The sequence below is a fragment of the Setaria italica genome, chromosome III, assembly GCF_000263155.2.
Source record: "Setaria italica strain Yugu1 chromosome III, Setaria_italica_v2.0, whole genome shotgun sequence".
Classification (NCBI taxonomy): Eukaryota; Viridiplantae; Streptophyta; class Magnoliopsida; order Poales; family Poaceae; genus Setaria; species Setaria italica.
Genome location: NC_028452.1, coordinates 20,821,444 through 20,892,279, shown reverse-complemented (window position 1 = coordinate 20,892,279; position 70,836 = coordinate 20,821,444). Strand labels below are relative to the sequence as shown.

The following is a 70,836-nucleotide window of genomic DNA, read 5'->3' as shown; positions in this document are numbered from 1 at the left end:
GCCCACGCGGATGGGAAGGGCCTGCTGGAAAGGGGAGCAGACATCGTGGCCTGCTGGCCGCTGCTTGAGTGATATGATATCATATACTCCTAGGCGGTGGATAAGGATCGATCCATGATATACAGATTATCCAAATTGTAGTTGAAATGGACGAAGTATTTGCTTTTATTATTTTGAAACCATTTTGATCTGACAAAAATATATACATATGTATAGCTAAGGAGTATATATACTCTCTTTAATCTCAAATATATGATATTTTGATAGACTATTTAATTTAAAAATGAATTAGCTAGTTTGTCTAAAAGATCATGTGTTTAAGAACAAAGATACAGTATATAGCAGATGCATACTCACATGTAAAGGAGCTAGCAACAATTTCGAATCAGGTCCCAGGAGCATGGAGATGGTTGCGTACTAGCAGTACTAGTATATATTAGGTCTTATCCACTTACACGTCATCATATATATCCATCTGTGAGACTGCGATACAAGCCACAGCCACATGGATGTGTACCTTCTTGCCTAGTCTATTTTGTTCCACTGTAGAAGTTCATCTTCTTATCTTATCCCATTCACAGGCATGCACAGCTCTAGTACCCCATTTCTATTTTTTTTGACAACACATAATCTTTATTAATAGGCGAGTGCAACATGCAAGATTTAAACTTTAGTAGGAAAAGTAGTATTTAACCGCGCCAATTCAGTAATTTGTGGTCCCCTATGCATGCTTGATGCTTGTTGGTTGGGTGCGCCACTCAACTAGCTAGAAGACATATCACTACTCATGTAATATCCTCTGTTGGATTTATACTCGTTCTCGTCCACACGATTTTCATCTCTTCCTCACACTACCAGCAAAATTACTTGAGCAATCCGCAATATATTATTATTCACTACTCACTCCGTCCCAAATTACTATCCGCTGATTTTTCTAGATACATAAATTTTGCTATGGAGTACATAATATTATCTCATCTAAGAGTACGTCCATCCAGGAACGTAGCAGACTGGCTTTCCGAGATAGCGAGTTTTTGAGAGCAGATGCTTAGTGCTTGTTTCACTTTCTGAGTTTTTACTTCGAGATGGACCCCAAACTGTAGCGTCAATTTAAGTTTCTATGAAGGCAAGCAAGATGCTAAAATGCTAAATGTGTAATACACGAATGAGTGATGAATGTAGTGCGTCAGTAACGGTGTTAGCTCAACGTTAAAATTTCCAGGAGCAACAATTATATGTGCCTTGTACGAATCAGTTCCGGGAGCGAGGACAGAATTATTGTTGTGACAGATAATAGGTCTCATCCATTTACACTTGTCATATCACTGTCAGCACAAGGTGCATGCATGTGTACCTTTCGTGCCGATTTCTGTTCATTGTACGCTCGTATGAGCTCTTCTCTTATCCCACGCACACAAGTGTACGTGGAAGCTAATACTGAAAGCAAAGATATATATATATATATATTGTTACTATTGTGAATTTGTGATTGATTGGAAAGTAGCAAGATATGTAGCCCAGCTCTAGGAGCTATATAGCTTAATTTACATGCATGTGCATACTGTGAATCACCAGAATGTTGTACATCAATGTAAGTGATTAAAAATAGTTCTAACCCACAGTGTTTATAGTATACCACGTAAACAAGAGATTCCACGTAGAAACTACCTTACCCGATGCACAATCCCTTTAAGTGGACTCCACTATATAAGTTCTATCATTATCTCTCTCCCTTCAACATTCTCCCTCAGGCTTTCTATATAGATGATGCCGGTTTAATTAGCACAGAGAGCAAGGAGGGTGTGGCAGCGGCAGGCCAACAAGCGCAGGTGGGACGAGGTTGCGGCTGGGGCATGGGGCAGGAGGCACAACGGGGCGGCGGCGAGCCAACGGAGGCTCGTCACCTCTTTCTCTTTTCCCTCCCCGGTTCTTGTCCACTCGCAGCAGGCTCCAAAGCTTAGCTCCCCAAATCCAGCTGCCGAAGGGAGGCACTGGACCTAGCCATCAGAGGGAATCAACGAGAAGGAGCATACAGGCGCGGACGACGAGCAGGGCCGATGGAGGGCGTGTTTGGTTTACCGGATGATGAAGTGGTCCGGAATCGTCCGAACCTAATACCGAACCTTGTTTGGTTTGTGTCACCGGTTCCTCTCTCGAATAAGCTCGGACCACCCTTCGTGGCTCATGTACGCGGGGCGAGGTAATGCCGGATGGAGGAGTAAATCGGCAAACCAAACACGCTGTTAATGGGCTAAAAGTTGGTATCCGGCCTTAGATGATGACCGGGCCTGAGAAGTTGGTATCCGGCCCAAAATTCCAAGGCCCGATAGGTAGAAGGCGGCCTGGGCTAGCATCTGGCAACAATACACCCCGCCCCGCTGGCCCCTTGTCGGCCAGACGGTGACAGCCTCACCTCGGCGCGCCACATGCCTCCGGCGATCGGTGGTCCGGCCCCCGCCACCACTCGTCTCCTGCAACGCCCTCCTTGCGTCGCTCGCGCGCTCCGGCCGCCCCGCGCAGGCGCTCCGCACGTTCTGCGATATGCTCGCGCGGGGCGTCCGGCCGGACCACTTCACCCTGCCCCCGATCCTCCGCTCCTGCACGCTTACGGGCGCCGCAGGATTCCCGGCCTCATCTCACGCGCTCGCCGTCAAGCTGACGCGCAGGACAACCTCTTCGTGGCGTTCGCGCTGGTGCTTTGCTACGCGGGCCTGTCGAACCTCCCGGATGCGCGAGGCTGTTCGACGGAATGCGTGAGCGGGATACCGTCCTGTGGACATCCATGCTGTCCGCGTACGCTCAGAGAGGGGATCCCGATGCAGCGCTGCGGTTTTTTGGTGGCATGGTGGCCGCAGGGGTGGAGCTGGACGCGGTTGTCATGGACTCATGGTCAGCCTGCTACTGGCGTGCGGGTGGCTTGGGTGGCGCCGTCATGGGAGGAGTGTGCACTCCTGCTGCGTCCGGAGGTTCCTAGGGATGCCTCTGTCGCTTGGGAACGCGCTTGTGGACATGTATGTCAAGTGTGGGGACTTCGCATTTGCTGAGAGGGTGTTTGCTGGGAAGTGTAGGCGGGATGTTATCTCGTGGAGCGCACTGATCCCTGATCATGGTTTGAATGGGCGTTCTGATGTTGCATTGGGACTTTTCGGTGGAGTGGCAACAGAAGGGATCCAACAAAACTCGGTCACCTTTCTCGGGGCGTTGTCAGCTTGTGCACATTCAGGCATGGTGGACAAAGCGTACGCTATCTTCAAGGGGATGAAAGGCGAGGCATCAAGCCTGAACCGAAGCATTATTCTTGTATGGCTGACACGCTTGGTAGAGCAGGGCGTGTTGTTGAGGCTGTGAAACTGGTATGGTGGAGGAAATGCGTTTTGAGCCTGACTAGGCAATCAATACTTGGTGTGCCTGTCGAAGAGATTGATGGAGGCTGCTGAACAGGTTTCAAAGAGATTGATGGACATGTCTCCTGGAAAGAGTGGCTACTATATGAGGTTAGCAAACAAATAATCAGATGCTGGAAGGTACAGTGATGCAGAGAGAATAAGAGGCTTCATGAAAGAAGTTAAAGTCAAGAAGCTTCCTGGATATATTCAGTTGAATTGGATGTTGATAAATTTCATGCCTAAGCAGATTCTACTCTATGGTACCTACACACTTCATTAAATGGTAGAGAATAGAGGTGCTTAGCAGACACAGAGCAAAATGAGATGCATTGGCAACACGGCATGAGTAAGTGCATGATAGTTATATGCTTCATAATGTTTTGAGTTACTATGCTGTGCTGTCAAAATTTAAGAAAGCCACTTCTTGAGCTGATATGGCCAACTTGATAAAAATAAATCGTGATGATCACAAATTGAAATCATGCAATTCTCTCCATGTCTTTAAGAAAGGGAAAAGAGACTCTCCACTATGTGTGGCTGGGGGTTTAAGGCATCTTTTGAAACTGACACATGATGATACCCAAAAGTTTGTTGACACATGAGCAGAAATGTTTGGTTAACATTGGTCCAATATGCACAAGAAGTGGAGGGCAATATGGTGGCAAATACTTTCTTCTCGGTTACAAGTGTTGCCTTGTTCTATAGAAGAGAGGTGGGAAAATGATAGGCTAAAGTGGTCCACACTGACTATATTAGTCTTGATGCAGTAGGTAATGGCCATTGTGCTGGGTTTCAATTTTGCTGTTGTTTAAAGTTGTTACACTGATTCTTGAATACTGTACAGTTCCCTGAGACAACTATTGCTTGAACAGAGAAGTAACTTAGACTTATACTGTGCTCAGATGAATACATAAATTGTGGAGCAAATGTATGGAACTGAACTCAGACTATGTATGCATACATAATATGTGCATTGACATAAATTAAACTCTTTTGTTTGCTCACATAGAGCGGAAATGTGGGGGTGGTACTTCAGTTTGAGAAATTTTGATGCTAATGCTGGTATATCAACAATATGACTTACTGAGCAACTTCATGTGCAAATGGATACATACTGATTTGACGCTCCCAGCCTAACAGGGAGATACGGCATGATATTATACTACTCTATATTCATCTTCAAATGCATACAATATGTTATTAGTATGTCAATTGCTGTCCTGGGACAAACAGACTATCAGCATGACTATGATCTTCCAAAGATTGCTTGACGAGATGACATGTTTGAGGTTTCCGTACTTGCACTAGAAAACACAGCTTCAGACGGCCCCACTTGATTTTTTTTTACCCCCAATAGCAGATACTTATAACTGCAAACTCAGTCCACCTTTTCCACTCATCCAACTTCCTCGTTTTTTCTGCGAAACTTTTGGCCAACACAATGGTGGATGATCAGATCCCCACATGAACTTACACCCTGCATACTGCGAATTTCTTTTTTTACAACAGCGTTCTGTGCATTGACATATAGTTCACAAATTCGAACGCAGTATGGCAATGAAATTCGAATTCGGTAAGACCTGTCTAACACTATTGCATTAAAAAAATGTAACGCCGTGGTCGTTGTCCACTCCTTCATCTTTGATCGACAATTTTGGCTAGTCTCAACCGATTTGATTGGAGCAGGTAGTTTGCCAACTTGGATCAAAGACAAATGGGAGGCAGGGGACGCGGTATTAGATGATGACGAGCTCTGCGTTGGGTTATCCAGAAAATGAACAAGGTCATGTTGCATGTCCACTGAGATTACACTGATCGTCACTCCACATATACAGGGAATAAGTTTGGTAAAAGGGACTGTTGGTTTATTTTTACTCCTACATTAGTTGAGCTGATCTGAGTTAAGGTTACTCAAAGTGTTGGTGGAGGAATCCAACATATATATAGCCCTTGACCCCTTTTGGGACAGATTTTTTCTGATGACCTGAAGTAGACTTTCTTGAAAAACAGCTTCCTGGAGAATTTTGCTGGCTGGAGAAGTTGACAAGCTAGCTGAGTGTTTGCCAAACCTAGTTAGCTGAGTGATTCATCAAGGAGATAAAAAGAAGGAATAAGTTCATATAACCCCTCGGAGACTTAGAACTCAGGTCCACGCTCGGTGAGGAACCATAGTTCACACTTCGAAAGATGCTTCCCAACGTGTTTCTGAGTTGCACCAAGAGGACCGACTCGTAGAGAGTCAGTCACCCTTTTGTAACCTTTTGCACGTTCGTCCCTAGCTTCTGATCGCTTCACATGTGTCTGCCTGAATTATGCTCTGTCGTGACTCGTGAAACTTCTTCCCTCCAAAATCCAAATCAGCGGCCACAACGGCACAAGGGCCACAAACCCACGACCTCCATGCGGAAAAAAAATTGCGTGGGGACGATCCCATAGTCCTCCGCGTGAGGATCCGTTCCGGATCTTTGCCACGTGGACACTTGAGCGAATCGGCGCTCCCTGCTTCGACACTCGCTCGTGGGTAACTCTACTCGGCTCGGCTGTGTACAGGGAGAAACTCAGCCCGCGGGAAACCTAATTGGCGCAGCCCCCATCCCTCTCGTCTCTCCCAAATCAGATCATGAGGACCTCCTCCATGCCGACCTCCCCTCTCACACATCCATAGCTGCCCCCTCCCTATACTCCACTCCCTCTCCTTCCTAACCGCCAAAACTGAGTGCCCTCATTGCCGTTGTTCCGTTTTACCGCTGCACCCCTCTCCTCGCACACCTGAGCAGCGGATTGGAGAAGGAGATCGTCGTCTTCTCCCTGTACAGAACCATGAGGAAGAGTCGCCCATGGCCGTGGTGATGCTTGCGCCATGGTGAGGTCATGCCCTCTCTCCGCTATCATGTGGTACCCATTCGCGAGCCGAGTTTCGCCCTGTACAGAGCCGAGTCGAGCAGAGCTTCGAGCGAGCATCGAAGCAGGAGCACCGATTTGCCCAGGTGTCCACGCGGCAAAGATCCGGAACGGGTCCTTACGCGGAGGACTATGGGGACCGTCCCCACACATTTTTTTTCCCTCCATGCTCCACCTCCTGCCTCACCGCTTGCCTATAAAGCCTCGAGCGCCGCTCCCACGTCCCTCTCCATGCAACCCCAACCATCTCCACTGCTGCTTATTTGTGTCCGTGCTTGTGCGTGTTCGCAATTGAGGTCAACGCATATGTTCACGGTCATGTCTCGCTGTAACAGTAACTTTTGGCTTGAGTTTGAGCCTACCCATGCTTGTCATTGATGTCAAGTTCAAATAAGCACCCCATATATTTGATGATCTCATGTTTTTTTTTCAAATTTTAAGAGTACATAGTAAAGGTCCGTCGTCAGCGCTCCTAATAACACACTACACTGATGCACCGCGCGTGCACAACGCATGTTCGCTTGTCTCATTAATGTGAATACGTGCCTTTCACACTAAATATACAAATGTTGTGCTCCCTCGTCAGGTTATAACACAATATGTTTTTGTTTTATTCGCCAGTCAAACTTTAAAAATTTCACATTGATAAATTTAAAAATAGTTTGAAAATATAAAAATACGTAGATTTGTTGTGAAAAAACATTTATAGTCACCCCTCTCCCATCCCCATCGTGCGGCGCCCATGGCGACTCCAGCACCCCCTACCGGCCACCCAGATCCCCACAACACAGCACCCCTCCCCACCTAAACTACACCGAATCCAGCGTCGGCCACCGCTGATCTACACCCACGGAGTTCCCCTGCGGCAAACCACCTCAAGACGCCAGAGATCAAGCCGGAAGAAGCACCCGACCAAGCAAGGGAGCCGGCTACACTAAAGCCCACTACGTCAAGGTCAACGTCATCGGTGGGACTACCGCACCGAGAAGGAGTACTCACCACAGTCCAAGCCTAGGCGGAGATGGCCATCATTTTTCTCATTTGGCGCAAGATCTTCAGGTACAGGACTCTTCAATGGCGATGCAGGGCAATGTGGGGCTCGAGGGTCGTGGCGTCACCGGTGATGACCCGCTGACAGAGGACATCCTTTAGAGGATTGCCTGCCAGGGAGACACTTCACCACTGCTGGTCGACTTGGAACTCAGCACTGCATTCATCAGGCCAAATCTGCTGATAGAGAAGAGGAGATTCCACCAGCAAAGAAGGAGAAGGACATCATAGTAACTGAGGCAATGGAACATGAAGCAGGACAGCAATCACTACAGCTGCAGCAACAGTTGACACAGGCCACGGCCAAGGCAGAAGGGAGAGGAAGCTTCACCATGGGAGGCTGCTCGCCATAGCCAGTAATCAATGGCCATGGCCTTCCCCCACGTCAAGGTACAACATGAATGGGCAAGAATGATAGGTTCCCACCACCCGGCTCACCAAGGGACAATGCAAGGACATCCAACCTCATCGACGACCACGGGTTTCAGGTCGTCAAACCACCATACTGGTGGCGCAAGCTGGATAGATTTTCAAGACAGGAACATCCATTCCACCAACCGGATGAAGCAGAACAGAGGAAGAAGAGATACAGGGAATTGGTCAGAGGAAAATGCCTCAATTGCTTTGCTACATGTCACAGAGTGGTAGACTGCAGAAATAGCACTAGGTGTTGGAGATGCTCAGGGAAAGGGCACACAGCAAGGGAGTATCAGAGGAGGAGGAGCAACCATAAAACCAACCTAGAGTCATGGCAGAACACTGCAATCTCCCCTCCTCCATCACCACCTCCCCACCCCATATCGCCCACACCTCCCCCTACCACAGCAGCCGACCACCCCCCAGCCTCACCATCCCCACCTTTCCACACCGTCTCACCTCCACCACTGTCCACCAGAAGTACAAGCCGCTCTTACTTGCAGGCCACCGACGACCATGGCAACCTACCCAGTCGACTCACGAGTGCAACTAGAGCTAGCAGCCTGTGCGATATCAGCAACCGGAGCCATCAAGTGCAAGAGGGAGACCCTGATTGGCAAGACAGCAGTTTGTTGGCTCAACGGCAACAGCCACGACACTGCATACCACCACGTCGTCGACGCCTTGGACAAGAAGCTTCAAATCAGCCGCCACGATGTCAAGGTCGTCAAGCACTTCCTCGAGCAGTACATCATCTTCTTCGCCGACAGCCGCGCCTACCACTGCACTGTCCAGCGTCGGGAGGTCCCGCACAGGGGCCGTATCTTCAACTTCGAGCCATGGACTGAGAGATGCAGAGCAACAGAGAGCATGCTGGAGTTCCGCGTACGGCTCCACATCGAGGGACTGCCGGTGCACGCTTGGTTGGAGGAGACCCTCGCCAAGATTGTCCCCAACTGTGCCATCCATTACATCGAAAGCCACTCATGCCGCTAGGACTGCACATGCACCTACGATCTGTGGGCGTGGTGCGCCAACCCAAGCAAAATCCCCAATAAGGTACTGCTGACGGTTTCTAACCCTGACAAGGAGCAAGACTTGGGCGACAACCAGCACATCCCACCGAGAGGTTACAAAGGCGGCTACAACTACAAGCTCCACGTCCACCTCAATGTCGTAGAAGACCTCTCCTTCAACGGAGGCCTTGGCGGAGAAGGGAACAGGAAGCCACGACACGAGTTCCTTTTGGAACTATGGTGCACCGGACTCCCTGGGTGAGAGACGACGCGGGCAGGACCACGACGACTGCTACGGCCACAAGTATCGTCCCCGCAAGGACAACCACGACGACCACAACAACAACTTCCATCGCGGGCAGCGGCGCCAGCGGAGCCAATCTTCCTGGGGAAAGATGACAAGGTGCAGAGGAGCGACTGAGGATTGCTACAGCACCAATAGGCGCAGGAGCGGCAACAGGGGCCCTTCTGGCAGAAACTAGCCTCTGTTCCCCCTCCTGAACACACTAACGCACCAAAGCAAAGAAAGCGGCCTACTTGGAGGAAGAAGTGCAGCGGCGAGAAAGTCACATTCGCCACCTCGCTTGTCCAAACCATGGGCAAATCAGCCACTCCCTAGGAAACCAGTAACGTTTTCTTTCCCAACTCTACCTCGTTGCAAAGTGATGAATGGGTGGACCCAATGCTTGATGAAAGTTGCACCATCCACTCTTATGTTGGCCAACCTTCAAAGGAGCGCCTAATCCTGGAAATGTTGGCAGCAGCACTAGGCTGGTCAACAACACCAACGCCGGCAGAGAGGGAAGGACCAGAAGGGGAGCTAGCAGAGGAGGAAGGGCACACCAGCTGCACCAACCAGGTTGTCCCTGAACCTATTTTTACACTCTGTTCCCTGAGAGCGTGAGCAACACACAAGCACACACTCCAGCAACGACGCACACCCTTACAGAAGCTGCTTCACAAACAGAGGGCACCACTCATGTAGTCGCACAATCAAACACAAACACCAGACCTCCATCAGCTGCTGCGCTACAACCAGAGGATCCCCCTCCATCAGCTGCTGCGCTACAACCAGAGGATCCCCCGGCAACACCCAGAAACCCCACCCTGCAACCCAACATAAATAACCAAGACACAGGTCCTGAACTGGATGACTTCACCACTTTCATGGAATTTATCTCATGCGAACCAGCTGCTCCCCTACTGCACACCCCACCCAACAAAAACCCAAATCCACCGGTTGATGTGCATCACTCACCAACCACAAACCAAAGAAGGAGCACATGCATAGCAACTAAAGAAAAGCTAAATCCTGGGAGAGACACCATCCAAATAGCCCAACAAGTTCTTATCAGTAAATTGGGAGAGTTGTCGCCTAGTGAACGGAACAAAACTATTTCTGATGCTAACAAGATTGCAAAACACCTTCCACAACCACTGAATGACAAGAAGATGGAGGCCATTAGGACATTGGTGGAGCATGGAAACCAGCCCAAGCGCACAAAGAGAAACAAGGTGGCTCCCAGCCTAGCTGCCACAACACAGGCGCAGGAGGCCTAAGTCCTGCACCAAGCCGCTGCAGGTGTGAGTCTTTGAGGGGTTAGTAGTCGTATCAGTTAGCAAATGTTAGGAGTGTTTTTACCTTCTCTGTCATGGACTGAAAGTTGTAATGGCCCAGCAAGCTGGACCCGAGTATTCAGATGGGCGTGGCCCAATAGGGCTGCAAGTTCAAGCCCAACTACCAAGGGCAGTTTTTGTAATTGGCCGGCCCACCCCACCAAACTCTCTAGTTCTTTTGTACGCACCGTGCAGCAAGAGTCTCCAACAATGTCAAGTTGCATTTTCATGCCAAATGTCGCAAAAAACTGCAACATCTTATGTTGGAATGTTTGAGGCCTTAACACAAAGACGAGTAGAGCAACGGTCAGAAGCGTAGTTCTCTCATCGGGAGCGAAAATTGTCTACCTTTAGGAAACTAAAATCAACCATTGGAATTCTCGTCTTATCTCTGAAACATTGGGGCCCAAATTTACGGCTAACTTCACGGCCCTGCCTGCGGCAGGAACGAGGCGAGGCATTTTGATCACTACAGCTAAACAACATCTTGCTATCCAAAACGCCTACACAACAGCGCACACATTGTCTTGTTATGAAAGACAACAATAAAGCTTGGACCTTAACAGGAGTCTATGGCCCACAGAGAGAACAGGATGACCTGGCCTTCCTAAATGAGTTGAAGAGTCTGAAGGACCAGTCACACCCAGAATGGCTAGTGATAGGGGATTTCAATTTAATTTAGAGGACAGAGGATAAAAGCAACAACAAACTAAATAGGCACCTTATGAACAGCTTTAGGCAAGCTCTAGATGAGACTCAGATGATGGAGATTGACCTACGGGGAAGGCGTTACACATGGAGCAATGAGCAACAAAACCCAACGTTTACAAGGATTGACAGATTCTTTGGCACACCGAAATGGCACCTCCTTTTCCCCAATGTAGACCTGCAAGCGCTGGCCACCAAAGTCTCAGATCACTGTCCGCTCATCTTAACTAGTGACACCGAAAAATAAAACTATGCGGGCTTCCATTTTGAATCTTATTGGGTAACCATGCCGGGGTTTATGACAACTGTAGAGGAAACTTGGAACCAACCAGTTAGTACGCAAGATGCCATATTGCACCTCCATGTGAAACTTATCAGAATGGCGAAAGCACTGAAATTATGGAGAAGATAAAACCTAGGAAATGTGGCACTACGACTAGCCATTGCAAATGAAACGCTAGCTTTCCTAGACGCAGCACAAGAACAAAGAACACTCACGACCGAGGAACTGGAGTTCCGAAAATATCTGAAGGCTAAATCAGTGGGCTTAGCAGCGGTCCAACACGCGCGAGCGCGACAACACTCCCGGTTGACATGGATACGTCAAGGGGATGCTTGCACAAAGCTTTTCATGCTACATGCAAATAGTAGAAAATGAAAGTTCCACATCCCTACACTGACTGCAGCGCAAGGACAAACTAGCGACCACCAACAGAAGGAGGAAATAATATACAAGCACTTTGTGGAGCTATTGGGCACGCCACAAAACCGAGTACAAGGTCTAAATTGGAGCCACCTGGGGTACTAGGCCCAAGATCTATTGGACCTGGAAAGTCCGTTTGAGCAGGATGAGGTCAAACGAGTAGTCATGAACATGCCGGCCGAGAAAGCGTCGGGACCCGATGGATTCATAGGATTATTCTACAAGAAATGCTGGCACATAATAAGAGCAGACCTCACTGACGCACTACAGGCATTCCACTCTTTACGAATGCGCCATCTAGTAGTGATAAACATGGCCAACATCATCCTAATGCCCAAAATAGACAACGCGGTGAGGATTGCTGACTTCAGGCCCATCAGTCTCATAAACAACCTTGCAAAAATAATCACAAAAATCCTAGCTGACCGGTTGGTGCCAAAATTAAATGACCTCATCTCTAGCTGCCAGAGCACCTTCATCAAAAAAAGATGTATCCACGACAACTTTGTGTATGTTCAGAGTGTAATCAAGGCGCTGCACAAAGCTAACAAGAGCACATTTTTCATTAAATTGGACATCTCAAAAGCCTTTGACTCTCTGAGCTGGGTGTTCCTATTAGAGACTTTTCAAGCATTACGCTTTGGTCAGAAATGGAGAGATTGCATATCAACGCTTTTAGCCACTGCATCCTCACGAGTCCTACTCAATGGAAGCCTAGGAAAAAATTCAAGCATGCCAAAGGGGTGAGACAAGGTGACCCCCTGTCCCCAATGCTTTTTATCATCACAATTGACCCACTGCACCAAATCATGGAACTAGCAGCTGCACAGAACATTATCCAACCAATCCTGCCAAGGGCAGCAAAAATGTGCTGCTCTTTGTACGCCGATGATGCTGCAATTTTGCAAATCCCAATAGAACGGAACTTCAAAGAATTAAACAGTTGTTGCAACTATTTGGGGATTGCTCGGGTCTAAGGGTTAACATGACCAAGACGGAAATTTTTCCAATTCGATGCACATCAGAAATTGTAGCCGAAGCGCTAGCAGATTTCCCCGGAAAGGTATCCTCGTCCCTAGGAAAGTACTTGGGCCTCCCTTTACATACACGTACCCTTAGAAGAGTAGACTTTCAACCACTCTTAGATAAAATTGGAGGACGCCTACCAGGATGGAAGGGGAAAATGCTATCCCTTGCAGGGAGAGAGACGCTAGTCAAAAGTGTATTAACTTCGCAACCAATCTATCACCTCACTGTCTTCCTGGTTCAAAAGTGGCTGATCAAACAAATAGACCGTATAAGAAGGAGCTTCCTATGGAAGGGTGAAGAACCAGAAAAAGTCAGCAGCGGACACTGCGATTATGATGGTGTTGGTTCCAGAAAAAGTTAACTGGCCAACTACATGCATGCCGAAAAAATTAGGGGGGTTAGGCATCCTTGACATTGAGCGACTAGCAAGGGCCCTGCGATTACGATGGTGTTGGTTCTAGTGGAAGAATGAAGAGAGACCATGGACAGGGATGGAGATCCCATGCAGAAAAAGTGACAGGGACCTTTTCAATGCATCAACAATCGTCACGATAGGGAATGGCAAGAAGGCTCTCTTCTGGCACTTCTCCTAGGTAAATGGGACAGCACCAAAAAACATGGCACCGCTGCTCTTCAAAAAGGCGAGACGTAAAAACTGCACAGTACACAAAGCACTCCAAGATAACTACTGGCTAGACCAAATCACCCACTAATGACAGGAGACACAGAGCACTCCAAGATAACTACTGGCTAGACCAAATCACCCACTAATGACAGGAGACGAGATCAGAGAATACACAAGCCTTTGGGAGGAAATCCACATGCAACAAATATCTCAAGAAAGGGAAGATGGCATCAAATGGTGTTGGACAGAAAATGGTGAATACTCAACAAAAAGCGCATACCTCATCCAGTTCCAAGGACAGACGAAGAAAATCAACGTCATCCCAATATGGAAGGCCAAAACAGAACCTAAGTGCAGGATCTTTTCTTGGATACTACTACACAGAAGAATCCTAACAGCAGATAATCTAGCAAAGGGAAACTGGCCGAACGATCCGATTTGCAAGCTATGCAATGCGGCTCCGGAAACGTCAACACACCTATGCAAGGACTGCACATATACCACCGCAGTATGGAACTGTCTGGCCGCATGGTTCGGGCTACACCACCTACCGACAGCAAACGAGACATCATCTGTATATAATTGGTGGAAACAAAGTCGGAGGCACATAGCAAGACAAAATAGATCACAGTTCGACGGCCTAGTCGTATACTCTGGTGGAACGTATGGAAAGAAAGAAATCAAAGAACTTTCAACCAAGAGAGCAAATCCTACGAAGATGTGGCATACCTAATCAAGGAAGAAGTGGAGCAATACTAGTGCGCGACACAAAACATCAGACAGAACTTACAACACGAAGTCTAATTTTCCTCTCTTTTTCTACGCTAGTCGAGATCTCAGGGCCCCTTTGTTTGGGTTTTTTTTTTCCTTTTGTCCTTTCCTAGTTGTGCGCTCCAGAGTTGGTTTTTCTAAGTCGTGAGTTGTAAGTTGTTTTTTATCTTTTTTTATTTTTCTCTCTCTTTTAATAAAAATTCAGCAAATCTCTTGCCGTCCGTTAAAAAAAATATTCTAACAGAAATAGTGATCTATGTTAAAAAAGATAAATAATCTTTTGCGATGGGAGTAAAATCCATAATATGAATAGAGATTTTCCTTAGGTGCGGCAAAAATCCGCAGCATGGTAATTTTTTTATGGTTTAGTTTGTAGTAAACTTTCTTCTTGTGCCAAACTTGACTACAAAATTTACTATGACAAAATATGTACCGGCCTAACAAGTTGAACTATTTTGGTATTTCGGTGTTCAAAATGTACCAAAGTGCCTTATAAGTTCGATGGCTCCACACAAAGAGCAACTAACAAGAAACTTACTAGCTTCTCCATACAAAGACCAGACCACAAGAAACTTACTAGCTTAGTTCACACTTTCATTTTGCTAACCAATAACCAATAACAGCAACTACCGCCAACAAAATGGTAAACTGAAGAACCATCTCCAGTTTACATTTGAGCCTTTACCATCATTGAAGGATATATTCTAAAAATAGCACTTGAAAAAAGAAAATATAATAATTAAAATAAAAGGACAAATGAGAAATAAATTATAGACTAATCGATGCTTGTTATAGTTGCATTACACCCCAAAAATTCTTTTTATATGGCGTATTAGGATTTTTAAAAAAGATCGAACTTCATACAAGTCTATAATATGTATTTTTATTTTTTTTCTATCTTTTCATACAACATGTATTTATAGTAATTGATTCTGGTGAGACTGATGTTCAAAGTATACTCACAAGACTTTGTTCAGATCCTTGGATGAATCCACCCATTCGCGTGCTATCCCCCAAATACTCCCCAGCGAGTGAGAAGCCCAGTGAGTGACTGAATGAGGGTCCATAGCCCAATTAACGACAGTGCTGCACTCTGCACATGACCAACTTCACATCATTGTCCATCAGTCAGGTCAAGGAATAAGCTATTCCCTCGCTGCACTCTGCCCTCTGCACATGACCAACTTAACAAGTCAATTAGTCAGATAACGCGCTCACTACGGAAAAGAGGATGTTTGCCGGGGCACTCGGCACAGCCTCGAAAACACTCGATAAAAGCTTTGCCAAGTGTAACACTCGGCAACCAACACTCAGCATCAATTTTAACGGCAAACTTTAAATATAGCAAATGGATCGAGAAATATACCAAATTTTAACATATAGTACCACATGTTGTACATGGAGAGTAGAAAAAGTTTGGAGGGCAGGAGGTGAAAAAACTATTATTTTTCCGAGTGCCTTGTAGGAACACTCAGTAAACCTATGACGTTGCCGAGTGTTTCTATAAGACACTCAGCAAACAAGTGCTAACGGTCCATACGCCATCTGACGGCCGTCGCACGTGGCGGTCACGTGGTGGCGTTTTGTCGAGTGTCCATTATTTGCCGAGTGTCGAGTTGCTGTTTGCCGAGTGTTTTATTTCCTACACTCGGCAAATATATTTTTTGCCGAGTGCAATTTATATGCCGAGTGTTTTTATCTCAGCACTCGGTAAAGACATTGTTTACTGAGTACTCGAGGGAATGCACTCGGCAAATATAAAAACACTCGGTAAATATAAAAACACTTGGCAAATTTGAGGTTTCCAACCCTCGGTAAATTTGAGGTTTCCAACCCTCAGTAAATTTGAGGTTTCCAGCAGTAGCTCGATTATTGCCCGATTAGCGAGCGTTCCTCTTCTTTGCTAGGAAATATTCTTTGCTAGGAAATAGCTTATCCCTTGACCTGACTGACTCGAGACTAGCTACCCTCTCTAGTCCTCTAGTCCTCGGCTCCTCGCTGGGTCAGGAGCCCGAGTTCACGCTCCAAAGCCACTAGCTTCCCCACGTGTTCGATCGGAAGTTGCGGCACGAGATGACGGACTCCCAGTCTGGTTTCGTTCCTTCACACACAGGTCCACACGGCACACGAATTTCCCTAGCCTTTACCTGCTACCCCGTCGTCTCGCGCCTCGGCACTCCGACGTCGCCATCCGGAGTTCTGCTCCGGAAATCCCCCTCCAATCACTCTGAAACTTCCGCTCAGGTAGATCGGTCTCGAGCAAGATATTTCATTTGTACACCTGGCTGCATGGGAACCCGAATCATTCATTTTTAATCAACGGTGAGATGAATCGTGAGTTTTGCATCTTGCCCCGTCTCCCGGCCCCTCCCGGTCCCGAGTGCTAGCTCGCGCGCTGCCTATAAAGCCTCAGCTCCCGGCGTCCCTCTGTGCAAGCCAACCATCACCACCGCGCGCGTCGTGCCGTTCTCACACAACACCCCCGAGAACTTAGCCGGCCTGCCCCAGTGCACGTCGCACCACCTGCAGCGGCGAAGGAAATGGCCCCTGCCAATTGCCAGCAGCAGCAGCAGGCGCCGCCGCAGCAGGTGCGAGCGGTGGATGGCCGCAAGGTGGTGGACGAGGTGTCCGGCTGGCTGCGCGTGTTCGACGACGGCAGCGTCGACCGCACCTGGACCGGCCCGCCCGAGGCCCTCCCGCTGATGGAGCCCGTGGCTCCGTACGCCGCGCCCCGCGACGGGCACACGCTGCACGACCTCCCCGGGGAGCCCAACCTGCGCGTGTACCTCCCGGAGGTGGCCAAGGGCTCCGAGGACGGCGGCGGCGCTCGCCGCCTGCCCGTCATCCTGCAGCTCCACGGCGGCGGCTTCTGCATCTCCCACCCGTCCTGGCTCATGTACCACCACTTCTACGCGCGCCTCGCGTGCGTGGTGCCCGCCGTAGTGGTCGCCGTCGAGCTCCCGCTCGCGCCCGAGCGGCGCATGCCCGCGCACATCGACGCGGGCGTCGCCGCGCTACGCAGGCTCCGCTCCATCGTGCTGTCCGAGGACGGCAGCGCCCTCGACGACCCGGCGGCCGCGCTCCTCCGCGAGGCGGCCGACGTGTCCCGGGTGTTCCTCATCGGGGACAGCTCCGGCGGCAACCTCGTCCACCTCGTCGCCGCCGAGGTGGGCCGGGGCGACGCGGCCGACTGGGCGCCCCTCCGTGTCACCGGCGGCATCCCGATCCACCCCGGGTTCGTGCGCGCCGCGCGGAGCCGGTCGGAGCTGGAGGCGAAGGCGGACTCGGTGTTCTTCACGCTGGACATGCTGGACAAATTCCTCGCCTACGCGCTGCCGGAGGGCGCGACCAAGGACCACCCGTTCACGTGCCCCATGGGCTCGCAGGCGCCGCCGCTGGAGTCCGTGCCGCTGCCGCCGCTGCTGGTGTCCGTGGCCGAGAACGACCTCATCCGCGACACCAACCTCGAGTACTGCGACGCGCTGCGCGCCGCCGGCAAGGAGGTGGAGGTGCTCATCAACCGAGGCATGAGCCACTCCTTCTACCTCAACAAGTACGCCGTCGACATGGACCCCGTCACCGGGGAGCGGGCGCGGGAGCTCATCGACGCCATCAAGAGCTTCATCTCCCGCCACTGAAGTGCAAGACGAACAAGCTATATTCCGCACGTGTCCATATTGCTCGTCTATTTGTGATGTTCGCGCCATTCCACCGCTCAGGTGTCAGCTGTTAGGTCGACGTCGACATACTACGTGTTGCTTTATTTCGGCTTGGATGTGATGTCCACTTAAATAATGATTTGCAGTAAACACCTAAAATCATTAATTGGAGTAAACACTTAAATAATGATTTGCAGTAAACACCTACTTATATTTTAAAAAATCTAGTGAAATTGTAGAGCCAATCAATTATTAATTAAATTAAAGAAACCCTACAATCAATTGACTCGTATGGATGCTCAATTGATCAACTATTAATTAATTTATTTCTTGTTTTTATTTATTTCCTAAATATAGAGGCAATCAGTTACATATTGTCCAATTTATGCATGTTTTTAACCCAAAAAGAAATTAAATCCATCTAATATGATACGTCAAACTGCACATGTTTGTTCACAAACACAGGCCATTCCCAGTAAATAGATTGCATCGTGAGAACAGCTCAAACATCACATGTATTTTCACAAAAATGGAAAGGTAAGTTATTGTTTGCTAAAAATGCTGCAAATAAAACAAAATCAAAAGGAAAATAATCAGTAACATATTCTTTCATACTCCTCCATCCCAAATTACAAATCATTTTAGCTTTTCTAAATACACACCATATATATATTTATTTATATCAAGATACATAGCAAAAGTGATGTATCTAGAAAAGCCAAAACGAATAGTAATTTGGGGCGGAAGGAGTATCTAGTCCATGTTAACGTAACATAATTCACAAATCGAATTTCCAATATAGAGCAAAAGGGCCTCAAGCAAGTGAGGAGCCAGTCGGTCATTTAACAGCTTCGTTATACATCCCATTCACAAGGCATGCTCTATATAATACAAGCAAACAACATACTACTATTAAAATAGTCATTTTCTGATCTTAAAAATTTCATCGTCGATAACATTAACATGGCAATTACTATTGTACATTCTGCCATGGCTCCAGGATCCCATTTCCGTTCTAACTGCACATAGTAGGTAGAACAGCTCAATTGTCTTAAAGATTCACGAGCATCAGGTGACAAGATTAGGATCGATTATGCAGGAGCATACTACTGACCGACATGCTTCCCATTCACAAATGCATAGATCTCATGGCCCGTTGTGTTCACGTACATCATGTAACTTCCCTCTCCCTTGTGCTCGAGGCTGTAATTTATCAGAAATGTTGCCTCACTTGGTCAAGTGAAAATAAATTCTGGTGAGATTTAAACTGAAACTAATTTTTTTTAGTAGTGTCCTATACTACAGGACAAGATACTCAACACATACACATTGTCCTATTGAATTGCTATGTTGGAACTAAAATCCAGAGACAGTTCACAAAATTGGCTCAACCCTTTACAATTGGTACTTTTCTAGGTAAAAGCATGAAAAACCGAATCAACTGTATTGAGCTAGATTATTTGCGATCACAACAGACAACGTGATGTAAATGCATGTAGGCACTACATACCCTCTCCCTCCTGTTCAGATTTGCTTCCTTGCCTTATACATGGATTCTTTTGTAAAGAGTTGTCTGTGTCTGATTGTAAACTATCATTAAGACACCTAAAATTTGCATAGCTTGCATTCAGACAGGATTGATATAAGATTCACATAAAAAATAGGCCAAAATTGTATTGTTAATACCTTAAAACCATTTCTGTTCCTAGCCTGGAGAGATTTTATATTCATATCGTACTGAACTTTAAAGATCTGAGATTTTGGGGAGCTTCAATCAAAGAAGCAGGACGAGCTCAATCACCTACTGATGTTTTCCCCCATGGAGCAACCTGCACACGACCAGAACGAGCTTCTGCCGATGCCACTCCTACATCATTCGAGTTGCAAAGCTTCATGAACCAGTAAAGATAAACATCGTACACAATTTATATTCCCAACAGCGACACAAATTATTAATTGTAAGCTCTGAGCAGATAGAGTGCAAAACTTTTATCATCTAACCAGACAAACGATCAGACATCGGCTCACTAAGAAACTACAACATTCATCACCCAAAGATCAAAACAAGCACATGCATCTAACCAGACAAACAATCAGACATTGGCTCACTAACAGGAACAGCATTCATCACCCAAAAATCAAAACAAGCACATCGCTCAATTGAATTTGATGCACATTGACCTGCTACTGCTAGCCCTATGATCGAACTCCTCTCCAAGCATAGTCAAGACAACGGCAACACATACCTCTGATGCACACTTCTCCACAATTCATAGCATCGATGCCTCACCACTCGTCAGTCACCACTCACCACAGCGCTGCCAACAACTGCATTGGCGGATGAGAGCGTGCATGGCGTCAGCATTGGTGCATGGCAGTGTGCGCGGAGGAAGCCACCCGAGAGGATCGATGATAGGACGAAAAATGAGAGATTAGTGGAAGGAAGGCGGATAGCAGGCGGTGAGACTGGGATGGATGTCACTGCTGCTCGTGCCGCGAGATGAAGGTGGAGGAGCTTACCGCGAGGAGGGGCGGCATGCCGGCGTGGTCTGGCGGTGGCGATAGACGAAAGAGATTGGAGGGAACGGGGCTGCGCCGCCAAGGGAGCCACGGCTGCTTCCGCCGCAGTTGGAGATGGGATAGGATCGGAGGGGACGAGGAGGATATGAGATCGGGAAGGTGGATCAGTAGGCGGCGCTCATTCGTGGACGGAAAGGAGAGGAATCAGGGGGCTGGCGCCCGGCGCTCGTGCAAGGAAAGGAATGGTGTGCCGACGTGATTGATGGGGGCGGGTAGGATGGGCGGGAGCAACTTCAAAAGGCTGCTAATCTTAATTTTAATATTTTTAGGAGAAAAGGAGAAAAAACGAACTCCAACAGTCTATCTAAATCTTCCCTAATTTTTTAGCGACGCTAAAAAACAGCCTGCCACCGCGTATATTTTAGCGTTGGCGTTTCTCCCCAAATCCTAATCCCACACGCCCGCGCGTCTCTTCTGATGGGTCCAATACGATGACGTGGCCTGTTTTGAAATATTGGGGGCAATTTATTAGCGATTTGCTGTAGATTGATATGTTTTTGGGGGAAATCTTTTTTAGAAAAACCCCCAATACATAATTTTGGGAAAGAATTTTTTAGGTACTCTTGGAGTTGATCACGGCCGTGGTGAAAAAACACGGTGAATTGGCAGAATCATTTTCCTTCCTCCATTTTTTCCGTCTCCTCCCTCCACTGTCAAACTTTTTGAGGAATTTGGCTGGTCTTTAACGAGGGTAGGGGGTGTAAGTCTTGGTGGGAAGTGTTTTCAATTGTTTTCCATGTACAGATAGATAAGAACCAGCAGTTGAGGGTTAGTGGCATGACACAAAGATGAATCCGTTAGTGGGCTGTGTATATAATCGTTTGTGAGTGATATGGGCTTCTCCTGGGCTGTTTCTTCGACGTCATAGCAGCCCCCTCCCTTCTCCGTCCGTACTCCGTTCCCCCCCGGGACCGACCGGATTCCGGATCCTACAGTTCGGCAGTTCCCCACAGCCGAATGGTCTCCGTTCTCACCGCGGCACCCGTAGAATGTTACGGCCAGCATCCTCCCTCATCTAGCTGCTGCCTCCTCCCCTTCTGCGATCAAACTCCTCCATCAGTGACGAACCCACCCGAATCGACTCGTCTTCAGTGACGAACCCAGTCTCTGTTCGAGTGGTGGCTCCAATCCAATGTCAGATCCATCCGGGAGCCCCGATTGGTCAAGCCTCCCGAGGGACCTCCTCATCGCCGTCCTGAGCCGCCTGGACGCCCCTTCCGCCCTCGCGTACGCCGGCGTCTGCGCGGCGTGGCGTGCCGCTGTGGCCGCCGCCGCCGGCGTCCCGCTCGCCCGCACCCCTTGTCTCTTCTCCTGGGAGCCGGACGACACCCATATGTGTGGGGGCCCCACGAGCGCCACGCTGCGCTGCCTCCTCGGCGCGGGGAACGCCTCCTTCCCCACCGCGCCCTTCCCCGGCGGCCGCTCCCTCCGCTGCTGCGGCGCCTCCCACGGCTGGATCGTCGCCTCCGACGAGCGCTCCAACCTCGTGCTCTACAACCCTTTCGCCCGGCCGTCGGCAGCGGCCAACTTCATCCCGCTCCCTCCGGTCACCGACTTCGAGTGCGTCCTCCCCGGCTACGGCAGCGACGACGGCGGCGTCGTGGCATACGTCCACGACGAGTACTCCGGCTTCGATGCCGAGTCCTTCGGCAGCTGCTTCTACCAGAAGGCCATCTTATCCAGCGCGCCGTCATCGACCGGCACAGGCGGTGCCGCCTACACCGCCGCTATTATCCACTGCCACAGGCGCTCTCTGTCCTTCGCCAAGGCAGGTGACAGTGAATGGCGGCAAGCCTCGACCATGGGCGAGGAGAACGTCTACGAAGTCACCCGCGACATCTTCGAAGGCGGGCAGCACTTCACAGCAAAATTTCACCAATACGATGAGTACTCTGATATCATCCACCATGATGGCAGAGTCTACACGGTGACAGTGCATGGAGTGGTCGAATGTTGGGACCTCTCAGGGCCAAATGTTGAGGTGATAGGAACACTAGGCTGTGTTGCCGATGATGTCAAGCTGCTTTCCAGGCACCTGGTGTCAACACCCTGGGGAGACCTGCTGCAAGTCAGGGCAACGATGGCACGGAATTTGGACAAGTACCCCCAGGCGTAAGGATTCAGATTGGCAAGATTATTCCTCATGGGCACAGAATGGTGGAGCTACGGCCAGCAAAAGCGCTGCAAGGACATGTGGTTTTCTTAGGGCTGAACCACTCAGCATGTGTACACCCTGATGAGTTCCCTGGCCTGAGGCCGAATTGTATCTACTTCACTGATGTTTATGCATGGTATCTTTGTCCAAATGCAGTGTGGGTTGTCCCAAACCTGACTAGTGGCTAGTGCCTCCTCTGATGTCTGCATCTATGGGCAAATAAACATCCTACTATCCTGTACATTACTAACCTTTCAAGCATTGGAGGTTGTTGAGTCAATCCAATATGAAGTTTATTTTGGTTTTATTGACAATGACAGTGACTAAGGTGGTGTGATGGTGAACCTTGATCATTTTGGAACTTTTTGTTGTGTGAAAGATTGCTCCTGGATCTGATGTAGAAGCTTGCCTAGGCACAAGGTATGAATTGTAAGAATTGATGCTAAGTTCTTGTATGAAGTCTTTGAATGTCCTATGGCTATATCTTACTATTTTCAGTTTCCCCCGACCAGTAAAGCAAAAAATAAACATCAAATTTCATGATTGCTGCTAACTCTTTATATGGATGGTCCTAAATTTAGGTGTAGCATTGGTTTATAGCAACACAAACCATTACATCAAGCAAATTATATGATTTTTCTGCACCATTAGCTGATAGATAATATTGAAGATCATGATTTGACATTCAGTTAGTGGAAATGCTACAGAACAAGCTACATATTCTTGTGAACTCAGCAAAAATTTTTTTGAATTGCAGCAAATATTACTACAATGAGTAGCAAATACGTCGCATTTCTGTCTAATTTGACAAATTTATTGCACTGATGGGTGAGTCAAGCACTCAGGCTTAGTAGCTCTTGGCTGTTCAACAGCTTACAATTTATACACAATGAGTATTAGTTCATATTCGTTTAGAAAAAAGTTACTAGTTCATATACGTCCTCACAGAGTCACAGTAGTGGGGAAGATGGAAATGAGAAATAGTGACATGTTTTGAAAAGTTAGCTGCATTTGTGGAAGATTGAGTTATTCAGTGGCAAATAGCTGAAGTTAGAGTTACTCGGTGGTATTAGAATTAGCACAAGATCAGACTACTGCTGGTCTGCTACAGACCATGGGTCGACTTAAGCAGATGTAACTTCACAAACTTATTGTATCCCGAGTTCAGAACTTGAGAGTTAGTTTATTAAAACTTGAGAAAGAAAATTTCAGGAAATAGCTAAGTATCGAAATCCTTTACACACCCCTAGATAGAGAACTTGGCTTTCGGTTTCTGATGGAAGCAACCATTGATGTCTTTTCTGTTTCTCATTGCTCCAGTATGATGCCTTCTAGATGTCTTGCTATTTCTCAGAACTTGTTTCGCGGCTGTGGCTGCTTTAGTGCTTTGTTTTAAAAGCCGATGCATTGTGCACAGGCACAGTCGTACAGATGACGTGCCTGGCTGTAACAGTCCTGATAGTTATGCTAATGGACTATGGGACAATCCCTGAAATTCTTAAAAAAATGAAAAGAAATCATTTACACTGAAATATGTTTACTTGTATCCATATTGGTTTGTACCCCCATGCTGATTTGTCTAACTATTCATTTTTCTATTTATCTTGATCATCCATACTCTGCAATTGGTTTCATTGCAGTTTTATTGGAATTTTTTGGGGTGGGTAAAAGGACCATTAAGAATGTAGGTTGTCATTGAAAAGAGTTTTCCTGAATTTAGAAGAGCCTAGTATCAGGGCACGAAGCACCATAGGTTGGCCCATGTGGGGCTATATAATTGTGTGTGGTTTCCAGAGCTAGAGACTGGCAGAGCACAACAGTCAACTAGTTATCCAGTTTCTCCGGTTCCACAATAGGAACTACTTATTACTGTATCTTAGAACTGGATAGTCACTACGCAATTCAACAGTGCGCGTATCCACCCTTTAAATTTCAAGTTCGGATCAAGAAATCTCATTCGCCTGAAGTTGGCTCAGAAATACACGTCTCATCCAACTCGCGTGCAGCTGGCTCCAGGAGCAAGGAAGCAAATCGCCTGGACGCGGGCGGTGAGCCCGTGAACTAGCTGATAACGCTGTGATTGCCCTATCCCACTCCCACGTCTGTGTTGCTAGCGATAGGACTAGCAACAAGATTTCGGCAGAGCGTGGGACACGACGGACCAGAGACGAGCGCTCGCAGCACGATCCACGCCGAGCACACGGACCGCACGGCCGAAACTCCCCGGCGGCGCCCTCTCCACGCTTGGCGCAACAACGCTGCCCTCCTCTTCCTGGCCCTGGCCGGAACCGCAGCACCGTGGGAAAACGCCAGACGAGCCCCGCGCGCCGAATCTGCCACGAGCGAGCGGCCGTGCCGGAAGCGAACAAGCGGGAAGGTCCCGGTGCCCGTCCCGATCTTGCAGCGGCCAAGATCCTATTATATACTTGGCTATGGCAACTGGAAGTCTGGAACTCGAAGACATAGTTTCTTTCAGAAAGATTGATTCTGCATCAGTCAATGTTGTCATACTCCGGCGATTTACCATCTTCTTCTAATCCTTTTGTTCCGTCCTGCTGACAGCGTTAGTAATGTCAGTACATGTGGAAATCTAAGCGCTGCCCTTCCAATCAGTGTGCGCCTACTACGAGCAACTAAGTTTACTCCCATTCTTTCCTTTTCGCAGCATCAGGTTGAGTCGGCAAACCGCACGGCTCAAGTTCAAGGATCTTTCCACGGCAAGTCAGCAACGCTTATTCTAACGGGTTTGTGTTTTGGCATCAGGTTGAAAGAGTGAAGAAGATACTTCCGATTCTGTCCGAAATCGACAAGGACCTATTGGTGCCTCAAGCTGTTCCTTGTTTCAATTATCAGTTTCATGGCCTTGACGCGACCTGCAGAACCATCGATCATTGAAGTTGCTGTACTGTACACAACTTTTGTGCTCGTCCTATCCGGCGGTTTGATTGTTGCCTGTCAGCGCACTGGTGTTGTTTGTTCGGAACAGCGGTCTCGGTGCGGGCTGGTATCCCCAGCCTGCATGCGCTTCGGCTCTGGATAGAATGGCACGAAAAGGTCACGTTACGACTGCAAGATATCTCTGTCCCGGTCCGGCTTGAGGTTCCTGTGGACTGGCAAAAGTTGCCGATCCATCGCATCTTGCACTTGGAAGTGTTCAGCAGGCATGCATGGGCACCGCAGCCGCGCGTAGAGGTGGTACCACAGCCGTGAGCTGTTGTGCTGTGGGCGTCCGCGGCTCACACAGCCTAGCTGCAGCGCCGAACAGCACCGACCGGCCGTCCTGCACCACCAGCCTTCCCGTGAGCCCGTGGCACGGCCCCCACTCCGCGCAGATGCAGACGGCAACTAGCGGCCGCGCGTCCCCCATCTGGCGGCGTACAGTCTGCTTGGTTTTCCCAGCACGGTTGTTGATGGCGCCGCAGCGTTTACGGTTCGGTGCCGGCATTCACTGCCGCGACAGGCCTGAGGTGCTTGCTCAGTGTTGTGGCTGTAAAAACCAGCTTGGTTGTGCGGAGAGGGTTTGATCTTTGATGCATTACTACCACATCTCTAGTTTATATATACCAGGTCGGCGTGTATGTGATGAATATGTGGTTCCATACCAACATACTCACATCACATGCAGTAAGGGGCATGTGAGGGCCATAGCCCACTGTTGCGCGGCCAGTTCTGCTTGAGCACCACACACCTCACTTGGTGAATAGTGAGCATAGCAAGGAGCGAGCTCCCGGCAGGCGCAGCCATGGCTTCCACGGCGGTGGGTAGGAGCGGAGATGGAGAGCAGAGGAAGAAGAAGAAGGGGGGCTTCAGGACCATGCCATTCATACTTGGTGAGTAGGCCAGCAGCATAGTACATGTAACATTTGCCACCTGAGGATCCTGAACAACGATCGTGCAGTTCTTGGCGCGTCGAGATGTTCTAATGGCTTGCTTCTCCGTTGCAGGGAACGACATCTGCGACCGTTTCGCCACGGCCGGCTTCGGCGCCAACATGATCACGTACCTGACGCAGCAGCTGCACCTGCCGCTGGTGGACGCGTCCAACCTGCTCACCAACTTCGGCGGCACGTCCAGCCTCACGCCCATCCTCGGCGCGCTCGCCGCCGACTCCTTCGCCGGCCGCTTCTGGACCATCATCGCCGGCTCCGTCTTCTACCAGCTCGGCATGCTAGGCCTCGTCGTGTCCGCGCTCCTCCCTTCGCTGCGCCCCGCGCCGTGCTCCTCCCCCGCTCCCGGCGCCAACGCGCCGTGCCGCCGCGCCTCCGGGTGGCAGCTCGGCGTGCTGTACCTCTCCCTGCTGTGCACGTCCATCGGCTCCGGCGGGCTCCGGCCCAGCGTCGTGGCATTCGGCACCGACCAGTTCGACCATGAGCCTGAGGTCCAAGAGCAGCAGCACAAGCAGGGCAGCAGCGCCGAGGCCGCCAGGGCAGTGGCGGAGCGGAAGCGGCGCTACTTCAACCTCTACTTCTTCACCATGGGGATCGCTGCGCTGCTGGCGGTCACGGTGGTGGTGTACATCCAGGACAACGTGGGGTGGGGGTGGGGGTTCGGGATCCCGGCCGTCGCAATGTTCGTCTCCATCGTAGTGTTCGTGGTCGGGTACCCGCTGTACGTCCGGCTCAAGCCCGGGGGCAGCCCGTTCACGCGGCTCGCGCAGGTCGCCGCCGCCGCGTTCAAGAAGCGCAAGATCGCCATGCCGGAGGACGCCGGCATACTGTACCAGGATAAGGAGCTCGACGCGCTCATCTCCACCAACGGCAGGCTACTGCATACCAACCAGCTCACGTAAGTCCATTCATTTGAGTTTTGCATCGATGCCTGTGTGCTTGAATGGTACTACTCGTGTCGGCAACTTTTTGTGGCGGTTACATCATCAGTGCAAAGCAGGGCAATGCAACCATAGGTTTTTAAGGAAGAGTGCGAGCTGCTTTAACATTTCTCACTGCTGTGCTAGCTCTTATGGTTTTTATGGAAGCTCTCGCACAAACAATACACTAACGTATTGAATTCAGGTTCTTGGACCGGGCAGCAATAGTGACGCCGGGCGACATCTCCGACTCCGGGGAGCCGGACCTATGGCGTCTGTCGACGGTGCACCGCGTGGAGGAGCTCAAGTCCATCATCCGCTTGCTGCCCATCTGGTCTGCCGGCATCATGCTCGCCACCGCCGGCTCGCACAACGGCTCCTTCACCATCATGCAGGCGCGCACCATGGACCGCCACGTCACCCGGCGCTTCGAGATCCCGCCGGCGAGCATGTCCATCTTCGGGACCACGGCCATGCTCGTCAGCCTGGCGCTCTACGACCGCGCGTTCGTGCCCCTGGCGCGCCGCGTCACGGGCCTGTCGTCCGGGATCACCTACTTCCAGCGCATGGGCATCGGGCTGGCCATCTCCATCCTCGGCGTCGGCGCGGCCGCGCTCGTCGAGACCAAGCGCCGCGGCGTCGCGGCCGACCATGGGTTCCTGGACGACCCGGCCGCCGTCATCCCGCTCAGCGTGTTCTGGCTGGTGCCGCAGTTCGCCATACACGGCGTCGCCGGCGCCTTCTCGTCGGTGGGGCACATGGAGTTTTTGTACGACCAAGCGCCCGAGAGCATGCGCAGCACGGCCGCCGCGCTCTTCTGGCTCGCCAGCTCCATCGGCCACTACCTTGGCACGGTGCTCGTCACGGCGGTGCAGCGCGCCACGCGGAGCCGAGGCGATTGGCTTCAGGACAACATCAACCGGGGCAGGATCGATAGCTACTATTGGCTCGTCACCTGCCTCATGGTGCTTAACCTTGGCTACTACATCATCTGCTTCCGTTTCTACACCATGAAGCCATTGGAGATGGCAGACGAACAGGATGACCATGACAAGGAGTGTGAGCTCTCCTCTCTCCACAAAAATGGTGCTGGTGCCGGAGGTTTGGTGTAACTTGATTTGCTGTCAATTAACTAGGGTGGACATATAGCTGTTCATATTGATCAGACAGTTGCTTGTCTAAAGCCTAAAGGATTATACAAGTTCTAAAGGAAATGGTATTCATGATCAATCATCTCAGTTAAGGCTTCTCCAGTGGCCGGTGCATGGACCTAGGTGGCATGCTCAAAGCGACTCATCATTACTGGAGAAGTCCGATTCATCGGAGGAGAGAGAAGATCCGATCCATATTTATGTATCGACTCAATAGAGATTAAAAAAACGGCAGCGGAGGAAGACGGAGGAAGGGAGGCGGTGGACGAATGCCAGGCCGTAGGGAAGAGTTGTGCCTTTTTTTTTTTTATCCTTTTCGTGGGATCCACACAACTTTCGGTGCATGAATCGACTCAACCATTTTACTTGCGTGTCTCTGTCTCCCTCCTCGACGAATCGGATCACTACTATGGATGCCCTTATTGATCGTCGGCGAAAAGCAGCCATGTTAATCAAGTAATTATGTGGCCAAGTGTAATGAGACATTCAAACATCAACAGTGTGGATCATCCCGACACGCAGACGTGCAGAGCTAATTTGTTTAGTTCTTTTATGAACTTGAGTTTAGGTGACTACTGACTAGTGTCCCTCTGACATCTGCGTCTGTGACCTCGTTGACATGCTAGTATGCTACTATCTTTACAGTACACAACTCAAGCACTTGATGCTGTGTGAATTTGTCTCAGAGAGCTCCTCTGTCCTGTTCTGGTCTGACCTTTGGAAAGAGCTTGCCCCCTCTTTGGCATACCCAGAACTCTTCTCTTTGGTAATGACAAGTTCATCACAGTCAAAGCAGCTGTAAGCAGAACAACATTCATTCACAACTTCCATCTCCCTCTCTCCACACAAGCACACCAGCAACTTCAAGTTCTACAAGATAGAATTCAAAATTCATCACGGGATGATGGAAATGATCAATGGTCATACATTTATGGTAACACTGCTTATGACGCAACCAAAGCGTACAAGATGATTATTGGGCACAAGGTAGTCCATCCAGCTTTCAGATGGATTTGGAGATCCAAATGCCAAACACAAGGTCTTCTTTTGGCTTCTGATTCAAGATAGGTTAAGCACTAGGGATCCGCTCAGACGCAAAACCATAATCCTTGCTTCATACACACGTGAACTCTGCATCTTACAAAGGCTGGAAATAGTAGCTCATCTTTTTGCCCAGTGTAATTTCACCAAAGCTTGTTGGGCGTCATTGGGGTCTCAGTTCCCACCACAAGACCTCTCTTGCAGATCTTTAATCTCATCAAAGGAAGGTTGGCCGTTCCATTCTTAATGGAGATCATTATTTTGATGTCATGGAGTATTTGGATGACAAGAAATGATTGGCTTTTCAACAATGTTGACCCATCGGTTGGAGCCTGCAAGAGGAAGTTCATGTCTGAATTCTCCTTGTTGTAGCATAGAGCTAAACCAAGCTTGATCCCTACCATGATTGTCTGGCTTCAATCACTCTAATTCTTCTGCAGCTGTGTCTGCTATCTGCTCCTCTTTTTCCATTTCTCGGCTTTGTTCTTTTTTAAGTAGCTGATGTTCTCTTAGTTGCCTTCCCTTCTCCTTTTTCTTGTACTCGTGCTCAACCTTTATTTCTAATATATATTCAGTAGGGGCTTGCCCCTACTGTTCATTCAAAAAATCTGACTCAGTCAAGTTCATTTTGTTTTGTTGACAAAGCACAATGACTAAGGTGATATGGTGCTGAACCTTGATCATACTGGACAGTTTGTTGTGTGCAAGATCACGATTCACGAATGGATCTTACCTGGTGGCAGGTCGCTTAGGCACAAGGTATGTATTGCAAGGATCGATGTTAAGTTATTTTAAGCTGTTGTGATGGGCATGTGTTGTAGAATCTATGATGTCTTTGAATGCCTACAGTTATTTATCAGTTCCTTCTGGAATGGCAAAACCAAGAACTTCATGATGCTAAAATTTTGTATGGGTCTCAATTCAATGAGTAACATTGGTTTTTGAGCAACAAAAATCTTTACAGCAAGCAAAGCATAGGAATTTATACAACATTTTGCAGTTCTGTGATACCACTTAATACTGCACTGCATTATTAGCAATCTTGAATTCTTCACAGAAAACCATTTACTGCTTGTGGTACTGACAGAGCAAATTGCATAAAATGGCTTCCAGGTAACAAAGGTTAAAGAAAATAGAGCTGGGATATGTACATCAAACGTATGAAAGCTACGCAGTTTTGGAGGACAGGTGCAAATTCTTCGCATGGTTTACGGTCAGAGTTTAGCAGTGAACAAGCATGAATGTAGATGGTGGCTGCTTAGCACATCATGCCGGCTTTGTGAAAGATGGTGGCATAGGTTATCCTTTTTTCTGCTTCTTATGCATCATGGTTTGGTGCTTGCAGATTGTGGTGTCATATGCTTCCTACGTTCCAAATTACTATTCATTTTGATTTTACTAGATACATACATTTTATTATGACATAGATATATATTATGTCTAGGTACATAGTAAATGTTACGTACCTAGAAAGTCAAAACGAATAGTAATTTGGGATAAACGAAGTAATTCTCTACACCACACAGATCATGACCATCCCGCCAACTGTTAGAAAGGTGGCTGACGCATAGCGTAATTTCAAGGGTAAATGAAAGAGCTTAAAAGATTTAGTTGTTGCATTCATCTACATATGTTAAAATATTATGTCAGAGAAGAACAAAAGGATCTTTGGAATATCTTGCAGTTCAACAAGTTACCTGTCATATCAAAGATGACGTGGATGCTACCAAAACGAAGAACGCATTTACTGCTGCAAAATGTGGATGTCTTTTTTTTTTTGAAAGACCTGCAGAATGTGGATGTCAAAGATATCCGAACTTAGACCCTGTTTAAAACAGCGTTTTAGTCCCGTCACATTGAATATTTAGATACTAATTAGGAGTATTAAATATAGGTTAATTACAAAATCAATTGTATAAATGAAGGCTAATTCGCGAGATGAATCTATTAAGCCTAATAGTTCATGATTTGACCATGTGATGCTACAGTAAATATATGCTAATTATGAATTAATTAGTCTTAATAGATTTATCTCGCGAATTAGCCACGGCTTATGCAATTATTTTTATAATTAGTTCACATTTAGTCCTTATAATTAGTATCAAACATCCGATGTGACCCGAACTAAAAATTAGTCCATGGATCCCAACCCCCCTTACCTTTTGTTGTTTCTTTTGTATCAGTAGCTTTTAAGTTCTTGTCTGTGGTTGTGGTTGCTTTGAACTTTAACCAATCCAGAAAACGTTTGTTGAGCTTCCTTCTGAAATAGGCAGAGCTGCTGCTTTCACTTAAAAAATAAAATTCTCAATAAGGCCAAAACAGAGTTTTCTAAATTTGGCACTTGAAATTTCCTAATTGGCTGGAGGATTCTAACCCGCTTTGGGTGACATCCGCCGTCGATCTTGTGAGATTCAATTCCCGTTCCATTCTCTCGTGTCTCCTTACCGATATTTTCTTGTTCACAATAATTGGTTTATGATGTTGTCAGGAGCATCTCCATCAACAACGTTGTCTGTCTTGCTTCTTGGGAGCCACCCCAAGCATTACCATTCTACGCTTCAAATTGAATTCTCGGATAGGAAATTCGACCTTTATGTTGATAGTTCTTCAGGTTACAGTTTGAATTGTGAACAATTTCTTTTTGTGGGTGGCGGTTTTGATTTCTTTTTGTTATTATCTACTTATAACAACCCATCCATCCTCTCTTTCGTATACGAGCAGTGAGTAGCTGTCTCGCTCGCTCCGCCATCAACAGGAAATCCATTCCGCAGAAGTAAAGTCAACTGATTCTTTCATTCCAGTTGTTAGCCCGCCCGTAATACAGCTCAGCTTGAGAGACTTACGCAATGCAATCGATGTCTGCTGGTATGGTTTGAGTTTAAGGTATACCTCATCCCCGATTTGATTACTTTCTGCGGCTTATGCCTCTTGCCCTGCTTTTAAGGTATAGAAAACGATTACTTAGGATCAGCTTGCGAATTTGCAGCTTGGGGGAAATTGGGGGACGAGAGGTGGTTTCAAGAGGATGAGATGGTAATGTCTGATAGCTGAGAAACTGATGGACCCCTGTGGAAACGCCACTTGCCGTCGTATTATGTACTCCCTGGGTTCCCTCCGTTCCAAATTGTAAGTCATTCTAAAAATCTTGCAGAGTTAAAGTATCTCAAGTTTGATCAAATTTATATGATAATATAATAACATTTATGATGTCAACTGTATCATTAGATTCTTTATCAATTATATTTTCATAATATATCTATTTGATGTCATAAATCTTTATATTTTTCTCTATAATTTTAGTCAAACTTGAGATGCTTTGACTCTCCAAGATTCTTAGAATAACTTACAATTTGGGGTGGAGTGAGTATGTAGCATCTTGTTAAGCATATCTGTCCTTTAGAAGATTTTCTTGGTAACATCCGTCAAAATTCAAAAACTGATGGTTATTACGATATGACAAAGAAAGCACTGCATAGTATGATGTTCTTAGCATATGCATGCATTGTGACCGACTTTGTTTATTTGTATTCTAGCTCTAATGATTCGGTCCCACACTCTCACGCACGCGATTACGTGTAGATGATCCAATAATCATAAAAAATAGCACAGCAGGACACAGGGCTGTTGTCTGTGTGCGAATTCACATTATCATGGTTCCAAGTGATTAGTCAGTTGTCACCCCTACTGCCAAAACACACAATTTCTGCAATGGAGAAACACTCTTTTCATCATTTTATTAAAGAAAATAAGATATTCTCTGGCGCCTCTTTGGTTGACCTGGCTGATGGTTATATTGTGTACCGTGTAGATCTTGTGATAAAAGTGAGCAGTGATCCAGACACAATACATATATTAAATTAATGCAACGGTCTCCCTTTTGGCTGCATGATCACGATCATGATCGTCACACTTGCTTGTATCTTCCTGTGACACTATGCTCACAGGTCACAGTTCTAGCTCCATGACACTAATCCTTGTATAACTAGCTTTCTAATGCTTGTGCATGTGCAGGTGATTAACTAGTTATTAACAACATCCAGTCTAGTTAACTGTCCTCTAATTATCCTTACACCATCCCATTGGCGCCGCGTCCGCCATTTTTCTGGACAGAGGAGAGCTCACACTCCTTGTCATGGTCACCGTGTTCATCCGCCACCTCCAGCGGCTTCGTGGTGTAGAAATGGAAGCAGATGAGGAAGTAGCCGAAGTTGAGCAGCATGATGCAGGTGACGAGCCAGTAGTAGTTGTCGATCCTGCCCCGGTTGATGTTGTCCTGGAGCCAATCGCCGCGGCCGCGCGTGGCGCGCTGCACCGCCGTGACGAGCACGGTGCCCATGTAGTTGCCGATGGAGCCGGCCAACCAGAAGAGCGCGACGGCGCTGCTGCGCATGCTCTCGGGCGCCTGGTCGTACAGGAACTCCATGAGCGCCACCGACGAGAAGGCGTCGCCGATGCCGTGGACGGCGAACTGCGGCACCAGCCAGAACACGCTGAGGGGCACGACGGTGGCCGGGTTGTCGAGGAGCCCGTGCCGGGCCGCGGCGTCGCGGCGCTTGGTCTCCACGAGCGCGGCCGAGGCGACGCTGAGGATGGAGATGGCCAACCCGATGCCCATGCGCTGGAAGTAGGTGATCCCGGACGGCAGGCCCGTGACGCGGCGCGCCAGGGGCACGAACACGCGGTCGTAGAACGCCAGGGTCACGAGCATGGCGGCGGTCGAGAAGATGGACAGGGTCGCCGGCGGGAACTGGAAGTAGGGCCCCATGTGGCGGTCCATGGTGCGCGCCTGCATGATGGTGAAGGTGTAGTTGTGCGAGCCGGCGGTGGCGAGCATGATGCCGGCGGACCAGATGGGCAGCAGGCGGACGAGGGACTTGAGCTCCTCCACGCGGTGCACCGTCGACAGGCGCCACGGGTTCGGCAGCCCGGAGGCGGAGATGTCCCCCGGCGTCACTATGGCTGCCCGGTCGAAGAACCTTCGTTCATATACAGATGAACAGTTCAGAAATCAATACCTCAATGCATGATTCTCATCTCAAAGTTAATTACTAGTTAGTGCATGTCTAAGCGTAAAATGTTTCCTAAAAAACCATACTGAGCTGTGAGCATAGCTAGGAATCTAGAGTACAAAGAAATGTGAAAAGGAGGTGATTTTAAATCAGTGCCACGGTCTTGCTTTAGGCTTAGCGGTTGCCTTCCCTTTGTGAACTGATAATGTAACCACCACAAAAAGTTGCCGACAGGTCTATCACCATTCAGGCACGCAGGCATCAGCGTAAAACACATCACGTGCACGTTATCTTACGGCCCAATTATGGGGGTGAAAAAGCGCACATCAAAAACATACGCGCGGAGCACGGCAGATCAAAAGGAATGGAGGCTTACGTGAGCTGGTTGGTGTGCAGCAGCCTGCCGTTGGTGGAGATGAGCGCGTCGAGCTCCTTGTCCTGGTACAGCATGCGGGGGTCCTCCGGCACGGCCACGTTCCGCTTGTTGAACGCGGCGGCGGCGACCTGCACGAGCCGCGTGAACGGGCTGCCCCCGGGCTTGAGCAGCACGTAGAGCGGGTACCCGACCACGAACACCACGATGGAGACGAACATGGCGACGGCCGGGATCCCGAATCCCCAGCCCCAGCCCACGTTCTCCTGGATGTACACCACCACCGTGAGCGCCAGCAGCACGGCGAACCCCATGGTGAAGAAGTAGAGGTTGAAGTAGCGCCGCTTCCGCTCCGCCGCCGCCTTGGCGGCCTCGGCGTTGTCCTGCTGCTTCTGCTCCTCGAACTGGTCGGCGCCGAACGCCACGACGCAGGGACGGATCCCGCCGGAGCCCAGCGACGTGCACAGCAGGGAGAGGTACAGCACGGCGAGCTGCCGCCCGGAGGCGCGCAGGCACGGGGTGGCCGGCGGAGAGCACGGCGGCGGGCGCAGCGAAGGCAGGAGCGCGGACACCACGAGGCCGACCATGCCGACCTGGTAGATCGCGGAGCCGGCGATGATGGTCCAGAAGCGACCGGCGAAGGAGTCGGCGGCGAGAGCGCCCAGGATGGGCGTGAGCGCGGACGTGCCGCCGAAGTTGGTCAGCGTGTTGGACGCTTCCACCATCGGCAGGTGCAGCTGCTGGGTCAGGTACGTGATCAGGTTGGCGCTGAAGCCGGCCATGGCGAACCGATCGCAGACCTCGCTTGCTGCAATGGACAAGCACCATCAGAAAATCACCAAACCAAGAAGGCAAGAACTAATCTGTCGCAACGCCGTCAAGATTGGTCTATCTTGGTTCACCAACTCATTCCGTATCATCAAATTTACCGTCATTACTACGAACGCCGTGACAATTGGACGAGGAGGTGATAAAAAAAACGAAGGAGTGCCCATTTAGAATACAAGAACTATGAAAAACAATACGCAAAAAATGAAACAAAGAAGACAAGCATACTGGGAACGGCAAGGCCGTGGATCCAGATTTCCAAGAACAGGAAGTCGTACGCATTTGTGCAACGAAAGCATATTAAATTGTGATCCCGGCTAAGCAGAGCTTGTAATCTTCGCTAGATGTGTACAGCTATCTTTGGACTGAATCAGTCACCGACCAAAATGCAAAACAACATCCATCTATCCAGGTTACTTTCTTAACTGTTTGTGCAGAACCCGGCCCACATATTGCTGCATAACGTTGATGCAAGCTAAGTATGGTACTCGATCGATCGACTCACCTAGTATAAGCGGCATGGTCCTGAAGCCTCCCTTCTTCCTCCTACCCTGCTCCCCATCTGCATTCCTATCCACTGCCGGCGTATTGGTCGCCATGGCAGGCAGCAGAGAGCTAGCCTGAGAGAACTCGCTCAAGTTACTCTGGTGGGTGAGTGAGGCGCTGGGGGTGCTCAAGCAGCGCAGGCCTTGAGATCGACCGTGACCTTCACATGCCCCTACATGTGATGCGAGGACGGAGCAACATATATATAGACGATGCAGAGCCAGGAGAAGACAAACATCTCAGCGGTGCCCGAGGGGCAAGGGAGACGATGCTACTCCGTAGTTCAATTCAGACCAGAACTACGACTGCATTTTCTTCCTTTTCTTTTTCGAGGAACTAAGTGCACGATTGGTCGGATTAGATTTACTATCTGATCCGAGGATTACCTAGGAAATCAACTTTGTGGTCTGGTCAGTGTTTGCGCACCCAGCTAGGCCTTTTCTTGTCATATTTAGTGATGGAAAGATGCTTCCATTGTTAAATTAGGGACTAATCGTCACTATCTTACAATTACTTGCTCCGGTCACAAATAACTGTCATTTTGAGTTACATGCAGCACGTTCATACTTTAGTTGTCAATTTCTCTTTAAATATTTCAAACTAACTTTTGTAAATGATACAGCTAGATTTATATTAAAAATCAGTTTCAAAATTTAATAATTTTGACATTGCGTACTATTTATCAGTAGTCAGACTATTGTCTCGATGATCATATTACAGTTTAAATGATAGTTATTTATGTCTAGAGGGAGTACTAAGGTCTGATTGGATCGTCTAAAACTAATTTTTAATTGGACTAAAGTTTAGTTGGCTAAAAGTGAGCCAACACTTTTATATGACTAAAGTTTAGCTACCTTGTTTTGATCCTAGGACTAAAAGATAACTAAGAGATATATAAAATCCATGTTACTCTTGCTTTGGGGAGAGAAGAGAGAAAAGGGGAGAGATGGGTTGGTGGGGGTGGGCAAAAGTGACTTTTGCTACATGTTAGCTCGAATTAGTTGGTTTTGGTGGACTAATGAACTAAATTTTAGTGTGGATGCAACTAAAATTAGTTCACCTTTTAGTCCACATGTTTGGAGTCCCTAGAGCTATTTTTTAGCCAACTAAAGTTTAGTTGGGGTCTCCAGATAGGACCTAAATATTAGAGACTCCTTTAGAGCTTTAGGTTAATCCCTAGAGAGATCATATAAATTCTAAAAATATAAATAAAACATTAGACCTTCAATTTGATGGATTCTAAAAATCATCACATTCTATTAATTACTATTACTAATTGGAGACTTCTTTTAACACCTACACTAGTTATTAGATGAAACACATGATAAAAAAGAGATATACTTTAGATATTCTCGTGGGATAAAGCATACTCCCTCCGTCCCAAAAAAATAAGTCATCGAGGAATTTTTAGGACAGATTAATAAGAAGATAAAATGACCTCAATTGCCCCTATTTATTAGCCATATTTAACTCTAATTGAATGCTACATGCCCACATGCACACACACCAAATTGAGTATAATGACTAATTTTTAGGACAAATTTTAAATCGCAGAATGGCTTATTTTATGGGATGGAGGGAGTATTTTATTAGTGTATTTCCTAATGGTAGACTGACATTGTATAGCAATTATACCTTATCTATTTCCCCGATGCCTACATTTGGAATCTTAAAGAAGTTAAACCAAAGTATCTCTAATACATGCTTGTATATTAACCACCTCTATTGTTGAAAAAACAATCAACTAAAATACCTCCATTACCTACTTCTAATTTCCAATTATCCCATATTAACCTAAAGAACATTGATGAAATCTAAATTACTTGCATATATGATTATTAAAAATAACCAAAAAGTCTAAATACTTGCTTCTAAATGGTCCACATAAAGCACAATAAAAAAGTTACTTAAAGTGACACCATCTTGCATTGTTCTATACGCTTTTCCCTTACACACGGATTTAATTTCCTTACTCAATTATTTGTGTGGTATAGTGCAGAAATATTATCCATTATCTAAAAATGTTGTATAGTGCAGAGACCAAGCTAAAAAAATAGAAGAGCTTCTTTTAGGTCCTTGGGAGGTACCAATTTGTACTTCTAGATACCTCCCGAAGACCGCGAAATAAGCCAAATAGAAAGTAAATAGATGCTATGGATGGCAACATGTATATCACGACATCATGAATATGAAGAAAAACCAAGAAAATAACTTCACATAAGATTCATATTCAGTAGAGAAATATAGTAATACAACATGATCAATATATGTATATCAGCCTCAATTATACCTTAAATAATAGGCATTCTAAGAGGTTTTTCATGTATTTTTAAAAATAAACAATACTTGACTAAACCTCTGGTGGACATGTTCAAAAAAACTAAAACAACAAAGTGTGCTAGGATAGTAGTTGATACTAAAGGATGTTTGATCTGAGGGATGGAGCAGTCCATCATCTCACTACTCACTTCTTGTTTAGTTTCTGTAATGAAGTGGGTTAATTCATCACCACCTGGTCCCTCACAAAATAATGATTAGTATAAGCATGAGAAATAGGGTTATCCCACCTATAGAATGGGCTCATGATGAACCACCTTACATATGACTAAGATGAGGTGGTTTCTCAAACCAAACACCTCGTAGAAGTTTGAAGTGAGTTATATATTCTGGTTCATAGTGTTTGATAGGTAAGCAACGTGCATCCGTGATACTTTCGGGCTTCGGCAAGGATCGGAGCGAGTATACGTGAGATTTTGGCCTAGTTGGACACATATAGAAAGTAAAGCGGATTTTTGGCTTGGGTGTTCCGTTGCTATCTTTTTGGCCGGGTTCTTTAAGCGGATTCTATTGTGCTAGCTAGTTGATTGTTTTATCGAATTAGAAACAGAGCTTCCAGAATGCTCTCGATATGCCAGTGTAAATTGCTTGTCTAAACTCGAGAGGTGCCTTTTTTCTAAACCACCTTTGGTAGAGTTGTAGACCATACTATGCAGGGTGCACAGAAAAGTAACGCAGAATGCCTCGCAGTGTGTCAGGTGGAGTTTACCTGTGCACCGTAAAGTAAAAATAGGTCAGAAAAGCAGCATCGAGCCAGGAACCCAGGACAAGCCAATCGAGCTCTGCCGGCCTGAGCATGGAGTATCACTCAAGCCGAGTCGTTCCATCATCCACGTGGGTGCTGTCACGGCCATCGCCGGCCCGAACGGAGCTCCCCCGCTAGGTGCTGGCTAGACACGTTCGTCCTCCAACCCATCCCTGTCATTCGTTCCGTCTCCACGTCGGCTGAACAGCCGACGGCGCCTGCCAGTTCCCTTTTCCGGGCATGGCTGAGCTGACACCGCCCGAAAGCGCATCCCATCCTGGAGGGTCTCGCGGAGACGAAGGCGAGAAGCGGGTACAGTGACCGGAACCGAACCGGAACGCGTCCATCAGCCGCGCCGGGAAACGAAGCCAAGTGGATGTTGGCCGGTGGGATGCGCGGCCGCAACGTTGCCATCTGCGATGAGGCAGTGCCACGGGGAAGAGTGTGGTGGACTGGTGGTGCTCGGGTTCGTGACTGGCTAGGCTGTGTGAACTGTGCACAGGACACAACAGATCATGGCCTCATGGCTAACGTGCCATCTCTGTGCACAGCCACTTGATGGAGTCCTACATTTGATAGGATCTGTGTTCTCGAGAGGACGAAGAAGGCTGCAGCAATAGCTACGAACGCAATTATTAGTCATGAGGACTGAAATCTTCAAAACGGAACATGAACTCTACTCTGCCTAAGAAGCATTGCAGAGTGCAGACTGGCACTTATCTCCTCACAGTCGCAGCAATGCCCACTTACTTGTCAATTCGTGGTACAGTGGTGCCAGCTGAACTGCCGGCTGTCGTTCCTAATTTCATGATATGCTGGGGTTACATCTGAAACAAAAAAAACTCGAGCATGACGGGCAGTCACTTCCCACCAGTCCACAGAAATCTCATGCAGGACCGAAACACTGCTTCGCATACAGTAACTCGAATGATAGAATTTTTTACATTAGGGAAAAATATCTAGTCTTGAACATTAAACTCCAAAGATAGTCCACAACCACAAAGAGATACATGAGTACTTAGACTCCAAGCAACACTAAAATAAGAAAGAAAAAACTAACAAATAAAGCTAGAAAGACTACGCTTCCAACTTCTTCTAAGCTCTCGCTTCAACCTTGTTTTGTTCATTGTGCAGCTACAAAACTCATCACATCTGCTGTTTTCTTAGAAACTTCAGATGATAAGATCGTCCTGCTTACTCCCAAATACTTCATGACGATCTCTTGTCGTGTAGACACCGTACTGAGTCGATCTCTACCACAAACTCCAGCAATCTCACTTGAAGCGCCAGAAAAACAAACAAACTGGGCAACGTCTTCCCTCCAAAGCTGATCCTAGTATCGCCATCCCAAGGATTCCAAAGCGACGCCCAACAGGAAAGCAGCGTCAAGATGCCACCGCCGCCGCCCGAACCAACAAGTCAGTTCCACGGTTTTCACCTAGAAAAATCCCTGGGCGTTGAGGTCCTCATGGCAACGCCTTCAAGAAGGGACATGATGCACCATGGCACCATCGTTACCGGCAACAGTCGAAGACCGAGCATGGCTTTCGTCCGAAAACCTGCAAAACTTGATGACCACCCACCTCTGCCATCCGCCGTCCTAGTCACGCCATAGCAGGTCACCAAATGCCCCAGTCCGAAAAGCCTACCGGCCGCCACCGTCGCCATGAAGCAAACCACCGCCCGCCATACTGACCGTCATGGGTAGGTAGATCAAGTCACAGCATGCCGGAGTGGGGCACGACGGAGCCAGATCGGCCGCCCAAAGCCCCTTCCCGACCGCCACCGCCGCCAAAGCACGCCGAGAGGGAGGAAGACCGGGCGATTAGCCCCACCGCTGCCTTTCTTATGCCTGTATGAGCTCCGACAGCTCGCAGAGCGGCAGTGAGCGGGGTGGAGCTGGATCTGACACAAAGCCACATCCGGCCGCCGGCGCCGCCACCACGCCCGTGCGCATCCATTGTCGCGCCGCTTCCTTCCTCCGTGCTGCCGCAGCCACTCCGCATGGCCGACCACTGGGGCATATTCACCCGCACGCAACCGGGTCAGGCCGCCGCAGGACCGCCGCCACGCGGTGCCACCATGGCCACTGCACACTGTGCCCCGCCTAGATCTGGTGTGCGCGTCCAGGCCTCTCGGTGAAAGACTCTGCCGCCACCATCCTAAGGAGCCGCACAAACTTCTGGCAGGTTTCCTTCGGCGACGGCGAGGGTGAGAGGAGGGGGGAGGGGGTGGCGGCGGCTAGAGTTTGGGTCACCGCCCGAGTCACCCGAGGGGGGTGGGGAGGGGGGATACGGGGGCCGCTTTTTCCACTCGTGAGCTAGCCACTTCGAATGATAGATGGCTCTGCACTCAACACAACAGGTCACCGAGATTCCAACTTGAGGGGCTCAAAAGTCGTTCTCAGTTAGATTCAGAAAAGAAGGCATCGCTCTCACACTTGAATCTGATGCTGAATCACGCTTTCGCCCGCAACAATACATGAAAACCATGGCATGGAACCTAATCATGAAAACATGTCTGAACTCCCAAGCAGCGGCGTAAATATGCCGTCCTCAACTCAATTGGATTCTCATTTAATTTCTTGTTTGTCTTCGCCCTGCTAATTTTGTAGATGATGACAAGGAGCCAGGGATCTTGGTTACGAGGTACCAACGGCGCCAGGACACTGTAAAAATATACTTCCAGAATTTGTGTGACTAACAACAGCAAGCTGCAGATTGTTTATTGGCGCCTGTGCCATATGTATCTGCTCGTAAGCTCTATTGGTCCTTCAAAGAAAAGACTGATAAGCTCGATTGCTCGTATCCACACTACACTCACACTGATGGAAAAGATCACATGTGCCGACATCACTAAAATGCAATCAGAAAGAGAGAGAGGGGGGGAGGAGATGCTAATGATCGCAGTATGACAAGATTGACCAACTCAGCACCACGAGCACAAGGATATAGGGAGCGATGGAGACTAGAGGTTCTAAATCTGATAACAGCTCCGAGGGTTCGTTTGATAGAGTTCCATATAATTTTAATATTTTATGGAAGTTGATTCTCTGAAGGTGATTCTTTTTTATTCTCTAGTATAAACTCATGTAAAATCACTTCACAAAATTAGGAGAAACTACTTTTTTCCGCTCACAGCCTCTTAGTTCATTTCAGAGAATCACTCCACAGAATCAGCACAAAATCACTTCTCTTTGAAAAACTATTTGACAGAGTTTCTGCTGGAATCAGCAAATAATCAGCTCTGAGAGCTATGCAAAACGCACCTGAATCTAATAGCTCCAAGACCCGTTGCCATGTCGAATCATTATTAGACGTCTGAAGACTGAACCTAGCTAGTTCCAAACTTCTGTTTGCTCTGTACTGTAACTATTTCTGCTTGTTTCGCCATCAGCCCCCATGATCGACTCGGATGTTGCAGCCAACCACACGGTGCTAGACAAATCAGTCTTCGTTGCGCATTCACACCAGCAAAGTGGAGTAGAAGCTTTAAGAGTGCACCAGCCATCTGTTGGCCTCGAAATTTGAAAGGTTTCTTGGAAGCGAGCAGTGCGCGCCTAGCGGGAACAATTTGGGATGCAATTCTTCTCCTTTCTCTCGTCTGCCGATCCAGTCACAAATCCACTGAATTTTGTGTGGTGTCTATCGAGCTTAAGTGCTTAACCTGCCAACAGGCTCCCAGTCAGGTTTTGGTTTGTTACCCATACCGCATTGGAACTGTTGCAAGCCAAGTGGCCATTTTGCCTCCTCCAATGGTTGCATATGAGTTAGCTCGTAGAATATTTTCTCATATTTTAATAGGAGAGAGAAGAATTATCCTTGATTAAGAGATAGTCTTATGTACGTACTTCAAAATTACATGAGAATGACGTGTGAGATCATTCATATTATGAACTATATGCTAAAAGCCAGATCATTGAAAGGATTGTCTCTGGAGTGGGCTAGTAGCTTATATCATTGGAGGAGGCCTTAGGCAGGTTGGCCGCTTGTGCCATCATGGTCGTCAGAGAACCGGACCTTTTGTCTTGTCCGGCCGTCCGGCCTACCAGGCTTCCAGGGAGAAGACGAGGATTGGCATCACTCATGCGGCGGCTATCTCATGATCCCGTCCAGATTTAATGGTGTGACAAATCTTATCTCGCGTCTTAATGAACCCAAACATGGTATCTTATTCTAGTGGCAGCATTATATTATCAACCGATCTTGACATGAATTGTGGTCTGAGTACCACAAATCTTGCAATCATTCACCATTGATGCAGAGACGTATAATCGATGGAGGTCCTGAGCGCACGCCCAAAATTCCTGTCAAAGGCAGTGTGCTGCTTGCTACTAGCAGTCAGTGTGCGTCACGGAAGGTGCGCGACAGCGACAACGGGATACCGGCAGGAAGGCTGGCACGCTGGTCCAGTCCCAACAACACGTCTCCTGTCATCCCGATCCCGCCGGTCCCGGCGTTTCCCGTTCACAAATCACGAGCTCGCTCTCTCAATCAATCATCAGAACCGGACACGCGCGCCTACTTCGCTTTACAAGTGTACAGGGCGAGCGACCGAGCGTGGCGTCGCGTCGATCCGTGCGCCGGCGGCCGGCGCGGTGCGTGCTGGTGGTCTGGTCTCCGGTGTGGTGCTCTGGTCCCATCCACGATCCAGTATCCGGACACCCGGACCCTTCCTGCTCGTTCGGGCCCGGCGCGGCCGCGGACGTGGCGGATTCGAGGCGCGCACGGGCTCGGTTGGCCCCGGCTTCGGGCCGCAGAAGGGACGGGTGGCTCCCGTGCGCTGCTGCGCCCGGCGCCCGGCGCCCGTGCGTTGCGTGGCGGTTGTCGCGCGCCGGGTCGAGATCGAGGAGAGGGGTCGAGGGGACGACGGGGCGGTGCACGCTCGAATCCTCCGCGCCTTGACCGCACGGTGCGGCGCGCGCGCGCGGACGCGAGGGAACGTCGCTGTCGCCGGCCGGGTCGCGCTCGCGGATCGCGCGCGGGGCTCGTGCGCCCGGGCGGGAGGAGAAGGACAAAACTGGTGGCGTCCTGCGTGACCTCATCGCCGGGTCCGTGCTCGCGGCGCAGGCAGGCGGCGGGTCCCGGCACCGGCAGCAGCGGTGGCCTTTTTATCTGGCTGTGCGGCCTGTGTGCCGGGCGCGGATCGCGTCGACTGGCCGGACGTGCCCGGACACGCGCTGTTGCCGTGATCTCGTCGCTGGTGCGCCGGGTGTTGGGGAAGTGGGGCATGCCAAATCCTGTAGTACGTGGTTGGGGGGAGGGATGGGATGCCGAAAGGGCTTCCTTTTGAAAGGCTCTTTATTTGGAGATCAGAACAGAACCGTGCTCCACTTGAGCAACTGCCTTGATATGTTTGGCGCGTGCCTGACGAACACTCTGGCGGTTTTCGGCACTGGTGATATGTCATGTCAGCATTATACAAACATGAAACACCTGGCTGCCGAGTGCCGAGTACGTAGCACGAGTAGTTCCATTCACTAGTGTCGGATAATATGCAAGGCGTGTCATGCACCCAAGGATAAGGAGCGCTAAAACCGTGCGATTGCAAAGGGTTCTCGAATAATAGTTGGTTCAAGGAATCAAATCTAGCTGTTCATCTGCACATTGCGATATCATTAGACAACATATCAACCTAGTGGAATAACGTGTCGGTGGTTCGAGTGTTTGTAAGAATGGATCATCAATGTTAGTGTGAGCGAAGAAATTACATGACTAGCGGATAAAATTGCTCAATCATAAGAAATAGTCTCCTCTATAGTGATAGCTCTGGTTAGAGAAACAATAATATATGGCTGTAAACAAGTTGCAAATTGAATTTAATTTTAGGAAGGAGATTGCTATGGTTTTCCGCTGGACAAAGAAAAAAGATACTTCATGCACATTGAAGAATGGATAGAGAACCTTATATATTATTTCTAATTTTACGTGTTTCCTTCTTTGTTACTTGATTCCCTTTGTATGTTTGTTCCTTTTGGACTTCTCTTTTTAATATATAATCATTATACATAAAAAAAGGTATGCCAAATTTTAGCCAGTGACAAGAAAAATCCAAGCTATTCTAAGGATTGACAGAATTAGCATGGTAACTTTAGGTTCGAATTCAGATAAAAAAAATAGGCTTGGTCGTTTGAAAAAAGAAATATGGATAGGAAGTTAATAAAAGACTTTCAAATCCAAATAATGTACAATGCAAGCTGGCCCATCTTTTTACCAGCCCAGGGCTTTCCGTGGATTGGGCACGGCCCTCTTAGGATTTCAGGCCATGTCTCTCTGTGCAATAATATGGGCCGTCGCGGACCGACTAAACCAGCCCTGATTGTGTCTGTCTCTTTTGCTATCCAACGTAAGACTCAAACGAGAATATTGCTGAACCGATGATGGCAACTGTGCATGCAGCGCAAGTGATTCTACAGCAGTAGCACTTGCTAGCTCTTGCAGTCTGGCACCATGTGGATTCTCCTTGCTAGCCTGGGCTTGGACTCAAGAAGAAGAACATTTGACTAGCTGAAAGCGACTCCTAGTCCTAAACAATTGTATATTTGTATAATGGATTCGCATTTTCTTGTATATTTGTATAATGTAGTACGATCTGAACCCACTGCAGGCTGCACCGTTGGGTTGCTCATCTTTGGCACCCGCGCCTCGCTGTCCCCAACGTGTGCCACGCCTGTCGCCGGGTTCGTTCACTGACTACCGATGCTTGGGCCTTTGGAGCCTAGACTATATGCTGCCACTTGATGATATTGATATTTCGTCAGTATATGCTGCTCCTTATTTTATCCCTCAATCTGTGCCCCCAGTGCTCCTACGGTACTTCTAATTTGTACCTTATCTGATATTGAAAGTCGAAAGTAAGGCCTGTTTGTTATTGAAATTTTAAAAATATATCTTCAATCAAAGTCTATTTTTCTCCATCTGAGCATACGGTGGATACATATGGTATACGGAATCACCATTTGGAATCCCTCAGTAAAACATAAGATGAAAAAAATAACTGTCCTAATCAGGTACGGTAGCGTCAAATACTGAAAACAATTTTCAGTAGTGTCAGCAAAAAACTATAGCAATACGATAACGAGGAAACCATTCCAGAATGGCATGTTCTCGACATGATAACCATGTTTCTTCCTCTTATCTCCGGGCAGCTTCAACAGTTCACTTCAATCATGGGTAAACAACTACTTGCAATCATGACATGCCCCCCCCCCCCCAACCCCCCCCAAAAAAAAAACACATCCACTGGCAAGGATTCAGAAGTCATAATACATTATCCTATTTTCCAAGTGATTTTTCAGTTGTTACTTGTGACCCTACTCTCCTAAAATGAACAATTTCGGCTACGCAACGGTCAGGACAGTTTTCAACGCTACTGACTGGAAAAACAATTTCCACTACGCCCACATGCTATTTTAATTATAGAAAATATCCTCTGGCTCTATCTTTGAGCTGGTTCTCTACTGGACATGGTCAAATATATACACGAGTGTTATGTTTGCTTTGAACCGCATGCATGCATGATCAATATTATCACTTGGATTTTACTGTGACAGTATTACTTACAAAGGTAAAAACACTATCCCTTCAAAGAACTTGTAATCCTTGTGGCATGAACAGCTGGATAACTATGTATTAACAACATTCAAACAGATGAATTACGGAGTACGTTATAACAATCCAAATCAATTTTATGCCATGCCGACGCCATTGCCAGCACCATTTTTCTGTGGAGAATGGAGCTCGTCGCCCTCCTTATCGCGATGATCGCCGGGTTGTGCTTCAGCCAGCTCCAGTGGCTTCAAGGTGTAGAAATAGAAGCAGCAAAGGTAGCCCAAGTTGAGCACCATGATGAAGGTGATGAGCCAGTAGTAGTTGTCGATCCTGCCCCGGTTGATGTTGTCCTGGAGCCAGTCTCCGTGGCCTCGCGTGGCGCGCTGCACCACCGTGACGAGCACCGTGCTCAGGTAGCTCCCGAATGAGCCGCAGAGCCAGAACAAGGCGACGGCCGTGGAGCGCATGCTCTCGGGCGACTGGTCGTACAGGAACTCCATCTGCCCCACCGACGCGAAGGCGTCGGCGATGCCGTGGATGGTGTACAGCGGCACCAGCCAGAACACGCTCATCGGGACGATGGCCTTGGGGGTGTCCAGGAGCCCGTGGGCGGCCGCGGTGCCGCGGTGCCTGGTCTCGACGAGCGCGGCCGCGCCGACGCCGAAGATGGCGATGGTCAGCCCGATGCCCATGCGCTGGAAGTAGGTGACCCCGGACGGCAGGCCTGTGACGCGCCGCGCCAGGGGAACGAACACGCGGTCGTAGAGGATGATGCTCACGAGCGTGGTCCCGGTGGTGAAGATGGACAGGGTCGCCGGCGGGATCTCCACGTTCCGGGTGATGCGGCGCTCCATGGTGCGCGCCTGCATGATGGTGAAGGAGCCGTTGTGCGAGCCGGCGGCGGCGAGGATGATGCCGGCCGACCAGATGGGCAGCAAGCGGGCGACGGACTTGAGCTCCTCCACGCGGTGCACCGTCGACAGGCGCCACAGCTTCGGCCGCCCGGAGTCGGAGACGTCACCCGGTGTCACGATCGCCGCCCGGTCCAAGAACCTAGCTTGACGCACATTATTGCAGATGTCAGAAAAATGTCCCATTGTGAGCACAGCCTTCGTGCACGCAGAAAAAGAAAATGCGAGACATGTCACGTGCACGCAGCATGCTGCCTACTTGAGCTTGTCAGTATGCAGGAACCGGCCTTTGGTGGAGATGAGGGCATCGAGCTCCTTGTCCTGGTACAGCATGTTTCTGTCCTCCGGCACGGCGGCGTTGCGCTTCCTGAACGCGGCGGCGAGGATTTGCGCCTGCCTCGTGAACGGGCTGCCCCCGGGTTTGGCCCGGACGTATAGCGGGTACGCGACCACGAACTCGACGATGGAGACGAACATGCTGATGGCCGGGATGCCGAACCCCCAGCCCCACCCGACGTGATCCTGGATGTACACCACCAGCGTCAGCGCCAGCAGCGTCGCGACCCCATGGTGAAGAAGTAGACATTGAAGTAGCGCCGCTTCCGGTTGGCCCAGGCCTCCGCGCCCTGCTGGTCGAACTGGTCGGCGTCGAACGCCACGACGCTGGCCGGATCCCGCCGGTGCCGAGGCACATGCACAGCTTGGAGATGTACAGCACGGCGAGGTGGCCCCCGGAGGGGCGCTGGCACGCGTCCGGGTTGGGAGCGTTGCACGGCGGCGGCCGGAGCGAAGGGACGACCGCGGACAGGACGAGGCCCATAATGCCGATCTGGTAGAAGATCGAGCCGGCGACGATGCTCCAGAAGCGGCCGATGTAGGAGTCGGCGAAGAAGGCGCCGAGGACGACGGTGAGGCTGGTGGTGCCGCCGAAGTTGGTGAGCGTGTTCGACGCGTCCACCAGCGTCATGTTCAGCTGCTGCGTCAGGTACGAGATCAGATTGGCGTTGAAGCCGGCCGTGGCGAACTTGTCACAGATCTCGTTTGCTGCAACGGGCAGCCGGACAGGTGATTCATGTGACCGTCAGCAATACAGCATCCAAAATGTTCGGAATCCGGAAGACGGCTAATGTTTGATGATGCAAGTTCAACAGATACGCTGTACTCACCCATGATGAATGGCAGGGTCTTGTAGCCTCCCTGCTTCCATCTCTTCTGGTGCTGCTCTCCATTTCCTTCCCTTTCCGCCGTTACAGTCGCCATGGCTGCAGCCTGCAGAGAACCCAGTCCTCCCAGCTACAGTAACTGAGGCGTTGATGATGTTCAGCTGTTCAAGCAGAACAAGCCATATGCTACCGTAACCAACACGTGCCCCTACATGTGCTGTGACCTGCTGTGAGGATGGAGCCATGTTTTTGTAACTTATAAGCACGCCGAGCCAGCAGCAGACAAACATCAGGTCCAAGGGAGACCTCCTAGCAGTACAGGCAATCTGAGTGTACGATTTTTGAATCATTCTGACTTCTGAGTGTACGATTTGGATGTACCAGTCATCGATCTACTCAGCTCCTGACTTAAATAGTGCAGAAACCAGTATCATAAAATCTGGCCTTTGGCTGTCACAGGGTCGCTGATGGTGCCCCTGTACTTTCAGCAAGTTAATTAGGACCTCGAGAAGGCAATGCCAGTGCTGCCATCCTGCTACGCCGTGATCTGTATGAGTAGGGGCCGTGGCATGGAGAACGGTGGTGATGCTGGACACACAACCGCCAGTTGACTTAATCTGAACTCTGCCAACGAAGCCGTGCAGCTGGTAGCAGTCATGGCAAAGCAGCACACGCTGCTCATGAGTCCATGACTGTATCTTCTACAGTTAAGCAGTTCAGTTGGCAGATGATGTGCCGTAGGGGACTGCTGATGTGTTGTGATAATGAACATTGAGGCCCCCTTTCAAACAAAGGAAAATCATAGATATTTTGAAGGATTCCAATCCTGCAGGAAAATTTCCTTTGTAGTGGCTCTTTGCAACTAAGGATGACACCCTATGAAATTTCCTTGCAACTCCAGTAGTGTGAATCTTGTGTTCTAAAGATGTTGTAACATTAAGCGGATGTTGCAACCTGTTTCCATTTTCTCGGAAAAGTTGGCAGGTGATGGGTACAAAACTCTTATTAAGTTCACAGAAATCTCGAACGGACAAGCATGACTGAAAATTTTAGTATTCCCTCCATCCCACATTATTAGTTTGCACCTAGATATATGTTATGTCTAATACGTAGTAAATGCTATGTACTTAGAAAAGCCGAAAAGCAAAAAAGAGTAGTAATTTGCGATGGAGGTAGTACTTATAATGCCGATTGCATTAAAAGAAGGTCGTTCTTGATCTTACTATTACTAATTGGAGCCTCCTTTTAAAACCTCTAGGTGAAGCCACCTAGAATTTTAGGTAGAGACTCTAGAAAAATAGAGAAATTCTAGAAATTCTCAAAAAAAGCAAAATATTTAGCCAGGCTCAACTCATCATAGCCATTACATCTATTATGTTTTCTAAAAAATTACTCACCTATGCCATTATGAAAATAGCCTAAAGTAACCCCTTAAATCTATATCTAAATTACCCATCTTTGTCATTACGTAAAATAAACTAATGTAACCCCCTAATCTTCATCAAAATTACCCACTTATGCCATTATAAACAATATTTAAAATAACCCTCTATATTTGCAACTAAATTGTCCATAGCTAAATACTTTAATGTAACCCCTTAAATTTAAATATATATTACTCATATATGCTATTATTAAAAATAACTTAAGGTAACCCTACTTTTTATTCCAAATCACTTAATTAAAAATATACACCAATATATATGATTTTAAATCATCTATTTCCTATACTATTAGTATATGATATAATAACTAAGGTATATACGCATGATGTGTCACCATTTATAAAGATATAAAGGAAATAATGAGAATATAGATTTCTATGTTAAAATTATAGCTCAAACTTAATATCCATTAAACAAATTTAGATGCATATTTGCATCAAAAAAGTTAACACATTATAAATATGGATGAAAATATTATAGAGTAATTAGTAACTAAAATCTATCACAATCGGATAAGATAATAAGTATACATCTCTATAATAAGAATTGTATTCCAATATTTAAAAAATGAGAGGTAGCTTAAAGCAATAGTTTTGTAGCAATGTGGTCTCATTTTTTCATTGGAGATTCCGCATTAGTTCTCACGAGACACGCTAGAAAAAAAACAAATCCTAGAAATGCTCACAAAAATCAGAAACAACAAACATGAATCCTGTAAACTCTATTAATCATAGTCATTGATCTATTATATTTTCTAAAAAGTTACCCGCCGCTATCATTATGAAAATATTCCAAAACAAAGCCTAAAGCTATATCTAAATTATCGAGCTCTACCATTATAAAAAATAATCTAAAGTTCATCCAATTTATTCATGCATGTCATTATAAAGAACAACTTATCAATTCCATTCTACATTTATATCTAAATTATGCATGTATACAATTATTAAAAATAAACTAAAGTAAACATCTAAATCTTAGTCTAATTATCTCCACACGCATCATAAAGAAAATCTCCAAAAATAAACTAATATAGGATCCAAATTACCTATGTAAGTTATTATTAATATAAAAATACTAAATTAAGGCAATAGGCATGATGAGTGTCATGCACGGACTGAGCCGCTTTTTGACTGTGCTCTTTCATGGGCCGGCTTTTCTGGTCTGGGCCGCAAGCTCTTTCTTTAGGCTTGCAACTGCGATGTCAGTCAGTCCAGTATGATGACAACCGCTTCGTCTGGGCCGCACCTCACTCCATTTTCATGCCTTGTTTGAATTCATGTTCATGTTAATCTGTTTCTAGCCATTTCGGTAATAAAAAAATAAAGAAGAAGTGAGAAAGAGGCGGAAACCATGTTCAACTTGGATGTATACCACTGATTTGCTTCAGTATGGGTTTATACAAACAATACTTTTAGGCAAAAATATCTTGGGGTGTTGGGTTTATCGAACCCCTCACTTTTGACTTGCGAACGGCTGCCAGCTAAGCTAACAGCTGGCACTTCATTGCTTTTAATTTGGGTATGAACCTAATTTATATCAAGAGTTTGACTTCGGTAAAATAGTTACAAGCTACTCTATCTTTTTTTTTTACGAACGGTTACGAGATTGTGCCTATTGCATTGGTAAAGCAGGAGTTTACAGGAAGGAAACAAAATCAAGAGGAAAAACAAACAGCCAGCCGAGCAGATAGCCATGCAAGAAGATAAGGACTACTCTCGTGCTACGAGTAACGCTAGGTCTTTTGCCCCGCCAGCATCCACGCTGACTCCTCCTCCTTGATTTTTGCCAGCAACGTCGTTGTAGAACTCTCATGTGCATTGAAGATGCGCTCATTCTGTTCTTTCCAAACCTCCCACATGATGAGTAGAGTTAGACTTCTCAGAGCCTTACGCGGTGAATCCGGTGTTGTGGTTATGTGAGTCCACCATTCCAGTGCATTGGATGAGGGTTGCCATGCGCTTGGCCTGAGATTAGGCTGCGCAATCCATGTCGCCGTTAGATCCCAGATTTTTCTTGTGTATCCGCAGTCGGCCAAAATGTGGTGACCAATCTCCATTGTCTATCTGCAGAGGGCGCAAGTGGCGTTGTGTGGCCATCCTCGTCTGGCAAGCCTGTCCGCGGACCAAACACGGTCCTGTGTAATTAGCCATGTGAAAAATTTATATTTTGGTGGCGCCCACGTTTTCCAGATAGATGAGATGTTCGGTGTTTCGGTGCAGCCTAGGAACTGTGCTTTATACGCCGATTCTGTTGTGTACATGCCTGATTTCGTTAGTTTCTAGCTGATAGTATCCTCATCTCTTGGTCGAAGTTCTGTGTGCCTGACCATGTTCCATAACTCGGCGAATGAAGCTAGATGTGATGTGCTGATGTTGTTGTTGATGTTGAGGGATCCAATTGTTGTTACTGATGGCATCGTGAACCGTCCTATTCTTTTTTCTTGAGATATCGAAGAGTAGTGGTGCGATGTCCTTTGGACGTTGGCCGTGTAACCAACCAGAGTTCCAGAAGCTGACCTTTTTGCCGTTACCGAGAGTGATGACCGTGCATGCAACAAAGAGTTGCTTATCCGTCTCGTCGCATGGGGTTTCTGTGTTAGCCCAGGGCTTGTCTGGGGATGTCCACTCATACCAAAGCCACCTTAGGCGGAGGGCTCTGGTGACTTTTTTGAGGTCTGGTATGCCTAGACCCTGAGCTGTTTCGGGAGGTAGGTTCTCATCCAATTCACTTTGTATTTTCCTCCTGTTAGCTGCTGGTCGCCTGCCCAGAGGAATTTTTTTTTGCGTATTTTGTATAATTCTTGGAGCACCTCATTATTTGCCTTGAGAACCGTTAGGAAGTATACCAGCTGTGAAGAGAGGACCGATTTCGTGAGGGCTAATCTGCCGACCTGCGTTAGATTTCGTCCGGTCCAAGCAGATAGTTTACCTGCCGCTTTATCTATTAGTGGTTGGAACTCAACCTTCCTGAGGTGCTTTGTTGATAAGGGAAGACCAAGGTAGCGCATTGGGAATGTTGATCTTGCAACCAGCAGTTCATTGAATAGATGGTCAAGATCAATGTTTTGGCAACTTATGGGTGCGGTCTGAGTCTTGTGTAGGTTCGTGCGTAGACCAGTGGCTTCTCCGAACTGTTGCAGTATGTTCACCATGTTGGAGATGTCTTTGTGTGTCAGCTTAACAAATATGGAAGCGTCGTCGGCGTACAGGGATGCTCTGAATCTTGCCGCTCTTCCTCCTAGCTTGGTGAGTAGGCCCCTCTCCGTTGCCTGGACAATAATGTGCTGTAGTGGATCGATGGCCAGAACAAAGAGGAGAGGTGACAGGGGGTCTCCCTGTCTGAGGCCTCTACCGTGCTGGATCGATGGCAAGGGCGTGCCATTGAGCAGAACTTTTGAAGTTGAGGTAGCAAGAAGAACCATAATCCATTGGTTCCAGCGAGTAGGGAAGCCTTTGTGTTGCAGCAAGATGATGAGGTAGTCCCAGCGGACTGAGTCGAAGGCTTTGGAGATGTCTAGTTTCATTAGTAGAGCTGGAGTTGCATTTCAGTGGAAATGACGGGTGATATTTCTAACGTATAAGAAGTTGTCATGAATACTTCTGGTCTTGATGAAGGCACTCTGGCAAGGTGAGATGATAGCGTTCATGTGCGGGGCTAGTCGTAGCGCTAGAGCTTTGGTGATGATTTTTGCAAATGCATGGATGAGGCTGATTGGCCGATACTCCAGTACAGTTTCTGCACCTTCCTTTTTAGGAATTAGGACAATGTTTGCTTTGTTTAGGAGATTTAGGTTGTTGCAGCGAATGTTGTGGAAAGCATTAACTGCCGCCATTAGGTCTCCTCTGATGATGTTCCAGCATGCCTTGAAGAAGATCCCTGTGAAGCCATCCGGGCCTAGTGCGCGTTCGTGCGGGAGCTGTTTGACGGTGTGCAGGATCTCCTTTTCGTCGAAAGGGCGGTCTAGGTCGGATAGGTCCACCTGACTGTGTTGCAGGCTATCCCAATGCAGGTCTCGTGTGCGATGCTGTGGTGTCAACATTATGTTGGAGAAGTGTTCATGCACAATGTCCTGCTTGTCTTGATGTGAGAGGGCCCATCTCGTGTTAGGCCGTTGTATGAAATTTTTCCTTCTACGCGCATTGACCTTAAGGTGGAAGTATCGCGTATTCGCATCCCCCTCCCTGAGGTTTTTGATGCGTGATGATTGTTGTTTCCTTGCTCGCTCAATTACCGCCCAGCCTAGAGTACGTTTTTTGAGTTTGGCTCTCAAAGCGAATTCAGCGTCCAAGAGGGGTCTAAAGTCTTGCGTAGCATCGAGATGAAGGATCACCACTTGTGCCGTCTGTAGTTTTAGTTTTGCATCCGAGATGAGGGAACTGCTCCATCTCCTAAGCGCCATAGCTGTTGAGTATAACTTGTGGCCAAGGCGGTGGAAAGGTTTTGTATGATGCGTGGGTAGACTCCATGCCTGTTGTACTATCTCTTGGAAGCGTGGCAGTTTTGTTCAAAAGTTCTCAAATTTGAAAGGGCGTGGCTTCCATGATCCAGAGAGTTTTGCTAGCAGCAGGGGGCAATGATCGGAGTGTGAGGAGGAGAGAGCATGCAGAGTGTGATCGTCGAAAGCGAGATCCCAAGCCTCGTTGCAGAAGAAGCGGTCCAGACGCGAAAGCGTTGGTTGGCACCTTTCACTGCTCCACGTGTATTTGCGATTTTGTAGGTGAATTTCTTTAAGGCCACAAAAAGCTAGAGTACTTCGGAAGCGACGCATTAGTTGGAGATTCAGTCTGTTATTCTTGTCACTTGCCTTGTAGATTAGGTTGAAATCACCAAAGATGAGCCATTTAGTGTTGGTGTCAGGTTTCATGTTTCGTATGTGTTGTAGGAAAGCTGTTTTCAGTTCCGTCCTTGATGGTCTGTAGACTGTTGTTAGTGTGAATTCGGAGTTGCATTGTTTGGCCGATACTGTTGTTGTAATTGAGAAGCGCCCAATCTGGATATCTTTGAGGTCAACGTAGTTAACATCCCATAGAATGAGGATTCCCCACTTGGTGCCTAGATCTTTGAGGTCAACGTAGTTAACATCCCATAGAATGAGGATTCCCCACTTGGTGCCTAGCGCCGGTTTGTAAGTGAAGTTGGACAGGCGGTAGCCACCCAGGAAAGAAGCGAGGGCCGCATCGATTTGATTTAGTTTAGTTTTCGGAAGGCACGCTATATGGCATGGCATCGATTTTAGTGTTTCGTGAACGATCATGCATCTTGCAGGAGCATTAAGTCCTCGCACATTCCACCTGATAGTGTCGAAACTTCCTATATGCATATTAAAAATTTTGCGGCACCATTGGTAGTCGTGTAGCGTTCGTTGTAGATGTAGTTAGCTGGGGCAGACATGCATAGGAGTGTGTTAGCGCAGGGGGATCTCGGAGCGACGTTTGTAGTTAACATTCGTTGCGCAGATAGGTGCAGTGCCCGAAGGTCAAAGCTAGCAGGGCGAAGTCGATGCGGCGTACAGTAAGTCCGAAGGTCGAAGCCAGCAGGACTGGTGCAGCTCCTAGCCCGAAGGTCGCAGCTAGCAGGGCGTGGAGGGGTAAACATAAAATAGTGCGGGAAGAGAATTGGATACATGAAGAGGACTGTTCTCCAACGGTGCAGAGGTACCGAGGCTCTCATTCTTGGGAGGGAGTACGCTCAGCCTGGATGTCATCAATTGCCTGTCCAGCATGCTGCAGAAGCTTGTCATTCACCCGTTCCGCTTCTTCATCGTCCAGGTCAAAGAGGGTCATCATTGCTGCGATAATGTGGTCCGGGAGCGGCCACTTGTGCGAGTTCATGTATTCCTGCTGGATATCCTCAATAGGGCGTAGCTCGTCGTCCGAGACACCCAACTTGCGCCACAAGTTGCATTGGGCGCGCTGTAGGGCTGGCACAACCAGCTTCATAGCTAGTCGCGCACTTCGGCGTACCAAAGACATGTCGAAGGTCCGGCGCGCGCGTTGACGATGTTCCGGCAGTTGATGCAGAATTGGCGGAGCCGGTATGGCAAAGAGGTCGTCGACGGTCGATTCCTCCTAGACGGGTGCAGGATGTGTCGCAGAGGGCACCATGCCCACCTGTGCATCCACGGCCTGGACCAGGCGGTGGCCTGCATCCCGTGCTGTGGGCGTCTGGTCTGCCGTGTCCCCGTTGCCGCTTATCTTAACTAGTATGTCTCTCGTCACCTTTATTTGCGATTGACTATTGATTAAAAAAATTCACAAAAATATTTTTTATACTTGAACCGGAACCTGGGGCTTTTTGTTGGGAGCACCAGCAGCTAGCTAACCATTTTGGACGCGCCGAAGTGGATTTCGAATGCTCGTAGAAATATCTGTGGATTATCATTGCTGGGCAACTATCAACTTCGTTGTTTGGTACAGGCAGCTGCTAGCTAAGCTAACCAACGGGTACTTCGTTTGCTTGGCATGTGGATAGGACAAGCTGTTTTAATAATGTGCGACAAGGCAGCTGATTCGCTTGACTTCGTTCCTGTGACAAAGCTTGTGTTCCCAATTTCAAGCCACTTTCCTGTTGGGGGAAAAGGGCTCCGCAGGTCACCCCACCTTTCGTCTCACTAGTTTCTAACTGTTGTAGCGTGTTTAAGTGAGGATGACAACTTGGCGAAATGGCCCAACCTAAGAGTGAAGGGCCGGCCATGTACAGATTGGAATGCCTAGTTGTAAATTTTGTACGTACAAGGAGCTTGGGGCTAATTGCCACCCCCTCCTCTTCTATATAAAGGGCCCATGGAGGCTCGAGGAGGGGACTCACCGGAAGCACTCCCACACTTCTCCTTAAATTATGACTTCTTCTCATTTAGTTTCCTCTCTTCTCCTGTTTGGCGGAGTCAAATTCCCAATAGTCGCCGTAGGTTTTCGCACTAAGGCAATGGTGCCACAGGCGAGATTGGTGCGCCGGACCAACGCCAGTCTCTTTTTTTTCGAAAAGACGATAAGAACATTGCCCTGTTATATTAATAAAAAGGAAACAAAATAACCGTAAAAAGACAACCATTGAAAAGCTGTGGAGAGACCTAGAGAACACCTGTCTCTTGTTCTTGTCATCTTGGACTTCTTGGTTCGGTTGGACCCGGTTTATGAGCTCACGATCTCTCTTAGGCCTTGTTCGTTTGCACCGGTATTGGCCGGGATTGCGGCCCGATCCACAGGTCACCCCGTCCTGGTTCGGATCCCAGCCCATCAAAAACTCAACGTTCGTTTAACCCCGGTTTGGGTCGTATCAAGGTCCAAAACCCCTATTCTCTCCTACCCGGTTTGACATCCCAACCCATGGGCCAGTTAGGCTGGACAAATTCGGGCTACGGTAGAATTCGGGCTACGGTAGCACGCAACCACTGTAGCGCTAAAAAACATTGTAGCGACACGAGGATAGTCCCAAACCGGAAACGGAGAGGGAATCGAACCAGCTTAAATAGGTGGTTGTAGGAAGCTGTTAACTCCAGTTGCAACCTTTTGCGCGAAGCGAGGACGAAAGCACAAGTGTGTTAATTAGCAGGTGTGGTCCATTCAACGTGTAGAGTGGGCCTTAGCTATTTTCCTAGGCCATGTTGTTGCACTTAGCCCAGGAACGAATCATCTTCTCATTGGCGTGGAAGGAACCCCCGCACGATAGGCGATGTGGGTTTGCACACAAGAGGTGGCGTGGAGATGTCGCGCGGCTCTGCACGACATCTTCGGCCAGCGGTGACGGAGCGGGTGAAGCAGCAGGAGGGCGGTTGTCTCCTCTACGCAACCACAAGGGGCACGACAGATCGGTGGCACGCGGTCTTCTCCCCTCAAGCACTCATCCCCTTTGGTGGCTGTCTTCTCGCCAGTGAGTGTTGATGGCTGTTAGCACTCCAAGTTGTGAACCGCAAGTGCACAGATTAGTTGTAGCTCTTCCCTCAGAGTACTCCCCAAGGTTTATCAATCCGTGGAATTTATAGCATAAGATCTATTTTAACTAGCATTGTTAGGATGAACTTGGTGTTGATGAGTGATTCAGATCTAATCTACTAAATATGTATAGACAGATAACAGATATAGTAGAGATAACCAATCTAGAGCAACCTAGACTATGCATATATTATAATTCTAAGCATAGATAGCAAAACAACATATATATGATCTTAGTAAAAAGCATCTTTAAATCTACACCTTTGGTCCGGCTTCTGAAACCCCCTATCTTACACAAGAAAGATCCCATCACGATCCCTTCTATCAGCATAGGTACATTAAATGTACGACCAAAAGAACATGTTATACTCATTGGTAGATCAGGCATGCAAATTCGATCACCACGACCACAACAACATCCTAAGCAATCTATCATCGATTAATAGATTGAAAAGCAAGCAAACCCAATGGAGCATAAAACCATAGAAGGAAATACTTAGATTGCTAAGAATACAAACAGATCTATTACTTTATCATGAATGATTGTACATCACAAGATCGCCACCGAGATCCTACCTTGATCTTGATGACTTCTAGCTCCAGAACTCCAGCGTGATCTTCCTCGCAGGGTGATCACGCCAGCACAGGCTCGCCTACACTAACCCCTGCACGACCTTCGGCTCTCTGAAGTGGTGTCCCTCAAGCTCCTTCTGCTTCTCTGCTGCTTCACATCGAGTACGTTGTTTCCAATCTGCGGGCTTGGTGGTTTTTGGGGGTATTTATAGTCCAGAGGTCGCGTGGCAAAAATTGGAAGGCAAGGGGGTGAAGGAAACCCCTAGGCCGATCGGCTTGGGAGGGTCCAGGCCGATCGGCTGGCCTGGGCCTTCCTTTTGCCCTGTCATGTCCTGTTTCATCTCCAAGTCTTCTCAGGTGCTCTGAAATGTTCTTTTCACTTGCATGTGGGCCTGGCACATCGGTAGCTTCGGGATGAGATTGATCTTCAATGACTTTCCAAATCTCTGCTTGATCTTCTCCGATTCCTCTTTGATGCCGAGCTGGTCCTTGCCATATCTTCATAAACTTAGCCCCTAAGTAATGTTGGAGGGTTGCTTGCCAAAGATGGGCACCAGGGGGTGTCTGAGGGTACCAGGCCGATTAGCCTGGCCCTTTTCTAGGCCCTTTGACCTTCGTCTTTGTCTGGTTCAATGCTCATTGAGTGCTTTATCCAAAAATATGTTTTAGGCCCAATTTCCTGCAAAAACACAACATCCTCCAAAATACGTTGTGAAAATGACCGGTTTAATAGGTGTGATCGATAGTTTAGGTATTAAATTCATATCATTATTGAAGATAAACAGGGGTAAAAGTGTATCAATAACGAGCGTCAACAGTGAGTCACCCATCCTCGCCCTTCTCCTCTTCTCTCCCTTGCCTGCTAGGGTTTTGATTCACATGCCCAGATCTAATTGTCAAGAGTCCAAGTGTGCACAAGATTCTTGATTTGCATTTCTTGATTCGCAAAATGCAGTTGTTGATTTGCCTAAATATTGGATCAACTGTCGTGCTCTACTGTTATTTCACTGCACTGAATTGAATGTGTTATCTGTTGATGGTGATGCTTGTCTCAAGACCGAACTGTAGGTCTTTTGCCGTGCAGGAGTAATGTCACAGTGGGTGGAGATGTAAGCAAAGATCTTCTGAATGCAAACTGATCAATTCAGTATAGAATTCAGATGGCTGTAAGTTCGAACTAGTTGCTAACAAAATCAACAGTACACCAATTGCCTGAATTCACACTTACCTCATCGTAGGAAGACTGAAACTAGACACTAGGGGTGTCAACACAATCACATTGTCTCTTTGATTATGGATCAATAATTCTGGTTTGGTTTGACTTCTTATTACATGGAATTGCTTGAACGATAACCAAGTCTCCCCCAACAGGCTAGAAACTCACGGTATGCTTGAACGATAGCCAAGGGTTGAGACGAGGGTTTGTCATTGCGTCGTTTGAATTCGTGCGATTCTATCGTAGGCCTGAATAAGATTTGTCGTTGTTGCGATGAGCATCGATTTGACTTCGTTATTAACTAATGTTGGATTTATTGCTATATTCTTGATCTCAAATATGAAAGTTGCAATTGTTGCATTTTTGTTATCATGTAGCAGGCTGCCATTAGATGTGAAACATATGAGTTATGATTTGTTGCAATAACTAGAAAACATTGTTAGAACTTGCATTGCTGGTTACTATGGTTTGTGACAACATCATCTTTCTGTTATCGTCTCTGAACCTTATTTTACTAGTGGGGATTCTTATGTTATTTATCATCCAGATGTTATCATCACACCTTGTTACTAGTGATTATCATGTTTTTAAATAAACAATCAAGTTTGCAATTGCTAATGATGGCTATGCAATCATCATCAAGCCTTGATCTTGATGGCCTGATTTCTGTTATTTGGTACTGGTACCTTTTTTGGATGAAGACTTTAATACTTGTCATCAATTTTTTAACTTTGTGCATCATTTTATCTAGGTGTGGTATAATTTATTTGTCTGAGTGCCAAACCATTATTTCCACTCTACATATTTAGTTGATCATGAATGCCAAACACCTTATTTTATGGTCAACATATATGAAAAGTAGTAGCAGTTGGCTTGGGCCTGGTACAGCGGACTGCACTCTTACTGTGGCCTTCTATCAATTTCAATTCTTGATATTTACATATGTACTTCCAATTACTATCAGCTCAAAGTCCTGTCATTTCTAGTTTCTAGATATCTATGTCATGATTCCTTTGCTTGAAAGGCTGCTATTGCTGTTATGGCTTAGCCATCCATGGGAAAATAAATTATCCTAATCCTATAGTACTTTTTGTTATGCCATTTGCAAGTAAAGGTAAGGTTAATATTTATCGTTAAAGAATACCAGAAGGATATTTTCTTCCATAGAAAATACTAGTAGACAGTCCTATGATTTTTTTTAGATTAACCCTATAAACTGCTGCTAGCTAAGTCCTACTTGTAGAAAACTTAAATTGTCTGCTGTTAACCTCTGCTGGCTAAGTTCTTGAATATTCTACTTTTTGTTTGTACATTATCCTTGCATTGGTTCAAGTCGGAGAAGAACAACCTCCACCGTCTTAGGACCTAGTACCATCTCTTAAAGGTACTTCTTGGGACCCGGTACCATTAACTAGTAGTGCTCTCTTCCTTCCCCTCTCCTCTCCTACCTGTTTCTTGAGTATTTTCATAGATACTGCAGTATTTTGTTCCTTAGCAATCTGATTATGCTATTGATCTCACTTCCTGAAAAGACTGCTTAGCAGGTACATATGCATGTAAATTCATAGATATTGCAGTATTTTGTTCCTTGTCAATCTGATAATGCTATTGATCTCACTTCCAAAAAATTCATAGATAGAGCTAACTGAGGCAAAAGTTAGGGAGTCAGCTAGTTATCTAACTAGCTCTATTTCAGTTACTGCAAAAGTCGAGGAGTCAACATGCAGTAAGAGTATTAGGGGTAGTAGTAGAAGCTTAACTGAGGCAAGAATATCATAGGTAAAAATAGAGAAAGTTCATTAGAATAGTGGCATACCTGTTGCTGTATCATTAACAATCATACTTAGAACAATCATACTTATGCATTCAGTCACTTTCAGCATGCATCCTGTGTGGTTCAATTGGGATGTCCACTCATTTAACTACAACATTGAACTAGCTGTGGTCTGTTAATTGGTACAGATGCATGTAAATTCAACTCCTAAAATGCTTGAGTATTTTCTTCTGTAGCAATCTGAAATATCCTAACTAGCTTTGTTCAGTTACTGCAAAAGTATTTGAAAAGATACTCTGTTAATTCATACTTCTCTGTGTTTTGTATCCTGCAGGACAATGGTGGTTATGCTATGTGGGAAGGTTGCTTCATGTGGAAAGGCTGCTATCGTTCTTGCTCAGATTTTAGACTTGCTGGAATATTTGTTTGTTTGTTTGTTCGGCGGACCAATGCTTGTTATGAACCTATTGTTTATTTCGACTATGTATGCATGGGTTGCTGTGCTGATCCCCAAGATAGTTCAGCTTTGTGGTTTGACTATTTCAGATGATATATGTTGCAACTCAGATTGATGTATGAACATGTTTGTTGTACGGTTGTTCTTGTTTCTCTTTTTCCTATATTGGTCATACTCTTATTGTTTGTCGTAGAGGCTAGACCTAGTGATGAAATGGCCTCATTTGTAGTTCTGGAATTTGAACTGATCCCTTGTGTATGCATTTGTACTTCTTATCAGTTGATAATGTGTCTACTTCTGAGCTTGAATGCAGTTCTGGAATTAATCGTTGATCCCTATCCCTGCCGATCCCTACCTAACCGAATAAGATATGGAGGAAAGGGATTAGCCGGGAATTAAACCGCACAGGGATTGGGTGGCATCAAGGGCATCCACCCAATCCTGGCAAGAAATTAATCAACCTTTGGATTTTGCCTCTGCAGCCGAACAAGGCCAGCCCAACAAGGCCTTAGCGAGACAACGATGAGTCAATGCAGTACGGTACGGTGGTCTCCCGTGCCTCCGCGCCCATGCTTCCATAGTTCCATTCCATCCCACCAGGACTCCGGGACGCTCTCCGTTCGGTCCAGGCGCGTTGTGGGCTGGCAGCCGCAATCGTGGTGGCCTGGTGGTGGGTAAATCCGGACGTGGGGCTCAGCTGGCTGGTGTTTCCGTCCCGTCTGGTTCGCTCTGGCAGTCTGGCTTCTGTGCGAAAATGCGATAGGATAGCCGTATCGCGCCGGGTTGCTGTCGTGCACGGGGGCGCTTTTGCGGCTTTGCGCCCCGTCATCTCTCAGCAGGTGCCGTTGTGTGTTGCGGGCAGGTGGGCCGGGAGATGTGTGTGGGTCGCTGGTCACGCGTGCAAAGTCAAGCTCGGCCCGCTAACTAGCAACCAAATTGGTCTCACCTTGGAACAAAATTTTTTGATATGCAACCCTTAGCATGTGAATTCTTTCTATTCAAGAAATATCCTCACCTTTTATTTATTTCAATTCTTTTCTTTTTCATTTTCATTTTCCAGACCAAGTAAATAGACAATTCTGCCCCTACCTTCTCTTCTATATCTTTCTTGATACTCAAGCTTGTAATCCCACGCAACCGAACCAGGCTCAACAACCCTCATCCATGTAATCCTCTGTTCATGGCCCCTATATAAACACGCAACCCGTGATATGCGGGGATAAGCAACCACAGTTCCAACTACTTTACACTCGTCCCTCCGGTGCCTTTCTCTCGCTCCTCTTTCTCTCGGTCAAGAACGAGAACCATTGAGGAGTTCGTCCATGAATGGAGAGACTTCAACTTTGATACACATTATTTGACGAGAAGTGCTTTGTATGATTATGTAAGCCTATATGTGTGGCTGTTTGATCTGCCAGATGGCGTCTGCGATGATTACACTGTAATAACCTACTCCCTCCGTCCCAAAGTAGATCGTTTTACCATTTTAGGTTCATAGTTTTTACTACTTATCTAGATATACACTGTGTCTAAATATATAGTAAGAATTATGTAGGTAGAAATGCTAAAACGATCTATAATTTGGAACGGAGGGGTAGTATTGACGGTGTTTTAAAGAAAATGTCACGACTGCATCCCTGGATGAGATGCGCGAGTCTCTTAAGCATGGAGAGGCATCCTGCTAGCCTATGTTAGAAGTAAATCTGATGCTAGAAATACTTGTGGGGTCCCCCTCGGTTGGCTGGACCTGGAGTCCTGGACCGGCGACGAATTGACTTTCCTGAATGCGAGTCTCACTAAACAACTGTGATCTGTCGGATATGAATTCTAGTTCTGAACTCGTTGGCGTCTCCAACGGTAGCGCGGAGGTTAGTTTATAGAGTTTTTTAATCGATGAGCAGTGAAAAAACCAGCCGGCCAGCGCTTCGCTCATCGCCGATCGATTTGCAGGCGTGGCGGGAGAACGGGATAGAGAGCGCGGGCCCCACGTGCGATGCTCCTCTCTTCTTCACGTTCGCTGGCGAAGTCACCAGCAGTCCAGAACCGATGGAGGTGGCCTTAGCTGCACCCCACTGCACTGTTCGCTCGTTTGTCTCTGGTAGTTGCGTCGCTGTTCGCACGCCGGGTTGGTCGTCGCGGACTAGATTACACTGCCCACTTGCCCATTCTGCCAGAGGATTGCTACTTATTTTAGCCCTGACCTGCGCCTCCACTGCCACTTCAGTTTCGTACTGTATCTCAGTATCCGTAAGACCGTAACTAGTCCAGTACGGCAGTAAGGAGTAAGGACGGACGACTAGCATCTATCATGGCGACTGCGGCACCGGCCGATGAGGATGGGTCGCCGAGGAAGACGAAGCAGGGCGGCTTCAAGACAATGCCGTTCATACTAGGTGCGGTCACGGCACTCGCACTTTCATGAATCAGCTTTCTATAATACATTTCGTCAGTGTTTTGTTGTGAATTTTGACTGTACCGCGGCTGATGCTACTCCGATCATGCCCTGCAGCGAACGAGATCTGCGACCGCTTCGCCACGGCCGGCTTCAACGCCAACCTGATCACGTACCTGACGCAGCAGCTGCACCTGCCGCTCGTGGAGGCCTCCAACCTGCTCACCAACCTCAACGGCACGGCGGCGTTCACGCCGGTCCTGGGCGCCATCGTCGCCGACTCCGGCGCCGGCCGATTCTGGACCATCGCGGGGGGCGGCGCGCTGTACCTGCTCGGCATGCTGGGCCTCGTCGTGTCCGCGCTCGCCCCCGCGCTCCGCCCCGCGCCGTGCGGTGCCGCCGCCGCCGCCGGGGCGCCCTCGACGTGCCAGCGCGCCAACGGCGGGCAGCTCGCCATGCTGTACCTGCCACTGCTCCTCACTGCGCTCGGCGGCGGCGGCATCCGTCCCTGCGTGGTGGCGTTCGGCGCCGACCAGTTCGGCCAGCGCGGGAGGCGCCCCGGCGGCGACCAGAAGTGGAGCTACTTCAACCTCTACTTCTTCAGCATGGGGCTCGCCGTGCTGCTGGCGCTCACGGTGGTGGTGTACATCCAGGAGAACGTGGGGTGGGGCTGGGGGTTCGGCATCCCGGCCATCGCCATGTTCCTCTCCGTGCTCTCGTTCGTGGTCGGCTACCCGCTCTACGTGAAGGTGAAGCCCGAGGGGAGCCCCTTCAAGAGGCTGCTGCAGGTTGTCGTCGCGGCGTTCAAGAAGAGGAAGGAAGACGTGCCGGAGGACGCCGGCTTGCTGTACCACAACAAGGAGCTGGACGCCCCCATCGCCGCCGACGGCAGGCTGCTGCACACCGATCAGCTTAGGCAAGTGCCATGGACTCCTTAGTAGTCGTTGGTCCCATACTCCCATGTGCATCGCTGTGTCATTTAGCTCAAGTGGCTCTCGTTGTTTATTTTGGCTGGTCTCCAACGTCTCCGAGCTTAGATTATAGAATTGCTAATGCCTGCTGGTACTTGTCCCACGTGAAGGTTCTTGGACCGAGCGGCCGTGCTGACGACGGACGACGTCGCCGACTCCGGCGAGCCGCACCTATGGCGCGTGTCGACGGTGCACCGGGTGGAGGAGCTCAAGTCCATCGTCCGCATGCTGCCACTGTGGGCGGCCAGCATCACGCTCATCGCGGCCGCGTCGCACAACTTCACCTTCGCCATCCAGCAGGCGCGCACCATGGACCGCCACCTCACCCCGAGCTTCCAGATCCCGCCGGCAACCATGATCATCTTCACCACGCTCACCATGCTAGTCAGCCTCGGGCTATACGACCGCGTCTTCGTGCCCCTCGCGCGCCGCCACACGGGGCGGCGGTCGGGCATCACCTACTTCCAGCGCATGGGCGCCGGCTTCGCGGTCTCCGTCCTCGGCGTCATGGCCGGCGCGTTCGTCGAGACTAAGCGGCGCAGCGTGGCCGCCGAGCACGGCCTGCTGGACAGCCCCAACGCCGTCGTGCCCATCAGCGTGTTCTGGCTGGTGCCGCAGTACGCGCTCCACGGCATGAGCGACGCGCTCTCGACGGTGGGGCACATGGAATTCCTGTACGACCAGTCGCCTGAGAGCATGCGCAGCTCGGCGGCGGCGCTGTTCTGGGTCGCCGGCTCCCTGGGAAACTACCTGGGCACGGTGCTCGTCACGGTGGTGCAGAGCGCCAGCAAAGGGGTGTGGCTCCAGGACAACATCAACAGGGGGAGGCTGGACTACTACTACTGGCTCGTCACCTTCCTCTTGGTGCTCAATCTTGTTTACTACATCGTGTGTTTCCATTTCTACACCTTGAAAACGTTCGAGGTTGACGCCGGCGACGAGGCGCAACGGCCTCGTGATGGTGGTGGGGAGCAAGGTGGAGAATGGCAGGTACAGCCCTGCGACGGCCAGGTTGGGGCATCAGGGAAAGGTGTGGGAACCGTGGGAGATGGCGAGAAGCACATGCACTAGCGATCAGTTGTACTAGCATCTAGTAAAGTGCAAAGGAAAAGTGTGATTTCCAAATTGTAACCGTTGTGCTGATGAACAAAGTGCTTGTAACAAAATGCAGTTACACGCGCGTCTTCCCTGTCCCAATGCCCGCCGCATCCGACAAGAACTGGCTGAACGCAGAACGCGACGAGCTGCCGTTCTTCCACGCCATGGTCGCGGCCTCCTTGTGCGCTGTCACCCGCGCCCTGAGCCGCTCCCCTTCCTCGGATTCCATCATGATCCTTACCTGGCCTCCACCTCCTCGGACCTGACGAGCCCCTGCTGCCACCCAACTACCTCCACGCCAATCCCAGCCTCCTCCACCATGAACACCTTGTTCATCTTCTGCTCTGAATACAACGGCAAGCAGAGCATCGGCACGCCTGCCGTGATCCCCTCTAGCACTGAGTTCCACCCGCAGTGCGTCACGAACAAGCCTGTGGCCTTGTGACGGAGCACGTCCACCTGCAGTGCCCACTGCTTGACGACGAGGCCTCGGCCGTTGGTTCTCTCTAAGAATCCCTCGGGCAAGAGCACATCAAGATCTGGATCGGCGGGTCCAACGGCCTTCCCTGTTCGTCGTGATGCGGTGCTCGCACCACCCACAAGAACCGGTGGCCGGAATTCTCAAGTCCAACAGCGATCTCCTTGAGCTGGGCTTCTGAGAACCTGGCCTCAGCCATGCTTCCGAAGCAGAGGAACACGACGCTTTGCTCTGGCTGCTCGTCGAGCCATGCGATGCACTCGTGCTTTCCTTTTGCCCCATCACCAGATTCAACGACCAATGGCCCGATAAAATAAACCGGAGGTATCGTGCACTTACTGTCCGGGAGGAACCATGAATCGCGGAGTGATCCCACAGCTCGAGCCTCCAGCGAAGCGAATGTGTTCACCAGGATGCCGTCGGCCTCAAGATGCTTGGAAAGCTGGCTCATCACCACCTTGTATATCTCGCTCTCCGGGTCCTCGAGCATTTTAGACATGAGGTGAGAAGCCGGCATGGGTGGGACGCCATGGAAGTTGAGATGGGCGTCTCCTAGCTCTCTGAAGCTTGGCTGGCCTTGCGCGCGGATGGAAGGAAGCTGGAGGAACACGGCGAGCGTGGACGTGCTCGTGAGGTAGAAGGTGTAGACGGGGATCCTGAGCCCGAACGCGTCGACGGAGACCACGTCCACGACCAAGGCGTGGACACTACCGGGAGGCATGGAGCAGAGGAATCCGCGGAGGCGCTTGTTGTAACGCCTCAAGAGTTCGAGGTTGATGAGTAAGAGGTCAAGTTGCTTGGTCATTAGTTCTGTCCGTCAATTTTCTTGAGGTGTGCGCACCAGTACAGAAGGTTCTAAGGTGAAGGAAGATGATATTTTGAAAGCCTATCAAGTATTTTTTCCAGTTGATCAAACGGTGCATGATTTGGAGTTTTGTACCAAGAGTTATGACAATTTCATTTAAGGCTATGCAGGCTGTCACGTTGACGAGCGTGGATTGTAAAACGTGGAGAGTCTGTATTCTAGAAGCCCTTATTTATCGTATCCGACTCTACCATTAATTTAGAAGGTATTTAAAGACTTCATTCTTCAAGTTTGGCAAGAATTTGGTTCGGAATTAAGAAGAAGTTTGAAGATTGGAAAATTTGAATTCAATTTGGATTGCCACGTCATAGCTTGACAACCCTGGATTAAGATGTCCATATCTCCTATGTATGGAGTCCGTTTTGGACGTTTGAGTACTCTTTGGAAAGCTAATTTGATTTCCCATGTGATGGATGGAGTCCCAAGCCAAGGTTCTTTTAGTATGCGCCGCAAATCAGAAGGGAAGATGACGGCAGATTGAGTCCAAATTTTGTGAGAGTCCAGTTTTTAGGTTTTTGGTTCCCTTAGGTACTATATAAGTTGTTAGGGGTGTGCGTCCATGTAACCTTAGACTCGAATTATGAATTGATTTAGCTATGTGCTTCTCCATGATGAGGGTCTCATGCTTGTTCTTCCTATGCATATCATAGAAGGGGGAGTCGGGCGCTCCGCCGAAGGTCGTGCTTGCTTTTCCGCTGGGAATTGAGGGTTTGATGGCAACTTATCAAGATCAAGATTGTGCTTGCTAGTCCATGGAGATCAGAGAATACAATAGTTATCTTTCTACCACTACATGTGGTTCAGCGATCCTACGTCGAGAAGACTGGACAACTTCTGTATCAGAGGTACCAGAGGAGCACCTACGCGCCGTGGGTGACAAACGGAGGGTCCCTGATCCGAGGGAGCGTGTGGAAGGAGACCGACAGCCGTCTGGAGGAGGCAGCGCGGTCGACGGTGGCGGCGAAGGTGGCGTCTTGTTCCATGGTGATGTCGATGACCGCGACCGCGACGGTGTAGCCTTCCTCCAGGAGGACGTCAACGAGCTGCATCATGGGGGCGAAGTGGCTGGCGAGGATGGTGGGGTATAGGATGACAATCTTCTTCATGGCGGCATTGCTTTTCCAGCGACCAGACTGTCGGTGCCGGAAGGAATCTAATTAGCACTAAAACTAAGCCGGGCAATTGTTGTTGGGAGAATGATGCACGTTTTGGAACTATGGAAGCCAAGGGCCAAAGATGCTTATGAGTGGCTAATCAGGAGTTCATGACAATGACTAGAACATAACTAGTCCATCAACCGTGCTCCCGCACATGCTAGTGTTTTTAAATGTTATTGAATTTGAAAATTATTTAGAAATTAAACTCCTAATTGATAATTAAAATTACCTACTACTCTTTCATTGTTTCAATACTTCAACATAATACTCATATAGATACGTACTTATCTTTATCAAGTTGTGATTAATTTTTAATTAGTAATTACTCTATAAACGTTTTGATCCATGTTCACACTTTTTTTCATTTTGTATCACACCTCCATACATTGTGTTTAGCATAAAAATCAATATTTTCATCAATTCCTCAAATACATTAAATGGTCTAAATGGTGACACGCATCATGTGTATATACTTTAACTTAGTATTTCTATATTAACAATAATATAAATAGGTAATTTAGAATCATATATTAGTTTACTTTTTGATATTTCTATATGATGCACACGAAGATAATTAGATCATGATTTAGATGTTACTTTATATTATTTTTAATAACAACATACGTGGGTAACTTAGATACAAATTTAGAATGATATTTAAATTATGCTTTATAATGATATGTATGGGTAAATTGGATGAAAATTATTTGGTTATTTTAGATTATTTTTATAATGGCTGACCTCAGTAATTTATATATAGAATTGGAGTTTATTTTGAATATTTTCATAATAATAGTGGTGGGTAACTTTTTAGAAAATATAATAGATCAATGACTATGATTATTAGAGTTTACATGATTGGTGTTTCATGTTTTTGATTTTTTTTTGAGAATTTTGAGGATTTATCTTTTTTTTCTAGCGTGTCTCATGGGAACTAATGCAGAGTCTCCAATGAAAAAAATAAGACCACATTGCTACGAAACTTTTACCATGAGGTACATCTCATTTGTTAAATATTCGAACACAATACTTACATAGATATATATTTATTATCTTCATCCAATTGTGATAGAACTTTCACTATAATATTTGCATCCACATTTATAATATTTAACTTTTCACTTTGCATCGCAGGTATGTGCTTGAATTTGTTTAATGGACCCTAAGTTGGAGCTATAATTTTAACATAGAAATCTATATTCTTATCACTTGCTCTATATCTTTATAAATGGTGACGCACATCATGCGTATATACCTTAGTTATTATATCATATATGAATAGTGTAAGAAATAGATGATTTAGACTCATATATTGTTGTATATTTTTAATTAAGGTGATTGGATTCAAATGTAGTGTTACCTCATGTTATTTTTAATAATGGCATATGTGGGTAATAT

The 70,836-nt window shown here is 47.9% G+C and overlaps 4 protein-coding genes and 4 pseudogenes across 4 annotated transcripts; 5 read left to right on the top strand and 3 right to left on the bottom strand.

Moving 5' to 3' along the window:
• The window catches only part of LOC101777565, a 6,801-nt pseudogene extending 2,933 nt beyond the window's left edge, over positions 1-3,868 (top strand).
• Positions 3,869-16,636: 12,768 nt separating this feature from the next.
• On the top strand, positions 16,637-18,083 carry LOC101781983 (probable carboxylesterase 17). Its single transcript, XM_004962043.3, has one exon. The coding sequence runs from the start codon at positions 16,764-16,766 to the stop codon at positions 17,859-17,861; it is 1,098 nt and encodes a 365-aa protein (XP_004962100.1). The 5' UTR covers positions 16,637-16,763; the 3' UTR covers positions 17,862-18,083.
• A 3,300-nt stretch (positions 18,084-21,383) lies between these two features.
• On the top strand, positions 21,384-22,924 carry LOC101781573 (annotated as a pseudogene).
• Positions 22,925-26,044: 3,120 nt separating this feature from the next.
• LOC101781178 (protein NRT1/ PTR FAMILY 3.1) lies at positions 26,045-29,260 on the top strand. The gene is made up of 3 exons (XM_004962041.4): positions 26,045-26,447; positions 26,562-27,402; positions 27,630-29,260. The coding sequence occupies exons 1-3, from the start codon at positions 26,360-26,362 to the stop codon at positions 28,534-28,536; spliced, it is 1,836 nt and encodes a 611-aa protein (XP_004962098.1). The 5' UTR covers positions 26,045-26,359; the 3' UTR covers positions 28,537-29,260.
• Positions 29,261-33,435: 4,175 nt separating this feature from the next.
• Positions 33,436-36,564, bottom strand: LOC101780774 (protein NRT1/ PTR FAMILY 3.1). The gene is made up of 3 exons (XM_004962040.2): positions 36,332-36,564; positions 35,002-35,806; positions 33,436-34,592 (listed from the first exon to the last, which is right to left on the bottom strand). The coding sequence occupies exons 1-3, from the start codon at positions 36,423-36,425 to the stop codon at positions 33,683-33,685; spliced, it is 1,809 nt and encodes a 602-aa protein (XP_004962097.1). The 5' UTR covers positions 36,426-36,564; the 3' UTR covers positions 33,436-33,682.
• A 10,433-nt stretch (positions 36,565-46,997) lies between these two features.
• Positions 46,998-49,281, bottom strand: LOC101776738 (annotated as a pseudogene).
• A 15,375-nt stretch (positions 49,282-64,656) lies between these two features.
• Positions 64,657-66,965, top strand: LOC101780374 (protein NRT1/ PTR FAMILY 3.1). The gene is made up of 3 exons (XM_004962039.3): positions 64,657-64,870; positions 64,987-65,785; positions 65,951-66,965. The coding sequence occupies exons 1-3, from the start codon at positions 64,786-64,788 to the stop codon at positions 66,909-66,911; spliced, it is 1,845 nt and encodes a 614-aa protein (XP_004962096.1). The 5' UTR covers positions 64,657-64,785; the 3' UTR covers positions 66,912-66,965.
• Positions 66,966-67,011: 46 nt separating this feature from the next.
• LOC101776337 lies at positions 67,012-69,387 on the bottom strand (annotated as a pseudogene).
• Between the last annotated feature and the right edge of the window lie 1,449 nt (positions 69,388-70,836).

What these genes read in the sequence shown, in the direction of transcription:
- LOC101781983 (XM_004962043.3), top strand. Translation starts at nt 16,764, where the DNA reads ATGGCCCCTGCCAATTGCCAGCAGCAGCAGCAGGCGCCGCCGCAGCAG.
- LOC101781178 (XM_004962041.4), top strand. Translation starts at nt 26,360, where the DNA reads ATGGCTTCCACGGCGGTGGGTAGGAGCGGAGATGGAGAGCAGAGGAAG. An exon ending in GACCATGCCATTCATACTTG is followed by an intron (nt 26,448 to 26,561) that starts GTGAGTAGGCCA and finishes TCTCCGTTGCAG; the next exon opens with GGAACGACATCTGCGACCGT. An exon ending in CTGCATACCAACCAGCTCAC is followed by an intron (nt 27,403 to 27,629) that starts GTAAGTCCATTC and finishes TATTGAATTCAG; the next exon opens with GTTCTTGGACCGGGCAGCAA.
- LOC101780774 (XM_004962040.2), bottom strand. Translation starts at nt 36,425, where the DNA reads ATGGCGACCAATACGCCGGCAGTGGATAGGAATGCAGATGGGGAGCAG. An exon ending in GACCATGCCGCTTATACTAG is followed by an intron (nt 35,807 to 36,331) that starts GTGAGTCGATCG and finishes TGTCCATTGCAG; the next exon opens with CAAGCGAGGTCTGCGATCGG. An exon ending in CTGCACACCAACCAGCTCAC is followed by an intron (nt 34,593 to 35,001) that starts GTAAGCCTCCAT and finishes ATATGAACGAAG; the next exon opens with GTTCTTCGACCGGGCAGCCA.
- LOC101780374 (XM_004962039.3), top strand. Translation starts at nt 64,786, where the DNA reads ATGGCGACTGCGGCACCGGCCGATGAGGATGGGTCGCCGAGGAAGACG. An exon ending in GACAATGCCGTTCATACTAG is followed by an intron (nt 64,871 to 64,986) that starts GTGCGGTCACGG and finishes CATGCCCTGCAG; the next exon opens with CGAACGAGATCTGCGACCGC. An exon ending in CTGCACACCGATCAGCTTAG is followed by an intron (nt 65,786 to 65,950) that starts GCAAGTGCCATG and finishes TCCCACGTGAAG; the next exon opens with GTTCTTGGACCGAGCGGCCG.